A 72089-nucleotide genomic window follows, 5' to 3' on the forward strand; every position below is an offset into this window, starting at 1 on the left:
TGGCACACCCTCTTGCGTTTCAGTCGAATACATGTGGTTAATTGTCATAGTGAATTAAGACTGGGCCTAGTGCGGGTTCCTCGGCGGGCTGGAGGTTGCAAAAGCAACACTGGGATGTGGTCATGGGGAAGTCAAAATGATGGACTTCTGCAGAACACAGGGATTTGGAGAAACAGCCCATTCTGGGATTTAGTTGTGCCATACATGTAGAATGAAAGAGTATCCTGGATTTTCCCAAGCTAAACACTAAGCTGTGGTGTCTCAAGCTTCCTGTGTAGAAATAAGAGGATAAGTTGGAATGGTGTGGTGCAGCACAAATCTTTGACCCAGAATCCCCAGTGTCTGACACAAAATAGACTTATCTGGGTTTCTGTAAAAACACTTAAGCACAAAACTAATTCAAAAGAAAAAGAATGTCAGATCGTTCATTAGCACACACACAGTAAACTTCAATTTCTTTGTTAAATACAGGGAATGTTTTTTCTTTTTCTTTCTGAATGAAAAGGAGTGATCGCTCAAATCCAATGGCTCTTTTATTTTCAAAAAGCTTCACTTAAGTATTTACAGTTTGTGCAAAAACATTTAAAGGTTTCAAGGACTTTACATTGTAAGTTCAACCTCAAGGCACATACATGGAACAACATCAATATTTCGTCATGAGAACAGAAATTTAACTTTGGTTCCTAAGAAAACGTCTCGGTGTGGATGGCCAACGTTAACACTGCGATCGTCTCGATGAGAAGCCAGAATGGCAGAGTATCCCGACCCAGCTGTTTTACATGCACTGTAAAGTTCCAGCTCATACTGTATCTCAACCACCACTGGGTGATTGCTTGGAAAAACACAAAAAAAACAAACAAACTTTAAAGTTCAAAACCTGGTATGACAAAATGAAAGGCTACGAAGCTAAATACAGTACATGCAAAAATCCTTGAATGAATGTCACTGGCTATAATCGCTATTTGCAGTGAAGGGTTTTGCCTATAGGAAGAAAAGATGACTTAAAAACGTATTCGGTTTCAGCCTCTTGTGTGTTTAGTCTGAACTGACCTCTCGGTGATTGAACATAATTATTTCAACGTGAATCAATGAGCTTTAAGGGAAATTACTTCTCGGCACCCTGAAACAGTAATAAACCGACGCTTGCAGACTCTAATACATTTTGTGTAATTCCATTGGTCACGGCGCTGCTGCCGCGTTCTTTCATCAAGCAAGTAGAAAATTAAGAGTAATGTACGCTGCGACGCAAACACCATGCTCCTTCCCGTTCCCGGTTGAATCCTTATCCATGCACCGCTTAAGGTCTGGCACTATGGATGAACAGTCTCTCGTTAGCTACTCTGTGTCATGTTTAGTGTTGTTCTCCTTGTTAATACTGTTATTGTTGCCACCGTGGCTGCAATCTGTTGGAGAAATGTGCTTTCTGTTCTGCCGTCTCTTTGTGTCTCATCTTTTCTCTTTTTCCTCGCTCCTTTTCCTCCTCCTACTCAAAACTCTCTCGAGCTAATCATTCAGTCCTGCATAAAAGGTAAGGCAAATATCTGTCTCCGTTACACATTCACAGACATGGGGGGAGATAATATATGGTGCAATAGTTTGACCTGACATGTCAGCATGTGACTCGAGAGAGGGCTTTAATCTTCAAAGGAAATCTTATGTAAATGTGTCTCCGCGTGGGGGTTATGGTCAGCTGGTGAACCGTTGATGGGTTAGGTGCTCAGCTAGTTAGCTTCATGATTGTTAAGCAGGGTAAATCAACACGCAGGCCAGGGCAACCTGGTGGGTCCGTGTACTGGGTGTGCTGATATGTGGACATTAGTAGAAAAGGAGTAAAATAAAAAGTGGAGATGCTTTGGTAACCACAGAAGATCACAGTAACAGTAAACCCAACATGAAAATAAAAACATCTACACAAGTCTTGTATTAAAATGTATTCATGGTAAAAGTTTTAGCCTTTAAAGCGTATGTAATTTGCCAGGGGAATGAGATCATTACTAAATTAACTTCATTCCTATATAATTCCGTTTATTTTAATTTTCCCACTTTAAGAACAATTTGCTTCACCAATTCCCAAGACAGAGAAAATTTAACCCACTTTCATGTCTGTAAGGCAAATATGAACCTGTCTCTCCAAAGGTAAAAAAAACAAAAAAAAACTGCCTTCCAGCAATTTTAAAGCTCACAGATTAACATATAATATATCTTTTTTGTTTAATGCGTGCAAACGCGAATGTAGAAAACTGACACAATGTGGTTTCATGGCAAGAAAGAGCCAGGCTCGCTGTTTTCTCCTGTTTCCAGTCTTTATGCTAAGCTAAGATGAGTGGCTTGGAGTGGTAGCTTCATATTTAGCATACAGACATGAGAATAGTTGAACTTTTGTTAACCTTCTTCTTAAATTTTTTATCAATAAATAGATTTAGTTTTTTCAAGCTGTTGCCAATTGCCTGAAATAAAAGTTACAGAAATGAAGCCCCAATTAATAGAATATTTGTCAATACAAATAAGACTCTAGGACACAACAGCATAATGTGAATATAGATCATTTCATTAATTAGCTGTGTTCATGAATATTCGTTTGCTTGATCAAAATTTAACTGTGGACCACTTCAAATTAAAGTCGTGGTCGGAGCTATTGCTGAAGTTACGGTAAGTGCAGTTACTTTTGAGATGTTCTGACCTCTGAGGTAAATCCTCTCAGAGATAATCTCGACACTCAGGAGTAACTCAAGTACAAGCCCTTAAAAATCATTTCACTGTAAATTGTTTGGCCTAGTTTGCAGTCATTCAGTTCAAGCAGCCTCACAAAGAGTTAACACACTCGCTCTCCCAGTGTGAGCTCCACGCAGCCAAGTGAAAATAAGGTCTACATATTTTTCTCCCTTTTTTGGTCGAGGATTATGAGCAGGGGAGGGGGGGTGAGCGACGGGGTCGGCGGTGGGAATTCTGTAAGCTTGGCCCCTCAAAATAAAATCTTGTCAAATCAAATAAAGTCTCCTTAAGAAGTGCATAATGAAGACCTCTCACTGGCACCTCACATGCAAAGAGCTGCCTACACCACCCATGAGCTGGGGGGCAGGGAAAACTCTTTTAATTGAGACCCCCGCAGGGATCAGAGGTGCGGTGACGGACAGGGAGACAGCGAGACAGACCAGGGACGGGGAAAACACAGGAAGCGAGGGGAAACGGTTTGAGGGTCGTCATTGCGGGAACTAATGTAGGGGAGGTGAGCTTGTGCATTGTTCAGGTGTGCAAACCATAAATGAAGGAGACAGTCTCATAGTCGGAGACAAAAGGATAAATGATGGGAGGCGAGATGAGCTGCTCAGTCACAACTGTGCACTGCGAGGATTATGGGTGGAGTGCGATCTCATTGTTGTAATTTCCTAATTTATCAAAAAGCCTAATGAACGCTGAGACAAGGCTGAAATAAGTGGGTGTTTAATTAGCATTATGTGTTTGTCCTCTGTAAATTCATCACACACTCCATGCACACACACACAAACACAGAGGAACAGGGCCCCCCCCTCATGATAGACCACAGCGGTGAAAATCCATATTATTTAGCCACCAAACACAGAAAACACAGTTAGTTTTTAATGTTTCCACATCATTAAGTAGCTCGATGAGCAATAATACTCCAAACAATGCTGTTTGACCATGAGTAATGCTGTCTGTGTAATGGACTCAAAGGGAATGGTGGCGGTAAAGTGATCCCTCTGTCTCGCCCTCTGTTCCTCTGTCCCACACATGACGATGAGAGAAACTGCCCCCTTGTGGCCTCACTTGCCCAAACAGAGGAAAAATGCATTAAAAAAAAGAAGCAGAACAAATGAGAGAATTTCTTCAAAAGGCTCTGGATGTCTCAGCACATCCATGCACCTCATTAGGGACAATAATCCTTTGTTGCTTTTTAAGCTCATGTTAATAATTGCACGTCCTCACCAGAAAAACTGAAAATGTGCTCTTTCCCAGAGTTTTCCAAACGCATCCCTTAACTAAGCGCACCTTTGTTCGGTTGTAAAACAACCGAACAAAGATACTTTTGGTGTTAGGGTACTTTAGGGAAATCTCAGAGCAGGCTTTCTAACAGCACCAGTGACATTCTCCCTAACACAAGCAGCCACAGTCCCTTACATGTGATCCCCACCACTGCTCATTTCCTGCCGTGCTTCCGTTAATAAGAAAAGTGCACTTCAATTCTTTTTTACAACATGCCACCTATGAACCAGTGCTTTATTTCCACAGCGCTCTAATCAGCCGTGTTTGGATTTCCCCTGTGCTGTGTTGTCTTTACTACTGTTCTGTTGTACTGGGGAGTGTTTTCACTGTGTCAAAGCGTAAAAAGGCCATTTTTTGCTTCTGTGGTTAGCAAAGGATCCCAGCCCTAAAAGCCCCCCAACATTTCCAAGGCCGACAGCGTTTGTCAGAAGCTACACCCAGGGTGCCGTGATTGTACAAATCCATGTTCATGTACAGTACTGACCATTAAAACAACTTTCAAAACCCTGCTGATTATAAAAAAAGAAACACTTGTATCTCTTTTCTAAGAATAAAAAAGATAGCAGAGAATCCAACATTATTATCCACAGTATAAATTACATTGTAGACAGAACTTGGAAATATATATAGTACAGTTATATTTCACTAGGTTTTTTATGTTTTTTGTTGTCTACACAAACAGTGTATGTGTGTGTATTTATGCATGTATTGTGAAGGGTTTCTTGTCTGTGTGTATGTATGTGTGAATGCCTCTGTACTGTTTGCTGCTGCATCACGTTTGGCAGAACTCTGTACTGGGCACGTTGCTGCTCTTGCAGTAGACTATACTGTTGTTACTGAGGTGACACTCTCTAAATCCAATGCCCCCATTGGGCGTATAGATGGGTTGAATGCGGAAATCTCCCTTGAGAAGCTGCTCATTGTTCAGCGCCACTATCTGAAAACTGGTCTCAGTCATCTCCAGAATGGAGTTATCCTTCTTGGTTCCTGCCTCGCAGTAGTCGTCTTTTCTCCTGCCGCGGTTGTATTTCCACTTGGTCGAAGCTGACCGGCTCTTCCTGTGCATATGCCAGCAGAACAGACTGAGCAGCGTTACCAGGATGATAAGAACCGCCCCACCTATGATCCCAGCCATTAGCAGAGTTGAATTGATGCTCTCCTGAGGAGCTTGGTCTCTACCAGGAATCTTAGATGACAAAGCAGGCTTGGTCCTGGCCTCGGAGCATATAGTATCCTCTCCAGGCCTGTAGGAGTTAAGGGTGTCCAGCACGTGTACACAGATCCGATACACAGACCGGGGCTCCAGGTCAAGGAGGCTAATATGCCGCCGGCCCCCACTCACCGTCTGCTCCCGCATTCCTTCGTTTATTTGGGTTTGGCCCCTTTTGACCCAAGTGACCTTGTAGCCTGTGACAGTGAAATAGGAATCCCAGCTAACCTCAATATTGGTGGCGTTGACCACATTGAAGGAGATCTGAAGGGGGTCCTCATACGGAGGAAGGGGGCCAGGAGGGTTAATATGGATTGGGGGTAAGGGTGGGGAGGGTGAGTCAAAGTAGTAAGGGACGGATGTTGTGATGACATTGGAGATCATGGTGGTGATAGGGGTGGTGGTGGGTGGGGGAGGGGGTGTAGAGCGGAGTGTGGGCCAGGGTGGCTGATCGGCTTCAACTGGGCACTCAATAATATCCAGCGTGAGCTCTCTGATTGCCATGCCACGCACCTTGTCTGGACTCAGGCACACAAACCCCCGGGCGTTGATGGCGGTGGGCAAAGACTTGAGCCACACCACCACCCATTTCACTGCACAGTCACAGTGCCAGGGGTTGTTACGGACTATGAGATGCCTTAGGCTTGACAGGCCGTCAAACACACCCTGTGTTAGAGTCTGGAGCTGGTTGCCGGAGACATCCAGTTTTTCCAGCCTGTTTAGGTCAGCGAACGCTGCAACAGGGATCTGGTTAATCTGGTTCTCCTGCAAGTTGAGTTTGACCAGTGCCTGGCTGGGTAGGAGGGGAGGGGGGAAAGTGAGTGAATTGCGGGCCAGAGCCAGCTCGCGGAGGTTGGCTAGGTCCTGGAAGGTCCCTGGCGCAATGCCCTCATCCGTCAACAGGTTCCCATCCAGCAGGAGGCGCTGCAGGCGCGTCACATTCTGGAAGGCCTCCTCTGCAATGATAGCAATGCGGTTCTCATCCAACCGCAGCTCCTTCAGGTCCTCAGGAAGGCCAATGGGAACGCTGCTTAAGTGGTTCTTGGTGAGGAAAAGGAGTTTGAGGCTTAATGCCTCCCTAAAGGCGCCTTCTTCCACCCCCACTGTGGAGATGGAGTTATCATCAAGGTGCAGCTCCTCTAATTTAGTTAGCTGAGCCAGGGCTGCCTTGGAGATCGTTTGGATATTGTTCTCCTGGAGGTGCAAGATCTTGGTGTTTTTGGGCAAATTGATCGGAAACTCGTCCAGCTGGTTGCCATAGAGATAGACTGTCTCCACAGAGGCCAGATTGTGAAGTTCCATAGGGAAGCCAGCACTGTTGATCTGGTTGTTATGTAGGTAGAGGACCTTGAAGCCCTCCTCTATCCCAAGAGGCACTGATGTCAGGCTGCGTTCATTGCAGTACACAAATAATTTGTCACAACGACACTCATCCGGGCAAGTGGCAACTGGGCTGAATTGCATTTGGAGGCTTAGTATGACAGTCAACCAAAACTGCAAGAATGAAGCCCAATCTTTATTCCAGGGTCCAGCCAGAAACTCCATAGTGGAAAAAAAATGGGAAGGTGGAAACAACAATAAAAAGAACTGGGTGGGGGAAAAAAAGCAATGACGTATATATATATATCCACTGAAAACTAGACTCAGGAAAAGTCCAATGAGGAGAGTTAAATAATGATGCAGTTAGCTGGGAAAAGAGCAGGAAACCGTGGGAGTAATCCTGTAAATGCTAGTCCTCAGCTGAAGAGCGATGGTCTCATTAGTGGTGGCCAGTCCTCTGACTGACTCCATCCATGCTGAGACATCAGACCATAGCAGGACTCTTCACTCGTTCACCCATGCAGAGCTCAGCCAGGGCCAATTTGAAGCCACGCAGAAGAGAGCCACCACAGGCTCCACTTGCCTGTCCGTCACACACTGCTGGTCCCCAACTGGGGCAGAGTCCAAGGGGGGTGACATTTGGATCCAGAGACCTGTGGGAAAACAAAGAAATGCTAGATTAGTATTTTCAGGGGTGGCCTGTTCTTGGGGGGGAAAAAGGGCTTCTCCTTTCCCTTTCTTCCTCTGTCTCTTTATTTGACATACAAACATACACGCATACCAACTGTGTTTCCCTCTCTCTCTCCCCCTGCCCTTCTCCCCCAAACACAAAGACAGAGTCACACAACATACCGTTCAATGCTGATCTCAAATTATGCACTTGATATTTAAAAAAAAGACTCAAACCATCTGATAAATATTCAGAACAGCTCTTTGCACATCCGGTTTCGCAGACATAAAGAGGGCTTTTCATCCCTTCTGCTCTATCAAAGGAGGGAATAGACCACTGCAAGGACAGAGAGTCATGGATTCGCAGAGGTTCTCAACAACATCACGGTTGCTTAATGGAAGAATTGCTAAAAAGAGATAAGGCTAATAATACATCTGCCCTTTGCGGGCCAACATGGATGCACAGGATATTTCTTGGAAGGGGAAAAAAAAACAAAACAAGTTACGACTGTCTTGTGGGCAGAGGTACACGAGTAAACAAAGCGCTTACAGTAAACAGAGTGGATTGTTTTGCTGGTGGCCTAAGGAGGAGTTAGTTATTACGTGTCGGGCCTGAACACACCATCATCAAACTCCAGATTTAAAGCTGTGTGGAGAGGAATTACAAAACAAAGGGGGGGACAGTCGAGGAATAGAGACCCCCTGCATATCAGCCCACTCCCCTCGCCAGAGTGACATACACACGCTGTCAAATGAAATGGGATTGGAAAATAATTTAGTTCTCCCGACTGCGATAAATGATCAATACAGGCCGTTTTTCAACATGGGGTGGCCAGTGGTAAAGCACAAGGCCACCGGATTACAGTAGAACCCTAGATCCATTATTCCAAGTTTTATGACCCATCAAACACCACCCCCCCTCCCCTCCGTCTCCCCCCACATGATTGAAAGATACTGTTTGTCATCGGTTGCTTTCAGCTTAACTGAACCCCCCCCCCCCCCCCCCTCACCTCCACTCCCTAGGCCGGAGTTAGATGACACACAATAATGGGTAGGATGGGTTCAATCTTAAACACAGGAACAGCCATGAGCGTGGATTAAGGTGTCCTACCGGGTTTGTCAAGCCTGGAGCAGCCACTGAGCAACACAACTCCCAGAGCACATACGATTCCTGAATCAGTCCATTTCTTTTTTTCAAGCTAGATTTCAAATGTCAGGCAGCAATTGGTACAGAATATTTTTTTCAGAAGAAAAGAACAAGATGCGAGAATTTTAAAAGTTGGTTATAAACATTAGTGATTCTAACCATTTGCCTGCGAGCTTCTCCAAATTCCCTGTGTTGTTGTGTGGACGAGATGCTGTGCCAACGCTGGCTCATTGTGGCAGAGATGGAGAAACAATCCTTTGACACACATCTGTGATCTACTTTTCTAAATTGAAAGAGCTAAATTTAATCAAATAAGCTTCAGGGGTGGGGGTGGGGGGGGGGAATAAGCAAGCACATGAGGCGATGAAATGTGCTGCCACAGCAGCAGAATCAACAGCAGAAGGCAGCAGCATCAAGATTATTATAGCTGCATGAATAAAATGTGACTGGGAACCCAAATAATAACCTTAAAACGAGGCACGGCATCAAGAAGACCTGGTTCGGCAAACACCCGGGCTGATAAACTGTGGACACGCATGGATCAAGGAGGGAAAGTGCATCGAAAAGACTTCTTTTTTTTTTTCTCTCCCTCCCTTCTCTTTTTATTTAATTTCCAGATGAGGGAGCACAGTTCCTCGCCGCCAGATGAACGCGGAGATAGCTATGTGGCCAGGACAATCCGATTAGGAGTGGATTTGGCGACAGAAACGCAATTAAAAGTTTAAAATGGATAGGGTCTTAAAGGGGCGATAAGAGGCGGATCAGGTATACTTCAAAGTCGGCCCAGCGAGCGGTGTTCATTTGAATGAATTATTTCAAAGGGGGAATTGAAAACCGTGCAGTGCATTGAGAGTGAAAGGAGAAGAGAAAAAAAAGGAAAAAGACTCAGGTTTTCTCCGGGGTGAGAAATGTGGAGCTGTGCGCTTTGTGGCGCTCTAATATGTAACTGGGAGACATACACGTCTATAATCAGCCTGTAAATACATAGACCAAGATTTTTAATTAATCTATAAAAGTGAGTGGGAATTGGTGGAGCAGTCAGTTTGTGAATATCTGTGCCCGCAGAACGCTTTGGTTTTTTAGGATGAGGTGCATATTTTAAAGGCGACATTTAAATCCGATTTGAATTGGAAAAGTAGTCGATTGAGACAGAACTTAAGCCAAGGCTAAATCTCATATTGTCTCCTCTACATGTCTGCGTCCCGGGTTACAGAGAAACATCCACCGTACCTTTGGCGAGCCTTTATCCATTATAAAACCCTGCGACCGCGTTCAACTTCCCCCCGCTGTCTTTACGCGTCTGTCCTTCAAGCGGTGCCGCTGCAAAGCTCCGCTCGGTGACACCGTGGATCCTCGGTTCCGATCAGCACCAGCTCGGACCCGGCGAGTCCACAAAACAGCATATTTCCCCCGCCTTGCCCGCCTGCGTCCCCCAAGCCCCGCGGTCGTGGCTGCGCGTCCGCTCCGTCCGCACTTTTCTCCCTTCTTTCTTTCTTTCTTTCTCTCTCTCTTTTTTTTTTTTTGTTGTTGTACTTGCCCAAGCTCCACACGGCAAACGGAGCCGCTGCGCCTTCAACTCAACACTGTCTGCAGCAGCAAGCGAAGCGGCGGCAGGGCGATCGCAGCGTCCACTTCTCCCGCTCCGCACTCGCCGAGGTGTCCGCCGCCTGAGCCTGATCCGCCAGGGGCCATGACGGCCAGCCGCGTCCGTGCGCTGCGCTCCTCCGGTCGGGCGCTCAAACTTGGTGGTAATTTTACGCAGCGCAGATCCGCAGAGCCGGACTCCCTGCGAGTTGTTTTCTTAGATGGGCTCAGTTGATAGTGCGACGTGTGTGCCTTGCTCACCTCTCCCTCCCTCTCTCTCTCTCTCTCTCTCTCTCCCCCTCTCTCTCTCTCCCTCCCTCTCTCTCTCTCACCCTCCTCCCCCTCCTCAGAATAAAGAATGCATCTCCTCCAGCAGCTCCTCGGATGGCTCCCGGCCACAGATCCTCCTCCTCCCTCACTGCAGAAAATAGTTTGTCTCTCCGCGCACTTTTACCCCTGCGTGCCCTCCGCCTGGCACTACACCTCACCCGACGTCCGCGATGTCTGAGCTGCCATTTTAATCACAAAAAGCCCGGAGTCACATGCCTCAATAAATAAAATACCCCCCCCCCCCACACACACACACACACATACACACGCACAGGGACACGCGGCTTTAATATTCCTGGATGTGGGACTGTATCCTCAGGGTCGCAGCGTGTCCCCGCAGGGCCTTATTATCTATCTGGACCCTTCTCCAGGATATTTTACGACCACTATAACCCTGCTGCCTCTTTTCGATGGCTTTTCCTTTTTTTAATTACTGCTGGATAATTAGCCCCGAGCGAAGAGCTCCGTCCCGTCCTGACTTCTACTTCTCTCGCAGTGATTTGAGGTGTTTACACGCGCACTGACATCCGAAGTCATTTCATCTGACTTCATGGTTAATGGCCACCTGATTCAGCAGGGCCACACGCACACACACACACGCACGCACGCACGCACACATGGTCGTGCATGTGGTCGTGCAGCACTCTGCTCACCACCTCTGTGCGCGCACACGCTTTTCATTATCATAACTGGTGGCAAGGACGCGCTCACACACCTACTGTACAGGCTATACACAGGGAATAATATTAAAATATTTTGTTGTGTTTTGCTGGACACACACTATGCGTGTGTGTTGTTTCTCCCTCTCCTGTCTACCCACCTCCCTCTCTTTCTCTCTCTCACTGTCTGTCTCTCTCTCTCTGCCCCCCCCCCCCCCTCTGTTTTTTTCTTTCTATCTCTCTTTCTCAAACACACACTCTCTGCTTCTCTCTCTCTCTCTCTGCTTCTCTCTCTCTCTCTCTCTCTCTCAGACATAATTATCTTCCACAGTCAGGCTGCTGAAAACTTTTAAAAGAAAAATGATCACAGTCTTACTCTTAGAAAGGTTCAATCCATAAGTAATGAGTCACATCCTCGCTCAGTAAATCCTTATGCTTGGTCTGGTATGTGAGCAGTAGTTGAATGTGGTAACAAATGTTTGCTAATGTTTTGTGAACTTTCAATAGATAACGGATACTAACCAATCAATTGTCTGACTTTGTTGTCTTTTTCTTGTGCTTATGTTTAAGCTTTTACTCCACAATGGCCTCATTGTCTCCAAAGCTGCTGTTAAGCTAAAGTTACCTCCTGAATTTAAAATGAACATTTACATAGATATCAAGTTTTTGTTGATCTGTGTTTATTATTTATTTATTTGTTTTTATATTATTTACGTCTTGTAGTGATAGTGCCTCCTACAATAGTGTTCGCCAAAGAAATGAATTAGTGATACCAACTGCCATGTCCTGTGGCATTGACGATGTATAAAAATAGATGTACTGTGACAATATGTATTTTATGTGTATATTATTTGTGAGGGTGAAAATCGACAAATCTTGTATGCTAGGAGAGAAACCTGGCTGGCATCCCTAAAAAACAAGTTTACTGTTTTAGTAATATGAAAAACAACCAGTCAAAGTATACTGCAGGTCCAGAAAGTGAAGCAGAAGTACCTGCAACCTGTAAGCTTCCGCACGAACAGCAGAAGGAACCACACTTCTGTTTTTTTAAATCTAAATGGCCCTGGCCGAAATGTCAAACTCAAAACTTTAAAACAGAAATTCATGAACAAATGGGTAACGTCAGGTTGGGTGTCCACTTGAGCTAATGTTACGAAGCTTGCATACTTCGCTAGTTTTCACTTTCGGAGAGAAATACAAACATAATAGAACATTAGCTTCTGCTAAATGTTGAAATTTACAATGCGACAGTCAAGTAATAGTAAACTACAAAATGGGGGTTGTAAAAAAAAAAAAGGAGGTGATAAAATGAAATAGATCAATGTTTGTGGTCTTCAGAGGGTTTATGACGTGCTCCGGAGCTCCACAAATCATGACAGCGGGTCTGCTAGCATTGCAGATAATCATCTGTTACTATTATGTACTATTATCTTGAAGCTGAGGACAAATGCTTTGTCCTTTGAAAGTAGAGTAGCTACACAATGTTCCGCCACAGGACGGTAATATAAATTCCTGACTAGGGAGAAATTTCAGGTTTCAGTTTGGCTGGGGAAATACTAAAGCTGTCATGTTCTGTGTTTTCCATGTTACTTTATAGGCAAAGCGAGGATCATAAAGGCAAACAGGAGTCACCAGATCCAGCAGGTCAGCAGGTGCACATTTCGCTTTGATCTCGGCCTCTACTTTTAATATCGCTCTTTGACTTCTGCTGAACCCACTCCAACGCAGGCAGCTCATGAAAAACTTTCCCAACAAATCATGTGGCTCCTGTTCAAATCACCGATGTCATTTTGTGCAATCGGGCCGTCTGGCGCACGTGCCACTTCGAGTCTCCTGATACGTCAGCTCTCTCCGTGAGATGATTTGGTTGTTCTGTGTTTGCCTTTCATGTTTAATTTCAGCCGCGACGTCCCTGAGATGGACGGCCGATGCGAGGCCCAGTCCACAACATTTAATTCCTTCATAAATCAAGCTTCTGTGCACGGCATGAATTATTGATTGAGTGAATTTAGAGGAAACGGCCTATTCTTATTGTCTCCTTGATGGACATGTTTTGCTGTTGGTGCAGCGCTCCGGAATGTCTCTTCCTGGCACACGAATGGGGATAAAATGACAGACACTTCAATGGGCCTATAGGCAAATATGCTCAAGCTATTATCCTGCGTGTTAATTTGATTTGCTCATTGTTGTCTGAAAAAATAACGGAGCAGTAGTGAGATGTAAAATAGAGAGAAAAAACTGATTGTACTTCATCGAAAAGTACTTTAAAATGAAGCTTAATTAAATCTCAGCTTCTGAAAGTGGAATAGTGAACTATCTGTAATGCGCCTTCCTCTTGCCTCTCGTGTAAAATGTAGAGTTCCTCAATTTTTCTAGCTGTTATTTAAATTTACATGATTCACTGTCTCCGTGTTTCGGAAATTAAACCATAGAACAAATAAACAGTTGGTGATTTTATAAACAAGGGATCATGGAATGTTATTATTCAGCAGCTGAACACACTGACGTTTTTTTCCACCATGAGAATGAAGCATGGCTCAGAAGGTTTGTCTCAACACTGGTGCAGAAGTTCCCACAAATGTGCTGCACTGCTACTTTGCTTTGCTTTCACCTTCTGTCCAGTTTATTCAAACAGCTCCGTGAGGTTTAGGCCTGGAGATGGAGGCTACATCCACATTACTACATTTTCGTTTGACACCACATCAACTCTGCTACGGATACGCCTGACGTCCACACCACTCCTCAGTTTTAAATATGCTAAAAAGTTTGCAAACGCTGCTCGCCCTGTTTTAGTTTGAAAACTCTGGGGCCACGTTTTAGTCTTGACAGACATAAACAGAGATGTTTGGAAACGATGACGTAGACGTTCACAACCGCTTGCTGATTGGATCTTTTCCGTCACAATTTAGCCTTTGCTGATTGGTCAGGCTCCAATCACATGACCAATTTACGGAAGAAGAAAAAATCGGCATTAGCCTCAGTTACCGATGTTGAACACAACATGGATGATCAATTACACGCATTGCTGACCCTTTTCTCTTCGCTAACGGTTGTTCTGCATTTTACAATAAAACAACATGCGTATGACACAAGCTATTATTCGAGCAATCTGCGACATTCCTGTGTCCGGCGGGATGTGCATGCCTTCAGGCGCGTTTGTATGGACGGGGATTAAAACTGAATGAGAACAGAAATTGCTTTAGTTTGAAAAATTAAAACACAGTGGTTTGGATGTAACCTGAGCGGCTCTTCATGTGGCTTCAAGACCACTGTCTGTGTCTTTATCTTGCTGTAGGAGGAAGCAGCAGATTGTCTCTCTTTGTAACTCGTTTTTTTTCCCTCACCATTCTGAAGAACTACAGAATTACTTCATGCAGTACAATATTGTCCTAATTATGCATTGCGGGCATAATAACACAGTTTGCTCCAACGCTGCCTTTCTTCACACTGAGGTTTTATAAGAACAACACAGAGGCACCTGTAGGTATAGTTCGCATTAACTTTCAAGGCTTCACTTCCTTCCTTGCTGCAGGAAAGCTCTACGGTTACCAAATTCATAATCCCTGAAATATGCCTGTTTATAAGAAATGTACATGGTATCCAGTTTTTTTGGCTTGAATTATTTAAATATCAATAAAAACTGGGAAAATGATCGTGTTTTTAAACCAGCGTGTAATTTTGGTGAGGATATATTGTACATATCTGAGGTCCACAGTGCATAATTGCAGAGAAATATTTCAGCCTACACCCTCTCTAAAGTGGAAATTCCCCTTCTCTGCCTTGCCCAGAGACCTTCCCAGAGTTTCTGGCGTGGTATATTTACTCTACACGCTTGTGTACCTTGATAACGCTGCAGATACACATAACCCCAGAACACATCAAAGCCTCCTCTGTCCATCTGCTGCTGTTCAAGACCCCAAACTATGCTGAAGGAGGGTATGGGGAAAAAGTCCACTCAGATATGCAGAAATGTTTATCCCATGGTTATATTCACTCCAGTCTCTGGAGACATCATTAGCTTATCACATTTCTCCCTGCATGAATTTTCATCTGGACACTGAAAGGCACTTCAAAGATGCCAACAACATCAGTGTTTAAAATCCAGCCCGCAACTATTGGCAACATCTTTGAAAGAACTAACTGTGGGAAACAATATTGCAAATTGTGAAAGCATGATATAATCAGGCCCGTCGCCTGAGAGTTCGGTGGCTTAAAGAAAAATATGCTTATTATGTTTAGAGTGGGCGATCAATGCGTTCATTAATTTCTAAGGCGATGTAATTATGTTTACCCCCGTCGATTATCAATCTACATGCATCTAATACAGCATGGCTCCCAGAAGAGAACGCGTTTTCACAGCCGAGGAAACCAGTCAGCCAAGAGCGTATTGTGTGTTTTACTCGAGGAGTGAGAGTGGGGGAGAGACGGGGGAGTCAAGAGGATTGCACCAGCTCCTGAGCCCCACTAGACCTAAGATTCATTTTTCCCTCCACCTTCAGATTTTTTTTTTATTGCTCTCTGTGCAAGCATATCGTGGCTGACAGACACTGGAAAATACAGTAGCGTATACAGTCTGTGCACTACACACGACACAATTATTGTTTCATCATTTGGTGTCTCCCAAATGATGGTAGCGTTAGAGTAAACAACATTTACCTCCCCACCTTCCCTGCTTGTTAAAGTCGAACAAATCGTCCTGACCCTCCAGTAGGAAAACTCACTACGGCGGCGCTTCATCAGATCCATGCTGTTGTCATGTGCGCTGTTATATGTGACAAATAAAAATGTATAAAAGAGGTTGTTGTAAGGCTCGAAGTTTTTTATAGGAAGTGTGAAATGGTCTGTGGAGCTGTCAAAAGGCCAACGATGCTCAATCAGGGTCATTCGGTGAGTAGTAGCGAAGGCGGCACTCTCACATGAGCATGTGAATTATAGTGGAAGGCAAAGTGAATGCAGGGTCCTGACTGAATGCTGCCCTGTGCTAATGCCAGGCTGTAAAAACACTAAGTTGACAACAAGCAAGCCCCTGTAGTTCTGCTGAGGGAGGGAGGGATGGATGGGGGGGGTAGAGAGAAGCAAGCAGAGTGCAGGGGGAGAAAGAAGGGGCGAGCGACAGAAGAAAGGAGATAGGGAGGTTTGAAATGGCTCAAAAGAGGACAGGACGAGAGGATTGTGGATTATTGCTGTTTTTGACATGTGGCTGCCATGGCATCCCGAGATTTAATACCTCCGACAACTGCTTAGCAATTGTTAAGATATGTGGTGGCCATTTTGTGCTGACATGTGCTATAACAAATAATACAGCTTAGAGGAGCAATTCACACTTGGAAAAATCATATTTGATTTAACCACATCAGCCTGTGACATTTAATGCATCCCTTCAAGTATATTATGGTCAAGTGTGGCCCCATTTGAGCCTCATTCATCATCATTACATTCCAGTCTCATAGCAGAGTGTCTGATTGTCTGAAAAATAAATACCTGGTGTAAAACCCAGGAAGTCATTTAACAACACTTACTGCTGCTTTTTCCATAATCTTCAAAGACTCGCGAAACCATCTGGATGAAAAGAAGTATTCGGTCTGTTGCACAATAAAGACGATTTTAAAAAGCGTTTTTCAAGTTGCACCTCACGTTAGCTGTTTTAGGATAAGATAAGATAAGAAGTACCTTCATTGAAATTAAAAGGGGAAAACGAATTAAGAAATAAAAATAAAAGAAGAAACATAATCCAGAACTAGGGCGGCGAGCAGCACTGTGCGGGCCCGAGCACTTGCGATCTCAGGACCTGATGCGGCCGCGGTGGAGGGTGAACAGGGACCGGGCGAAACGGCTCCGTGTTGCGTTTGTTTTGTGCATCGCAGGAAGGATAAACACGTCACTTCCTGCGTCTGTCACCCGACGCTGGACCACGCCCACTAATCACGCATTACGGTCCACGCAATCAAGTGTAGACCACACAGTGAAAATTGTATGTAAATCGAATTAAAGTTGTAAAAACGAGGCTTACCTCCTTTTGGCAGTAGGTGGTGCTATCACTATCACTACATACAGACTGATAGATCTGTTCAGCTAGCTTCTTTTCTGGCTGAAATCTCTGATGCTTAGGACCTAGACTATGTTCTACAGGATCTAGCTGGAATCCAGGGTGTGTCTTGGAATCCAGCTCTCCTAAACTCAACAGTGCAGTATATCGAGGAAAAGACCATAACGGCACACGCGATGAATGACCAACAGCTGAAACATTTTCTGCTGTACCTTGCAGAACTGAGGGCAAAGGAGAATGAAGAGAAGAGCAGACAAGAACTGCAGAAGATGAAAGAAATGTTCATCTTGTACGATGACTATTAGGAGACCAGTGAGGAAGTGGCGACAATGAAAAATGAGAAAAAGGTGGCAGATGACACTGTAATTCTAGAGGCAAGTGAGCAGGAATCAGAACTCAGACAGGAGAAAGAGAATCTGCTTCATCAAAATCTGGAGCTCTTTGAATTGCTGGTACAGGAAAAGACTTGCAGTGCTGACCTCAATATCCAGCTCTGCGAAACACCCTCTTGTTTTGATGGTGATTCATCAAAATTGGATGCCACGCCATGGTCACACCATGTGACGAAAACTCACAATTTGATTTAGTTTTATTCTCCATCTTGTTAAGATGACACTCACCGAAAGTTGAAGTTAATCTGATAAAAGCTCTAGGAGAAGTTTGTTAAAATACACAACGTGTAAAACAGCCAAAATGGGCACAAAATCCAAAATGGCCGACTTCCTGTTGCGTTAATCAAATTGGTGCCGGCACTTTTTTTTCACACAAAAGTGAAGATCGGTTAAACCAGATGCAATTGCTGCATGTAAGGGGGCCCTGTTGAGCCATTTTGCCAAGCTCATTTTGAATTACTCCAGAATACATACATTTTCATAAGGCCAGACGCGCCTGCGAAGTTAGGGTTATTTTAAAAAAAAAACTTCGACTATGTTCAAGCTGTCAAAAATGCGACTACATTTTTGCACGGAGCTCTGTGGTCCGCTGAAGATGAACCACTTTGACTTTAGTAAATGATTTTTCCTCTCTTTCAACAAGCTGCTTATGTATATTTATTTATGTATTCATTACTATTGGAATTAAATTGTACTTTGGTTTACAACCCAATACCTGCAGATGCTAAACTTAAATGTCTTAGCATTTAGGCTGGTAGAAGTAAATTCATTTATTTTTACAACATGAACCAAGAAAAAAAAATTATAATAGTGTTAGTTATATTTGATTACACTGATGCATTTTTTAAAAAACATTCTATATTTAATACAAAATTCATATTTTGCTTGTGTTTCACAAAAAGAGCACTGCTTTAGGAAACACAAACATATTGGGAAAGTTAAATTGCATTTTATTGTGTAACCAATAGATCATTATTTTTAAATCACTAGATGACGGAGGATTTTTGTAAACAACTTTCAAATATCGCTTACATTTCTTTTTTTTACTTTTTCTTTAAATTGGACCCTGTGTCTCAAACATAATGGTAAAGCATTTGAGGCACAAAACGAGCCTGTGTCATGAGCCATTACAGTTTACAGTCATTTACACTTTAAATCAACAATTCGTTTTTTTACACATATGGCCAAGCGAAGATGAGGGAAAAGTGAGAGTGGCAATGTCCTGATTCTTCAAATTAGAACAAACGTCATCAACATTTGCATTTCAAACACAATTAGGGAAATATGTTCCTTCCTGTGTGTTCATCTAAGACAAGAAAGAAGTCCTTGAATTTTTCATTCTGCTGTTTTATCTCTAAAAACCTATTGTTTAATTAATTTACAGCTAAACGTTTTTCGGCTAAATCTTCACTGAAGTTTTTCCTGGAAATAGAGTTGTGTCGTAGTGTTGTCTTCAGTCTGTCAGATATGAGAATAATCAGAGAAGAAAACTGTGAAGTGCTTAAAAGGTTTAAGTGGGTGTTTTCTGATAACTTTACAAATTCCTGCTTTTCACCTTGTTTGGTGAAAATGTGTTGTTCCACAGGATCTAATATCGTTTCATGCACACAATGTTGGGCAACTACACAACCCAAGTAAAACTGATGCTGCGCTGCTTGCTGAAAACAGCTGTGCTGTCGAGGAGGAAAAGTAAAAGGACCCGCGAGACAGCAACTTACAAGAGATCATCAGACACAGAACAGAAAAGGAGAAAAATAGACAGATGCCAGGAAGAAGCAGGTCTCAGGGTCACGCGAAAGATGGGCCTGATCCCACCTCAGATCCCTGCAGCTTTTCTTTTGTTTGAAGTCACATCTGGGCTAAATTTCCCCTCCTGACTCGAGCAAAGAGGAAGTCTTCTGGGTGGGTGGACGGGGGCTCAGGGCCATTCCTGCCTCCCAGGATAAACTGTACAAATACTGTAGATCCATGAGTCATTAAAGCAGCGACTGAACAAACATACATCCAGACCCTGATTCAGAGCTCATCATCGTGGATCCATGATGAATACTCCTATCACTCATTCAGACACATGTGGGCAAAGGTATGTTTTGACTTAGCATGCAAGATTAATCTGCACTGTCAGAGTGTTAACAGTTTCAATTGTGGATGTGAGGGGTAAAACAACAATCATTTTAAATCTGTAAATAGAACAGTTACCACACCACCTCAGGTAAGACTGCACATTCCTGGATCAGGTATTAAAAGCAAAAAGACAGTCTCATCAGTCTTAAACTACATGTTCTTCTGCCGACCAAAAACAACAGCTTTCGTTTACTGCTGAATAGGCTTTAGTTCAAAGGTTCCCAACCTGGGGTCGGACCCACCATGAGGGGTCATGAGATGAATCCGAGAGGCCACGACCCCTCGATTTGAAAACACAAAATTACATTTACTTAACTTAACTTCCTCTAACTTTGTCTGATTAGTCGCTAAAAAAAACGTTATATTTTCACTTCTCCATGCTGGATCTTTTCTAAACAAAGCAATGGTAATTAAGAAAATACAATTTCTGCATTTCGTTGTCTGTGAGTAGACACTGCTTTTTTTTATAAGAGCAAGCAGTAAAGACTGGGAGCCACTGCTCTATGTGTTTAACAGCAAAGACAAAATGTTGTGGCATACATTATATCATGTAAAATTTCGACCAATTAATGTCACTATATTTTTTCTTTTTCTTTTGATATATGACTTGTGGGTTATATTAAAGGGACCCCTACTGATTTTACACAAGGATCAGTTTACTTGTCATTAAGAGTAGCCTATAATACTCTGCCTGAGATTCCCTAAATGTTGCATTATGGGAATCGTAAATGGAACGCTTTTTGTTTTTGAGTTTGACCCGTCCACTGGGCTCAAGCTCAGCCTCTGCTGCTTCGCACTTCATCTCAAAAGTCACGTAAAAAGAGCTCAGAAAGTCCTGTGCTAAACTCTTTTGTTAAATTAGTTATAAAAAACAATTAAAACACAATTACACATGTTTTATAGTAATGATAAAACCTGTTTTGACACATACAAGTAATTAACATGAAATATTCTTAACTCTAAATTGTGTAAAGTAATTATTATTTAATGACACCATGAAGTTTTTATTTGCTACACTGAACCACGTCTATTTTCTGGTTCCTTCAGTTGAAAGTCAAATCGTAAAACAGTTCCTGGGCTCCTAGAAAAGTTCCTTCAGGGGGGTGTACGGGGGGCTTTACCAGCGGATACCACCAAACTCAGGTTTTTAATGTTATTTCACATAAATTTAAGCTACAGAGAAAATACAAGTTCATTTCTTATAGAGTCTTCCATGTTTTACAGTTAATTAAAAATAATTGGCGGATTACACAAAAATGAGGATATAAAAGAACACAATAACTGAGAAACAGGTTGTGTAATAATAACATCTTCAAATTACCCGCAACTTAAAAATATCCATTATGTCTTTGCAAATAAACAAAAACCACAAAGTGTAATGCACGCCATACTGGAAACTACATCCTGTCCGTGTACCGCTCCATGTGACCGTCCAGCACCTTGATCTGATCAGGAGCTCGCAGCTGCAGACAGCTATTTAAAGCCTCTTCCTGTGCTTGAATGACAATCTGTGTTTATGTTCGGCTTTCCCCTCCAACTAATTAACTGAGCCCTGAAACACCAAAACACCACGGTCCCCTGAACCTTTCCCTCTCTGACAGCTTCTCCCCGCAGCTGATTTATTATTGCACAATTTCAAATTAGTGCTGAGTGGAGTGAATGTCTCACAACAATTTACGCTCACATGACCTGAGACACTTGTTAATTACTGTATTTTAATCAGAGATAATTACAATATCGTGCATATAATGAAATTTTGTATATAGGCCGATATAACTGTAAAGCTTATTGACTTAACACTGTATAAAGCGAAGAGGAGATGATTATTATTATTACAGATTATCCAGAAAAGACAAAGGCGCGTGCACACACACACACACACACACACACACACACACACACACACACACACACACACACGGTGGGGGGGTGGGAGGACGTTCTTCACTTTCACTCTACTCCTATACTCCTGTGTCTTCACTTTCAGATTAAGTACTGCGCCAATCTTTATTCCTGGAGGAAAGTTTTAATTGCCTGGGAAGCAAAGAGACATTTTAGCTTGCAGTATGTCTGCAGGCATACATTGTAGTGGATGTTTGAAAGGGCCTCTCATTATCTATTGCAGCCCTCCCCTCGTCTTTTCAATGTGAAAAATCCCCCTGATGCATGAGGCAGGAATTTGGGTAAATCCAGATTACATCGGAAGCCAGGTGAAACAGCTCAGAAAAACAAGGACTAAAAATATAATAACACTGTCAGACAGTGCTAAGCTACACTGTTTAATCCTTTGCCATTGCTTGCCTTCTCCTATTTAGTGTCGTAATTTAATATTATTTTATGCTGTGTCTTAATATGCATTGCTCTCCTGTGGTTAATTCATCATCATCAACCTTTTTTTTCTAAAACAATCACAGCATTACCCTTGGCAAGCTTTTAATGTAACTTAATACTTTATGGTAGTGAAGCCTGGCATGTGTTCCGTTGCTCTTATTTTGGAATATTGCTCACAAGTTGAAATAAAACTTCCAACGACAACATGCCCCGGAGATCTGCAGATGCAGAAGAGGCAGCTGCGTATCTCTGTCTTTTTTTTTGTGCTTCCATCACGTGTTGACAGCGTGAGTACTTTATCTTTTGTTTACAAGATCCTCCAGTGCTGCTCACCATGTCGTGAAGAACATAAATGAGATTTCGATATATTACATTTTTGCCCCATATGGTTTTGCTGAGGCAGTAGCCCCTTTAAAACAATCTGCGGTTCCATCTGGTCACTGTGGTTTTTGCCCCCTCGCCAGTTTGTCCTCCCTCCCTCCCGCCCCTCCTCTTTTGCTTTCACTTGCTGCCACAGCGTGCCGCCCCAGTTTGAGAACAGTCTCACAAAACATCCTGGGGGTTTCTCTAGGTGGAAGCCTGCATGAGAATTACAGCTCCCTCCGCGGGGGCTTCAGGGACGCCTGATGAATCAGAGCGCCGTGTTCAGCCTTTGTTGGCCTCGTCTTTACGTTCCATTTAAGAGCGAGAACAAAGGCGCTCAGAGCGGAAGACGGGAAAGGAGGAGGAAAGTGAAGGGAACGATTTTGGTGTGAGCAATAATATAAAGCATATCAATTCAGAGAGATCTGTTTTCCTTGCTCGTCCCTCACCCGGCAGCTGATCGCTCTTCCTCTCTCGCTCAGGTGGCATGGGGCCCAACCCTGGCGCCTGCCACCCTGCCCAGATTAATTGAAGCATGCTGTTGCAAATGAATCACATATGGCTAATATCTGCACACATTTCCCCTCTCCAGCGCACGCAAGCCTCACCTTTCCGCCTTTGTTTTTCTATTTCGGGAACAGATGACTTCAATCAATGCCCATTCCCTTGTATATTTTTAGAGGAAGTCAACACGAACGAGAGAGAGGAAGAAGAAGAAAGTGCAAAAGTAGCCAAGGTCAGGTGTTCGCTGGTCTCGGTTCACTGTAAAATTCATGACTTTCCTTTTTGGTTTTTCATTTGTCTCCCCCCACAGTCCACTCTTTACTCTTAACTTGGCACAAAGCAGATTAATTGCGTTGTCGTACAAAAGGTAGGAATGAGCCGGCGCACCTGTTCCTGATGCCACCTAGCATTAAGATGAATGTGTCATAGCTTCGGTCTTTATTAGTTATTTATAAGACCCACTGCCCAGAATAACAGCACTAGAAGGAAGGAGACATAGTGAAAAGTCGCCATCGTCGTCCACAAGGAGGTCATATATTAGAGTGATGAATGTTGACCTATGAGACATTAACAACAGTGTCAGGCCAGGGAGCTCCATCAGGTTGTCATGTCAACACAGCGTGGGTTGTAACACACGTTTGTCTTGTTGAATCTTGAACTACTGGTGTTTATTTTAACCCGGTAATGGTTTTTACTAAGAAAACAGAGAAAAAAAAATCATAATTTCTGTTTCAACTGGCTCCACAGTATCGTAATTTTGAGCATTCACTAAACATTTCTATTTTTTTATAAAATGACACCTTTGACAACCTGAACACGATATGATTTCTTTTTTAGTTTCAGTGAATAACAGGACATTTATTTTTAGGAATGTAACCACATGAAGAAGTCACACAATATGCAGTGCAGCTTTTGTAAAACTAGTTTTATTTTTTAGGGTAAGAGGTGAGAGGTTTAAGTGAGATTTGCTGTGTAGTAAGAATTTAAAAACTAAATCAAACAAAGAAACAGCCATGCAAGCGAATAGAGACTATAGGTGTAGGTGTGTTTAGCTAAATGCTAATGTCAGCACACTAATGTGATGACAAACACGCTGATGATTAAGAGGTACAATGTTTTCCATGTCCACTATCTTTGTTTAGCACGCTAACACGTCAACATGGTAGCGTATGATGTTTACTAGGTTCAATGTCTGAGCGTGGCATACTGACAAGCTAACTAGCACTGAATGTAAAGCTGATGGGAAATTCATCACTTTTTCAGGAATTTATTCATACAATCTGATCTTTTTGCCTGGTGATGATTCAGGAGGAAAGATCTGTGATAGGGACCCTTATTACATTTCTAGTCAAAAGGAACACGATTTCCTGCACCAAGTTCCATGGAGTCATTGTCAGGGGGGAAAAAGAGTACTATTTAACCTGTGGGGACCATGAATGTGTTGCTGAGACCTATCAGTTTCCGTCAAAGTGGTGGACTGATGGATTAACATTGACATCCCTTAAATATGATATGGGAACTCTAGAATAAACACGCTCAACTAGGAGAAAAGAATTTTCTGCCCCTAATGTCCTGGATGGATGCCACATGAAAAGGTAATTTTTCAGCAAGATATCACAACTCAAAATGGGCTTTTCCAACAGCTGAGAAGACCATTAAAGAGAGACCAGGCTGAACTTGTGAGATTATTTTGTTCCTGTCAGAAGAGATTTTGGGGGTTCTGCAACACAGGAGGCGTTTGCAGCCTATGAGCTAATACTCAGTGCTGCCTCAAGACGTCTGATAGCTGACGAGAACGCAGCCTCTCACAAAGCCACGGTGCCCTGTTGGTCCCCTCTTATCGTCTGACTGATCAGGGTGTATTCACTAACTTGGCAGAGCCCTTGATTGCATGGTTAGAAATCCAAGTGGTAGATGTATCAGGTTTGATATGAATATTATGTGGTTTGCCCATGGGGACAATTCCATTTGTAAGACCTACCCACTTCTTTGTCTGAACCTTTTTGGATTTGTCACTTTGCATTAACTTTAGGGGCTAAAGCTTTTAAACAATCGTAATAATGGAAAGCATGCTTTGGTGGTGACACTGCTGTGATCGCTATCAAAGCCATCTGGAAAATAAAAGTCCCCGCTTGTCTCTAAAAGCGCGTTTGTGCCCTTTAAATCCCGCTTCTTGAATTTCCACATTACATTCTGGGTTGAGGGGGCATGTCAGTAAATCAGTTCATGCAAATGTTCTATGTGATTGCACTTCAAATGGTTGGAGGATGATGACGCTAAATTCAGATGCAGCAGACTAAACCCCTCTCTGTCGCTGTGGTTGTGTTCATCCCCTCACATTTCCTGATCTATCTACAGAAAACAGATGTCTGCGACACGGAGCTTCACGAGAGCATTCACATGTGCAGTGGCCTTATGTTCAAACGTGGACCTATTTTGTTTTTCATTAAATAGCCTAATGTATGTGATTCTTACACTAAATGCGATGGTGTGGCTCCCAGCGCGCACTGCCCACACGCATTTGTCAAGCCGAGCCACTTGTTCGACGCACTGTTGTGATTAATTGTGTGGTCCTGCACAGATTTACTGTGATAGTCCCCGCTGTCAAGGAATGAGTGAGCAGACCAGTTTGGCGAGCACACACCCAGCGTTCACAGTGGTCTGCAGTGGTTAAACACACAGACCAGACGTGGAGCATGCACATGCTGGAACAGTGAGGTTTGTAGGTGCTTATTCTGCACACTGAACCTCTTTGTTCTCCCACCGACCTTCATCCAGACACTTTTATTTGACAACGAGGTGCTGCCCCGCAACAGCCGATTGGAGATGATGCCCCTATGCAGCCGCCAGGGGTGGCGATTACGACTGTCATAAAACAACCTTGGCTCCATCTCCCTGGTGTATAAGAGCAGGACAACAATAGCTGGCACATGTGCAAAAATAATAATAAAAAAGAAGTCCAAGGGAATGGCAAAAATTCCCTCTCTTGTTATTTAAAACTGTTCAGAGCTCGCAGGTATTTCTCATGACTATCTGCTTTCCCCTGGGTGTCGGGTATCTTCGGGGTGAGTCTCGAAATGCCTCAGAAAACGTAGTAGGAATGCGGAGACTGCACATGGAAGCATTTTAGACGACTGCAGAGGAGGCGGCCGCTAGAGAGATGTAAGACGAAACATTGCTCAATGTCCTCTTCAATGTATCTCTTGGAAAGAGAGTGTTAACACATGTTTCGTTCCCGGGCTATCTACCCCGGTGTGTATGTGTGTGTGTCTGGGGCTGCAGAATAGTAACTGCCGTGTCATAGCGGGGGTTGTATTGAAATACGCCCCTGGGACTTCAGCGCTGGCTCAGGACCAACTCTACTGATACGTTAACAAGAAGAACTTGTTCTTATCAATGGGGCGCTTTATTCCTGCTGTACACACACACACACACACACACATACGCACACACCCAGAAACATTAACAGACTCACAGACACATCAACAGACTCAGACAGAGAGACAGAAATGCAAACATCAAAGAGTCCAATAAACTCAGAGACAGACACACATCTACACACAATTCACTAACAGACAAACACAAGCACACAAATGCAAACACATTCACTAACCAAAAGACATGCACATAAACATGTCTCAGGGACCAATAAACGCACAAAGATGGACAGAAAGACACACACACATACACACACACTCATAACCTTCGGGTACAAAGGCAGTGTTGACATCAAGAATGCCCTTAGAGATTCTCATTGCAGCATCACACACAAACAGACACACGCACACACACACACACCCACATACACACACACACACACTTATTATTGTTTGAAAGAGGAAACTGAATCTTTCAACCAGGAGGAATTACCCAAGAAAAACAGGACGGGTAAAAGAAAGGGTGCGGAAAGAAAGAGATACATGAGATTTGTGTGTGTGTGTGTGTGTTTATGTTAGTAGTATAGAGGTGTCTTGGTAGGTGGCCGGAATACTGTTCCCTCAGTATATTTAGTGTTATTCAGGATTAGGACTACTAGGGGTACTAGTATTTCTTTTGATACTGACAAAGATACTTTATTTTATTAAAAGTGGCTCAGGTAATGTCAAGTAATGCAGGCAAAACCATGTTACATGAGGTGGATCTATTAAGAATTGTAATTTTGAACCATTACCACCAAATTATTTGCTTGACATTGAACATTTATGTTGATTAGTTTGTATCATTTCACTTAATGACATGTCGGTGAAAACAAACTTCAGGTTTATTGGTAAGTAACTGTTTATGAGTGAGTCTTCTCTGAACTAATGAGGTGATCATTGTCTACATTCTTACAACAGGGCAAAGAATTAAATATTATTTTCCTTCAAACCTGCATCACCTGATTTTTTTTGGGTGCGGCGCAACAAACTGTAATCCTGATACTATCTTATTATCACTCTATAAAGTTGATGGCAGCAGACAGGTGCCTATTTACCCATTCAGCCTCCATAAGCATTCATTTAGAGTCAGGTTTCTGACCACCTGGTGAATGTAAGTCCAATATTCACTCACACAATATTCAATATCTGCTTTCTCACAACTCCTGAGTGAAATATCTATTTGTTTAGCTGTTAAATGCTCCACCGTGCTCAGCAGCTAGCCACTGTAGCTGTATCTGTATGCAATTTGGTGCTGGGCAGGTTGAGCATGTTGGGTTTATCACCGACTTCTCACTGAAAACAGCTGTGTGCTGCTACTGGAAACAAGGCTGAGAAGAGCAGCGAGACTTGAACCCAAACAGCATAAGCTGTGGTTTTTCAAAGCCAAAACAACGAGCTGTAAGAGGCTAAAACGTGTGGTGCAGCTTTAAGGCTGCACTGCTCAGCTGGCTTGACATTTTAGGGTGGTACTTACTTAAGCCTGGGAGGAGGCACTGCCTTAAAGGCCGAGGTCAGGCTAAAAAAAAATCTCCCGTGGATTAGATGAAAGATTCTAACATGTCTCGCTATGGGGATGTTTTATGGGGGGTGTGCGGTAAATCGGTTGTAACAGCTATATTTGTGTGTGAGGATGACGAGAGAGTCGCGGGCAGGAGAACGGAAAGGAGGATGAGAACACAGGAAATCTGAGATCACAGTTCATAATGGCAGATAGGAGTAATGGTAGTAAAAGCAGGAAGCGAGAAAGGCACCGTCACCTCCTTGGCTGCCGCTCCTGCAGACTGTGGGGTGAAGCACAAAGCAGTGCCCAGCCATCCACTCCTCTGCTAATCTCTCAACGTGGCCCACCTAAATGAAAAGGCTTTTTGACAGAATTTAATTACAAACAGCATTAGGCACTTGTCTCTCCTGTTCTCTCTGTAGCGTTCCCCCCACACACCTCTCCATACTTCCACTGCAAGTCGACAAGCAAAAAGCCTTGATTTTTCTAGCCTGTGCCGCTGCGTGCACACACACAGCTCAAATACACACGAACATACAAAGCGTCTGTAAAATACAGCTTCCATCCTAATGCAGCACCAAGGCCAAGTGCCGCATTACTCACACTCTGTGTCACGTAACCAAACAAAGGGTACAGGTCTGTGTGGAGGCAAGGCATTAATACCCCCCCCCCCCACCTAACGCGCTATTCTTGCTGGAACTGTGTAAAAGCTCTGCCGTGTGTTTCGCCACAATCTTCTGCTGCATCTGTGCAGCTGCAGCTTTCTGCCTTACATCCCACAAGTCACAAGATCCCGTTGTGTTCAGAAATCCATTAAAAGCAGCTCGCAGAACGTGAAGCTTACGGCTGCCTTGACTATCACACTCTATCATTATTGAATAACACATGGTTTTTTTTCCAGATGTGACCCAATCATACAGCTCATTATCATGTTTAACGACAGACTATTTTCACTTCTTCCATTACTGAGCACTTACACAGTCACAGTACTTGCAGTAAAACGATTCGAGGACGGAAAAGAGTTTGATACGATTACAAGCACAGTTATTGCGATAAAGTAAAATTACGTAAGACAAAATACACGAGTGAGGCTAAAATGATGGATTGAATTAGACAATCTGCAAAAATATCACTTTTTGAGCAGGAGCCTGGTTTCTGGGAGCTGGTAGACCAGTGTTTTTTTCCCTGTGGTAAAAAACAGTGCTGTGTTTCTGTTTTACAACTTAAATGTAATTTGTGCTTTAGACAAAAGATGATATTTGTCATACCCACATCCCTCTTATCCCTTAGTGGTACTAAACAATATTGTAAGGGCTCGACCTTCCTCTGTAAAGTGCCCTGGGATAATGTATGTTGTGATTTGTGGCTATATGAATAAAGCCGGATTGAATTGAATTAAATAGAGAATTGCCGTCCTCCACTTCTGGCAAGGCCGCTCTTCTTCGAGCAACATATAGGGAAACTGAATAGTTTTTCATTGACATGTCGCCTATATTGACAATACAACTTGTTACGATATTACCATGACAACAAATCTAATTTAATGTGTGCGACATCTTTTCTGCATGTTACACATTTTCTGACAACATTTTTATTTTCTAGTCAGTATAAGTATTAAACTTACATACTATTATTTGCATCGGACTATGATTCAATTCAATTTTATTCGTATTAGTGCTAAATCACAACATATATTATATGACTACACAATTAGAAATTGAATCTAAGGCTACACAATTTAAAATTATGTCAAACATTACAGTTCAAGGATTGATTAGCTGTCAGCATGTCTGTCACTGGAGCTAAGCTAACGTTACCCGCCGTCACCACTGTCACTGGAGCTAAGCTAACGTTGCCCGCCGTCACCACTGTCACTGGAGCTAAGCTAATGCTAGCTATAAGTACTATATTCACAGGAGCTAAGCTAACGTTAGCTTTTGATGGTCAGGTAATACATCTCCAGGCTATAGATAAGCTGCTTGCTAAACTGTTGCAGTATTTAAATTAACAAAAGTAAATTTAGTAACGCAACAGTTTTTGCAATGATTGATATGTCATTTTTATTTTATCATAACACTTTGACCAACACAGGTCAAAATGGATCAAAATGACTGTAAGTGAATTATTCAGCAGAGGTGGTATCCAGGACATTTCTCAGTTCTAATTGTGAGGGTAAAGGTATTAAAGTGAATCAGTTATGAACTTTATTTCCTTCAGTGAATGAGACTGTTCTTATTTCCTCTAGTCACCTCGAACTGCTTTCAGGATGATGAGATATTAATATTTATAATTAATTAAAGGAACATTCGGTTCAAGGAAAGACACAAGCTCAAGTGTTGGAATTAAACTCAGATACTCTAATATAATACGTTTAATATCTGTATAGAGATATGCAGCATTGTAATTGATTCTAATTCTAAAACAACTATTATAAAGAGTAGAATAATTGAAGTTCAGAGTGAATCAGCTTCAGTTCTGATACTGAGCTGAACGTCTCTCATGTGGGTACTATGTGAGTTAAGCAAACAAACAAATAAATCAATTGTCAACCTTATATTGGTTTAATTACAATTCCAATCGAGTTCTTTTCTCCATAGTCATTTAAGGCTTTTATGAAGTCAACTCCTCACTCCCCTAATGTCTGTTGTGCTTATGGGAAAAACTCCCTAAACTTTATTCTCCCCTGAAACAGTTTAGTGATCTCTGCAGCCGAGTCAATAAATAGGAACACATGACTTATTTTTTGGCCCCTCTTAGCTCCCACTGCTCCCCTCCTCTGTGCACGATCCAATTTCAGCCCGACAAGAGGTGATCCTTCCTCGGGACGCGTTCAGATGGAGGCCGCCGGGCCGTTTACACAGCGGAGTGAGAATGAGGGATTTCTAATGACTCTGCACTCTGATAGTCTTCCAGTGGTGCCCAAGGCCTCTTGCCAAGGACCTTTCAACTCGACACAACTACTCACCAACCAGTCCCATAATTCTAGAGTATAGGCAGAGCGATCGGGGCCTCTAAGTCCAGGAAGCATAGCCGTGCCGAGTGTTAGCAGATGGGAGTCCATGCTGATTTGATTTTTTCCCCCCTGCCTTTACACTCAAATCTCTGAAGAGTCAAACATTGCGTCGGGCAGAACATTTGAAAGCTTGATCACATTTATTAGGTTTACTTATCGCTGCCTTTCATGATACCTTTTGAACATTCCGAACCAAAACCTATTATAGTCCTGCGGGAGAGATTCAAAGGAAAACGTCCTTTGTCAGTTTGTCAGGTTTTACGATGTTAATGCAAATGTGATCCCTGAATAATGAGTGCCGTGTCAAAAATATTAATGATCCCCTTTAATTGAGTAATTAGCGGTGAAGCTGTCCTGCGTTATTAAGTAACCTCAGAGCTTTCTAATATTCTTCAGAAAGGTGAATCAAGGTGGAAGTCGTGATTCTGCCAGGTTCAGTGATTAACTTCTGGTAATCCAGTTTTACTAGACTTACATACATTATTCATTATTCTCTCTAAATTTTCTCTTTTGACATTTTGCACCTGCGGCAATGCTGCATTGCCATGGAAACATTAGTCGTGAATGGGAGCCTCTTTTAGGGTTAATAATTTCAATTATTTTCAAGCTTATTGAAAGTTTGTCTGTTATTTCTTTCTCTTTTCATTCTGTGCAACTTTCCTTATTACAGACCTGTCTGTTCTTTAGATTGCCAGTTGGGTTAACAGAGCAGAAATGTTCAGTGATTCATTTTAGGACAATGTTTCTTCCAAGTTCTCTTTGCTTTAAATTTGGTCTCAAAACGACCCAGATGTGACAGCTATCAAAGGGTGAGCTATGGTGTTGCATTGACAATGCCTGTCAGTCGGATGTTTGATAGATTTTGATATAATATTCCTAATAATAATGTTACATCTGTCTCTGTATGTTTATTTTAGAACCATCTTTGAAGATAAGCTGCTGTTTTCACATCCCAATACCCCTGAGATCACTTGTCAATCAATCAAATGAGTGCAATATGGAGTTTTGTATCATTATTTCCTATTTTTAGTTACATACTTTACATACTATATGTGTGAGTTATGAGTACAGTTCACAGTGGTAAATAATATTGATTATTAATTTTCCATCACTGACCCCTTAGCAGTACACTTTGAATTGATCATATTTCCAACGATACCATACAGATGCAACTATACTATATATAATTGGACACAACTCGATTCACCAGTGTTACGATGCAGTGCAGTCCAACATGAATCGATTCAACACGATGCAATTCAACATGACACTAAGCGATGCCAATGAATTTGACGGTATGCAATTAAATTAGGTACAGATAGTTTGATTTGAATTCTTTTTTTTCTTCTTAGGGAAACAGAAAATCATGAATAAACCCCCCAAAAATGTGCATCTTGTTTCTTTTTGACTCTGACCACAACAGGCATTTCCACAAGTCCTTTAGTACAAAAAAGATCAAATGACTCCAGGCCTGGACTTTGCCTGAAATCAGCCGCTCTTTTCCTGTTCTCCGTCTCCTGTTACACTCCGCATGCTGGCGAACTCAACAACTCGAGCAGCGGGCCTGTTTCTACACTTTACAGCAGCAAGTACGACATATTTAGCAAATTGCCTGCGTCTTGTCAAATTGTCCGTCACTCTTGAAAAAACGGAGGTGTCGACAAACATTTGGTTCGGAGCAGTTTGGAACGTGTTGCTCGTCATCCTCCATGATAATCTATGACACAACTCCAGCTGCCTGGGAGAAGTGGCCACTGACAGAACAGATTGTAGAATATTCTTTTATATTTGATCTTATATATTATGGTCACACAGTTTTAGTCACATTTCTGAATAATGAATGTGTAGGGCTAATACTTATAATTCTATGTAAGAAAATTGGATTTGACAGATGAAAAGAACTATCAATGAGTCTTTATTGATTCATTGTTCTGTCTTTGATAAAACATTCAGTTCTTTAGACAAAGAAAAGTTTCAAATCCTCACATTTGAACCAGCATAGTCTTTTTTTGGCTTGAAACATAACTTAAACAATAGACTTGAGTATGTTCTTAGCTACAAATATGAAGTAATTATTGTAAGACCATGTAATTGTATTATAAGGGACAGTTGTACGTGTTTCTGTAATTTTTCTAATAGGTAGTAGAACGAATCACTCTAGTGAGACCTTCTTCTCTTACCATGTTTACATCAGTGAAGCAGAATAATTATGTATGCAAATAATATGCAAAACAGAGCAGAAATGTTTACAGCAAATGTCACGTATTATTACTTCAACGTGTATTAAAAGCTACAAGCCTCTGAGGGCACGGTAATCCCACTTTGGACCAAATGTCTCATGGTGTCCGTGGACTTGAAGCAGCAGGAAAAAAATGGGATTTATTTACAGAAATTAACAAAAAAGGGTCAATCCCAAAATTAATTTCCTTTAACCTGCATTAATTCTGAAACCCTGTCACACTTTCAGGCTCATACTGTCGTCACAGAAGGGAGGGGGGGAGGGGGGTGTAAAATTGCTCCACAAGGCCAGGAAACTCACCCACGTGTCCCTGAATGGGAGTTGGGTATTAGGATGCAGGGAAAACAAGGAGCACTTGACCTCCATTGTTTCCGTGTTTGGTCACATTTCCCTGTCACAGTCACGGGCACCAGCTAAACTCCATTTCCTCCCGCACGTCAGCGTGTCGGAGACAAATCATAACAGCGCAGGCACACACGGGCACACACTCGCAATGTCACTGCAACGTGGGTTCATCACCCCCATCAAAGATGCTGCAGTTCATCTTCAGGAGGGGAGTCAACAAACACACACACACACACTTTCACAAATCTCTGTTTTTCATCTGGGCATACAAATACGTGCATGTCTTCGCAGCATTCTTCCGTCGACAGTGTGGTCTCCTTTGACATTTAACCAAAGCAAAACAAATTCCACTCATGAGTGCATTTTCAGAGCTCACAAAAAAAAAATGTGTAAAATGATACTCAGAATAATCAGAGTTTAAAATGTCCCCTGATAATAAATACGAGTAGGATGGATGCAGCAGAAAAAACCGTTACTCACAGACTGGCTGCATATATTGTAAATGAGTGCATTTTGTCCCGTATAATGATGCGGCTTTGCACAGTTTACTAGTTCATTTAAGAAGGCACCATTCTGAAGTGTGACCCAGTAGGAATTGAGTGGTTTTATTCCTCATCTGTGCTCTGGTTTTAAAGAAGTGCCCTCACTAAACCGCTGCTACTTTTACGCGTCTTGGTCCATTTATGTGAACAGTCCCTGTTGTATAATTTCCCTCCTGCGTTTGCATTATTCCACCAGCTCCCAGTTTCCCCTCTCCTCTCCACATCCCCGTCTCCTTTTCTTTATCCAACACCATATGGGAGACAGATATGTAACATGCTTCAGAATGGAAAATTGATTATAAATAGATGATGTGAGGGATCCGCGGTAATGATGGCGGACAGTTTTCTGTCCCACAGCACAATGTCACCACGAGCTATCAGCTGCCCCCGGTGCTCCGCTTTGATGCTGCCCGGCGCATATTCCTATGCTTTGACGCGGGTAAGCCTATATGCCTCGAGAGAGCTCGCCTGGGGGTCAACTAATGGACCGCTGCCATCCTCCTGCTTTGCTTTGAAAACGCAGCTATTCCTATTTTCTCTCTCTTTTCTCTTTCCCGGGGACTTGGTTACAACAACTTCTGCTCTCACAAACCCAGATGGGGGTCGAGTCACAGCTCCGGCCATGTACAGGAGATGGAGAGGAGGAGTGTAAGTAACCGACCTCAACATTCAGAGCCAACACAAACGGAATCAAGCCACGGAATCTCTCAATTTGCCTGTAATAAATTGCAGTAGGAAGCAATTGCGTCGCTGAGGTGCTGAGGGCTTTGAAATTGAAACCCATGCAGGGACAGTCACACGCTCTCCAACAGCACAGCAGCACAAAGTCTTCCCTTTGACTAGCTGAGGAAATGGAAACAATGTACAATTGCTGGATTTTTCTCACACACAGACACACACACACAGTGGCCACAGAAAATATTTGTCAGGCTCAGCAAGAAAAGAAAGACAGCAGATATGCCTATATGTTAACGTGTCAAGTTGCTGCCCTTGCTCGCATTATTTTCACACAATGAAAAATACAAATGCAATTGACAACAGTGACAGCATCTAGTCTGGCAATTATAGAGGCAACAACAGAGGTTTCAGGGAGAAATACACAGGTCTACCTGCAGTGTAGAGCATACAGGAAATCATTACAATTTTTGACACACACACTTAAATGTATTTCCTGGAGAATTATTCTAACCTTAACCATAGTTACTACTTGGTAAACCTTAAACCTAGGCTTATACTAACCTTAACCAAAAGCCAACTCTAAACCTAACCCTACACCTATACCTAAAGCTAACTGTAACCTAAAGCTAACCCAACACCTAACCTTAACCTAGACTAAACCTAACCAAACCTGAACCTATCCTTAAACCTAAACTGTGATCCACACACACACACACACACACACACACACACAGATATATGTATCCGTAGCTAACTGACCTTGGTCAGTTGATGTAGTAACAGAGTCCTCCTAATGCTCTAAGCTTGCTCCTCTTTCTGCTGCATTAGTGTCCAACTGAGTGGCAGTCAGCTCTGTTTTCTCTGACTGCAGGTGGCATCAGTGACATGCATTAGTCGCCCTCTGCCCCCATAACACGAGAGCAAATGTGAGCTCCCCAGAGCGCCCGGGGCCCAGACGTAACTGGATAAAGGCCGTCGGAGGGCCCCATCTGAGCCACAAGTGGAAACGCAGGCCAAATCTAAAGGGAGTTGAACCCACAGCGATGTAGACTGTATCAAAACAAGGCCTCTGAATATGGACTTTCTGCAGGTAATTTGGTCTTGGCTGTGTCTAAACTTGTGTTATTCTGTTACATTCCCTCACGTTCCCTCTTATAGTCTGGTTCGATGCTTATACAAGAGAAACTGTATTCTGGGACCTTACAAATTACATTCTCATCCCAATGATGTGTCGTCTGCACAAACATCTGATTTGAAATTTAAATTATCATTAGTTACATCTTGTTCCTTCAAAGGAAATCTTGTGTTTTTGCGTTTGTAAAATACACCTTATGTGGAAAGTGCTAATAAAGGCTTGTTTAGGAAAAAAGAGGCAGCGGAGAACGAGATTGGCAGAACCTTGTTTGCTCGCTGAGCATGTGGGTATCAGATAACGCCATGCGTGTTTTATAGGGTGAAGGAAAAATAAAGAATAGCAGAACAATGTGTGGGAAGACAGACACTGGTCTAAAAGCCTCCATTCATCCCTGAGTCATGTTTCAGCGGGGCTGCAGTGTCAGGTTGGACCCTAATCTCCTCCAGATGCCCTCGCAGGGAAACAACATCTCTCCCCGTAACCGCCGCGGAACCAGAACAGAGAAGTGAACCCAGATAACATAATTGATTTGCTTTTCCGTAATAGTTGTTTTGACGCCGTATCTACGTATTTGCTCATGTATCTCCTCCGTTTGGTTTTCTCTGTCCACACTCTGGTCTTGATCAAAACAGTGGGATATCTCCTTCCACTCATCAGTTTCCCCCTGTACGGCCGACCGTTCCTGCTGGATGCGAAGAACAAGGGAAATATATGCATAACCCTCCGCTGACACGCCGTCTCGTTTGATGTGGGATTCTCAAACAGATGCCCTGTCTCTCTCCAAGGTTATTGGGGATTTTAAAGTGATGCGTGGCTCTGTCTCCCCGACTCTTTCATACACACACACACACACACACACACACACACACACACTCATTTACAAAAGCCAATTTTATTTCCTGTTTTAGAACCATAGCTTCACAGCTTTCCCCGTGTTACTCAGTAAATGAAGAGAAACTGAGTTCAGGAAGTTTAGAATTGAAGGAGTGTTGCTTGTGCAGACAGTCTCCATCATAGGTTTGTGGATAATTATCATTTACATTAACCAGTAAACTATTAATAATGAATTTTTGTAACCATTTCAATCATAAAATGTCAAGTTCCCACCGATTACGATGACGATGAGATTCTGCAATCTGTAAACTGCAGAAAATGCAAAATTGCAGAAAAGCGCCATCAGTGGCTAGAATTGACATGAGGATGATATGTGATAGAGAAGCTTGGAATATGTGTGAAGCACTGTGTGAATGTGTGTGTGAATGAGTGAACGTGACTCATAGTGTAGCACACTTTAATTGGCCGTTAAGACTAAGAACAGTTCTAAATGCAGTCCATTTACGAAACGGCAGTGAACCAATGACAGTATCGAAATACCAGATTCAGACTTCCATGGTTTCATAGGTTACATTCCTACGGAATCTACCCTGGCAACTTGCGGGTTGGGTATAATTTATTAGAAGACTATCGGAGCAGAAACCAGGTGTAGCTGAGAACCGGTATTTTACAAGTTATGTTGGCTGAGTCAGAGCAGGTGATCAGGACCAAGTTTTATGTAACATTAGTTAAATCATTATTACCGGTGATGATTGTCACACCAAAGGCTCATGTAATCTATTACTGTTACGTTTCCAATATTTTAATAACTTTAATTTATATAATGCCCTTCCAGGTCCCCAAGACCACTTTAGAGAGTTAGGTAAATGAAAAGTAGGAAGTTGGGGATTTCGAACCAGGTAAGATTTGAAGTGTCCAGAGACGGGTCCTTACAGATCTCTGCCAGGAGGAAGTTCCAGAGGGTGGGGGCTGCCACACTGAATGCAACATAAAGCACATAACTATTCTCATAAATCAACTTATAGGCGACTCTACAATCTGCTCAATTCACTCTTCTTACTCCTGTATTACCACTTGCAGTTGTGAAGTGTGCGGCAGCTAGCAAACAGCAAACAAGCAGAGGTGTGTGTTTGTTGAGCAGAGCTGCAGGCGAGGCGCCGAGGGCTGGTTGGAGAGAGAGGCGGGGCTGATCTGCATATTCAGAGATGCTCAAATATTAGCTAAAGCAATGGTGTGGCATTAGATCCCAAGGAATTATTTTTTCATGGCAAACCCCCCCCCCTCTCCTTAATGTGTAATTTTAAGCAACAGACGTGGGTTGTAGGGGTTTAATCAATGCCAGGAGAGGAATCCAGCAGTAGTTGATTGATTCCTGACATTAGCACTGTCAGAACAGAACATCTGTGTGTACAAACCTGCTACAGACAGACCCAACACTGCCCGACTCGACCTCAACACTTTGATAAATTTCAAAGGCTTGGAGTGTTGGAGAGGGGGCTGTATCTGTCCTTGTAAAACAAACCTGTAAATATACATCAGTGGGATTTACAAGCAGGGTGCATCTCTGGAGTTGAGTCAAACTTGTAAACAATGAGGAGGAGGAGAAGGACGAGAAGGAGGAGGAGGAGGAGGAGGAGGAGGAGGAGGCAGAAGAAGAGGAAAAAGATAAGCAGGCCTTGAATTATCTAGGCCAGTCAAATGGAGGTGTGGTCAGGGACGGACGGTGCGGCTCTCGCTCGGGGCCAGGTCTGTGAGAAGGTCATGTGAAAGTGGAATGTGGCTGAGCTGGATGTTCGCCGGAGGCTGTGTTAAGTCAAGAAAGCTTATTTTTCTTACAACAAAGTGAAAACTGTACGCCACCTGGGAGACATTATTCCTCCCTGTTTCCATATCGTCCAGATTATTTGAATAATTGTTTTTTTTTGGGGGGGATTGTGACAATATTTTGCCACAGATCTCAGATGTCTAATTTTTTTTTTTTAAGACGGTGTTCTGTTTTGACAAGGTTTCAACAGACATAATATGAAAATAGGGTTTTGCCTGGCTGCATTAGTGGACAAACAATTATCTTGCAATTACTGTGCAGCTTTTGAGATGGAGGGGGATGCATCACTCAGCAGGCGGCTGACAACATGAGCTAACTCAGCAAGTGACATGCAAATAGGAAAATAATGGTGCAGAGGAGCCAGTAGGGAAAGTCATCACAGCCGTACAATAAAACAACAAGGAGAAGGCAATGCATAGGTGAGGAAAAAAAGACTATTTGTGAAGACAGGTGAAAGGATTGTATACTAACAAAAAGACACACAGCCAAAGATAATTCAACACACACCCACACACACACACACCCACACACACACAGGTTCACACTCTCCAGTGAGTGCTGTCAAAGCCTGGACGTCAACTGAGCCTGTCTGACTGAAAGCAGGACGGCCAGCGAAGTCTCAGCCTGGAAAGACACGTTCACAACAGTTTCACTCAGAGTGAGTCATGTGCCAGCGAGTGTTAAAGCAGCACATATGAACAAAATGATTAAATTTGTTTCCCATGTGAGTGGAATATTTCATTTCATTATATTATTCTGTGGATTTGACTGCGGGTACGAAAGTTTAATAAAGGAAAACTTTAAGGTGAGCAATGGCAGGAGGGCCGGGGAGTTGCATGATGTCTGAGTGATGTTTAGTTTGGAAGAGGAGCTGGTGTGTTGTGTTGACGAGGGCTGTGATCCGTCTCTAAGTCATGGGTTTGGGTATTGCAGAAGCTTAACTGAGGGATGATGTCACAACGTCTGGTGAGAGAAAAAGTGAAAAAAGCCTTGCAGAAGGTAGAAATGATTTTTTTTCTTTAAAAAAAAAGAAGAGTAGAATAGAGAATATGGCTAAAGACGGGCCCTCGGGTTCAGACTGGCAGCCTACATCAGATTCTTGGCGTATCCAGATTGGAATCAGATTGCTTTTATCATGTGTGGATGGCAGCAAACATGTAGAAGTCATACTGTAGGTGGTTTGAAATCTGACTCAAATTAAATTTTAAATGACTTAGGCCTAGCCACTAAAATCAGATTGCAAACTGTCCTCTGCGTCACTCGCAGAGCGTAACACAGAACACATGATGGTGACATCACATCTGGCAGTGACTGACACGCAGCGGTGTAAGAGATACTCTGATCGTATAGTACCAGTGCAACTGCATAAAGATATAAAGCCCTGAACTGAAATACCTATTTAGAGCAAGTATAATAAATACTATCAGGTAAAGGTACTTTAAGTGTTGAAAGTAAAAGGAGTGGTTTTGCAGAAAAATAAGTATTATTATGAATGACAGTTACTTGGGTTAATTATAATTTGTACATGTTTATGTATACAATGATGTTGTTCAACCCAGTGTTTGCCTAACATAGGTTAACCCAATGCCATATACACAATCACTGGGTTATACCACCAACAAAATACTGCATTAACTTTGGCCAGTATCACTACCAAAAAATTCTTGATTGGAATTCCCCTAAACTTGGTGGAATGATGTGGTATGGGTCAGGTAAAGAACTCATTGAAATATGGTGCAGTGGGCTAATCTACCAAGTCTTTAACGTTGTAAGATTTGGCGTTGTTCAACATTTTCACTGTATTCCGAGAGAATAATTCATGGATCTTGATGAAAAAAAATCCTGCATATTTAAGGGAGCGATATATTTAAGTGTGTGAAGTTTGGTGCAGCTTGAATGCATTTAAGGAGGTTATTGGGCCTTGGCAGTGCAATGTGCTCTGCTGAGAGCTATTCTAGTGTATATATTTTTTAATTTATTGTCCGGTAACTTTCACAAAATGTCTTCCCAGTTTCTTCTCAGCTTGAGAATTGAAGCAGTCTCGTCTACCTGTTGCGTCACCAGCTTCTCCGGCCTTTACATCTGTCGCCTAGCAACAAAGCTACGGAGGGAAATGTTCTTCAAAAAAACGTAGAATAGACGTGTTATTAACATGTGTAACGATCGCTGTTCAGTTGAGGACTAACACTTAGAAGTAAATTCTTTGGATGTATTTCCCCCCGATTTTTGGCGCCATTACCTCCTTAAAAAACAGTTTGTCACTGAAGCGCAATGAATCATGGGATATGTTGGGCCAAGGAGGATCCACCTGGTGGAGCTTCCGTTGCTCGGCGATGGAAGAAACCATTTGTATTTAGAGGAGCCTTTGAATAGGGACAGCCTAGTCTTGCTGCTGTGACGTAATTGGTTTACAAATGCGGCTTCTGTAGGATGCGGCCTCCGAATTGAGACAAAGCTAATATGGTTGTGAGTAGTAATAATTAATTTCAGAATCCAATTAGAAGTCCATGTGATCACCTTTTAGGTTCTATATGTTCAGGCTCCTGCCCACATTTTTGATCTACTGCAGGTTTCTACAGTCTCTGATTTACTGGTTGTTCACAAAAACAGGATTCAAACTGTTTGTGACATCTCTCCATTCCAAAGGTGATAAATAAAGTAATTAGTCATCACTTTTATAGTTCCAAAGTCGGGGGTTGAAAACAAAAGGTGACTGTACATTACATTACATTGCATTACATTTCATTTAGCTGACGCTTTTATCCAAAGCGACTTACAATAAGTGCATTCAACCATGAGGGTACAAACCCAGAACAACAAGAATAGAGAAAGTACAATTTCTTCAAAAAAGCTAAACTACAAAGTGCTATAAGTAAGTGCCATTTAAGTGCTACTAAATTGTTAGTTTAAAAATGTTATTCAAGGTATAGTCGGAAGAGGTGTGTTTTTAGTTTGCGGCGGAAGATATGTAAACTTTCTGATGTCCGGATGTCAATTGGGAGCTCATTCCACCATTGAGGAGCCAGGACAGCAAACAGTCGTGATTTTGATGAGTGTTTAGCTCGCAGTGAGGGAGCAACAAGCCGATTGGCCGAAGCAGAGCGCAGTGAACGGGCTGGGGTGTAACGTTTGACCATGTCCTGGATGCAGACTGGACCCGATCCATTCGCAGCACGGTACTGTACCTTTGCCATTTGGGCCCCTCGGCTTTGGAACGGCCTACCTGAGGAGATAAGGCTCACAGAGTCAGTGACTTCTTATAAATCACTTCTTAAAACCCACTTTTATAGACTTGCTCTCTTGTGATACTGTGATTTTATTGTTTAGCTTTTTTTTTACTTGTTCACGTATTTTTATTGTCATTTTACTGCTTTTTCGTATTTAAGTTTTAATTTACTTTTATTGCTTTGTTGTCAAAGCACTTTGTAAACTCTGTTTTTAAAAAGTGCTATATAAATAAAGTTTATTATTATATTATTATTATAATAACTTCTTTCTTTGTTGTAGTATTTACTTATTATTTACTTTTACTTTTAAACGGTCACAGATGTATTATAATATGTAACAATTCTATTCATTCATATATATGGGAAATTCAACTGCATACACATAATAATTATATAGTGATTCTTAGTGTATGGACAAGATATTAAAATGTTTTTGCTACAAACATTGTATTCACTTTTAACAGTCAAATAATGAAACTGTCAAAAACCATCTCTGGTGTGAGTGCTAACAACAGACTGATACCTGAAACACAACAAAGAGCTCCATCTGGACACTGCTGTTTTTGTTACATCCCAAATGGTTAGGATCTTAATCTGAAAAGCAACTGCGCCTATCAAATTTAAGTAGTAGGAGTGGGAAGGACAATATGTCCCTCAGGAATGTAGTGGAGTAGAAAAGAAGCTGGAAGTACATTGAAATTGTACAGTATATGAACCTTCCAGGTGTCTGAGGCTGCCTGCACTGCTGTGGTGTCAAAGTGTGGGTCTCCGTTCTTCATCTAGTATGTATCCTGCTGTCAACAAGTCAGTGCCAGTCGAGCAATGTCGTTTCCAAAACCGAGAAAAGACGTTAGCTTCACAATGTCTTTTCGGAGTCTGAACACCAAATGCAACGCCGCTTGCAAACGACGACAACCATCCCCTGTCCCGAAGATCAACCTTCAGCAACAAATTCAGTTTTTTACGAGGTGTGAACGTAAAATCCACGATAAGGAAGGGAGGACGAGGGCAGAGGTGACGGCGGGGGGTGGCTGGGTCCAAACTGCGTCACCAGCGTGAGGCCCGTTAAAAGTTCAGTGCGGTTGAGGCAGAAAATCAAGGAGCGGGGCTCTGTGTGTTGTGTGCTGTACGCCTGCTGGCAGCCGCTTTCTCTGGCATTCGCAGATGCTTTTTCGGCTGCTTTCAGACGGCTCCAAAGCAAACAAGACTGGCCCCCGCTTACAGGCCATAAAACTTGTGCGTCAGCCTCCTCAGCCCTGTGCTCCACAAAATGGCACGGAGCTGTTTACATTTTCTCATGAAGCGGAATACAAAATAATTATGTGATTTCAAATTATAATACAGAAGCTATTTTTAAAATCGTTCAAAGCCACACGAAAAAAATTTGGATTCTTCCCACTTTTTATGGAAACACACATAAACTGTCACGATGGTGCAGCTATAGTGCACGTTTACATTCGTTTCGAAGGACGATAAATCGTCTCGTGACATTTGCAGCAACAACTTCAAGCCTGAGCTGGCTGGGTGTTTTCCATGGCAGCTGTTGACTGACATTTGAGCGTCGGTATCACAAGGAGACGCGCTGTCATCTGTGGTACACGCCTGACTGGAGCATGTCATGGCTCCGCATAGCCTACAAAACGATTTAAGACATATGATAGGTCTCTTTATAATTTGAAAGTGTTTGAGATTGTGCTGTTAAGTGACACTGATAGTAAGAAAGCTAAGCTAAGTAGCTCCACTCAGAAAGTGGAGGCCGGTTAGCCTAGGTGGTTTGGATGCGGTGGCCACAACAGGTATTGCATCATGTGACACACTCTGACCCAGACAGCATTGTACAGCTTTGAAACAGGGAAACTAAACATTCCAAAATGACTCACTGATGATCCACTCAGGCCAATGACATTCAAATTGCAGAGAGAAGGTTTCAAAAGTTGATTCAATCTTGATCATGTTTTACGGGGAACCAATAGGAAATCAGTTGGGCAGCAGAGATCTTGCCACGTGCCTGCTTGACTGGCTCGCCTGGACTGCTGTGCATACAACTTGGTGACATAATGTAGTGGGTCATAGAGTCATTGAATGTACTGCCTATGAAGGAAATTACATTTTTTTTAATGGTCTCTAAAGAAGTATACAGTACGAAGTCCTATTTTTATTGCAAACCCATAAACACACACAGTCATGTCTCCATGTCTTCAGAGGACATTACATCAACGTACATTGATTTCAGAGGAATTTACTTGAACCTCCACCATAATTACTACTTGCCTAACTCTAACCCTAAGCTTAGTTTAAACCCAATCTTAAATACACCTAACCTTAAAATATGTCTTCACCTTAAAATGTAATAATTCACGTTACAGGGACTAGCTTTTTGTCCCCATAAGGAAGACAAATCTCCATAATGAGACTGTGTAAATAGATTTAGGTTCCCACAATATGAGTAATTCCTGGAGCACACACACACACACATAATGCATCAATAAGCCTGAGGGGAACACCAATGTAGGGAGCACTCACGGCAGAATATGAAATACAAATAGATTTGTATTTGTAATTTGAAATACAAATAGATTTATACTTGTAATTTGAAACACAAATAGATTTGTACAAATAGATTTGTACACATAGATTTGTACACATAGATTTGTATTTGACTCAGCAGTAGCATGTTCCAGTCACGTTTCACATCACTCAAATTGAAAAGCATACTTTACTTAAAACCTTCCCAATCACATGCCACTGTGATAATGCAATCTGTTATTCACAGCGTGGCCGTGTCTGTTCCACGAGGGCGCGAGAGCCAGATTTAAATGGCTGCTCTCAATGTTTATGGTTGTTTCCTCATCCTTAAGTAGTTTGAATTGCGGGTTTTTTTCTGAACATTGTTGCGTCAGTAATCATGGCTGTGATTGGCCTTTTATGCCTCTCCGTAAAGAACAATCAAAGGAACCAGTAAATGCTCACTGATTCATTTGGATTTACCGTTACGGCGTGAATGTCAGTGTACTCGCCAGAACAAGCAGCCTGGGAACTGAAGTATGAAGAGGAAGTCTTTTTTTTTTCTCTCCCGTGTTAAAGCTTTAGTCTGAGTTTTCCAGATCAAGGCTGAACTGTTTAGGTGAAGTATTTTTGACCCATTTGGAGGCTCGTCTGTCCCACATAAAAACGACACGAATGGACACAGGCGGAAGATTACGAGTGTTTGATGAAAACAGCTATAGGAGGGATTTATCACGGACTGCGCTGCGTCGTTCAGTTCGACCTCCAGAAACGTGAGACACTTGGAGTGAGGTCACTACAGCAGCATAATGTTTTTTTACACTGGTCCTCATGTTATTCTATTCCATATGTCTAAGCCATTGACTATAATCGAATGATTGGTCCTCAAATGTCCAGGTATTATCTTTAGAAAATATACATTTACAACATTCTTTCTAAACTATTGACTTATGTGTTTATTTTAAGGGCAGTAGAAAGAATTCACGGCCTGCTGGCAGAGTATAGGTTGACTTGCAGTTGTATATATATAGGCTCTTTTTTATATGGACACTTAACTCCAATTAACCTTCATTCTCCTATTTGCCTGTAATCACATTATCCTCTGGTATTTGAATCTATTTTTCTTTCATCCACGAGAGGCCATGTCCTCCCGCTACATGCCCGGAGAAAGGTGCGACAGTGCAAGAACAAGCTTCTCCTTGTCCTACATCTCCCAGTTGGCCAGAGCACCAGCCTGTGGTCCGCTCTCCCTCTCTCTTTCTTTCTCCCCCTCGGATCTCTTTCTCTCTCAATGCTCTCCTCACGCTCTCTTTCTTAACGCTCCCCTCTTGCTACCTCGCCGCATATCTGAGCTGTGCCCCCGGGCCATGTCCAGCGCCAGACAACGTCTGATTCATGCCCTAAGTTTGCTACTGCGGTCAGCTGACTCTGTAGTACGATAAGACCAGGCTTGTTGAGGGTTGATTCAATATCCTGCCAGGGCGCTGATCAATTCTATTGTACTGTCAGTGAGCCCAAAGAAGAAAGTAATTTAAGAGAACAGGTTGATAATTAAAAACCTCAACCTCAGTGTTTTTATTCTTAAGATACCCTAATTCATATATATATATATATATATATATATATACATATATATATATATATGTATATATAAATATAGTGAGTCATTCTGACTGCCAAAATAACAATATAATTCTTGCTATACTAAATGGTTTAAAATGGAGTTTGAAACAGAGCCTTGCCTCTCTCTCCTCCCCCTGCACTGTACAAAAACACATTCCAGCTGTCAAATACATTCATTCATGTCCCTCTATACAAACCATTTTTGACTACATGCCTGTCGCCCAAAGCAATTATAGGTGAAAGAGTTTACTTTCAGCACCTACGCTCCAGAAGCTGCATGTTGAGCTGTCACCTGCGCTGACACATTAGTGACACATTTTCAGAACCGATGAATGAATCACGTCGCGTGAAAGTTGTAGTGAGTCCGAAAAGATTCGTAAAGGTCACCTTCGACTGGCTCCTGCAACTCTACTCTACGACATTTATTCTGCAACTATGGTTACTTGTTGGTGTAGGGATGAAGATTCTCTAAGCAAACTATGAGATGATCTTCAAAATCAGTGCCACAACTAAAAAAATCTTTCCTTGTCAATGAATCTGAAAATTATTCCTTTCAGTAACCAATTATTCATTTGGCCTGTTAAAGCAGAAAATTGTGAATGTCAAAAATAAAATCGTCTGTGACAGTTTCACATGAGCCACGTTGAGGTCTTTTATTTATACGTCAGAAAAGCAGCTGGGTGGTGTTCTGCTTGAAATGATTACAATAGCTTCGCCTCAATTAGCTGCAACAATAAAACGCTGCTTACTTATTACTCAGTACTAAGAAGTATTTGTTACTTAACAATGGGGTGTAGAAATGATACTGGCCATTCCACCTTCATAATGAGAACTTTACACTTTCAATGCGTTTAGATAATGCTTTTACTTAGACCTTGAGTACAGCACTTTTAATCATGGTGGGGAATTTTTGTACTTCTGTCCTTCTATGAATAAAATGATTCGACCATGTGATGCTAATGTTTTTTTTTAAAAATTATTTAATCATGAATTGATCTATCAGCCACAACAGGATGACTCCACTGTTAAAACAACCAAACAGAGTCTGTGTAGAACCTTAAAGCAACTTGTTGCCATGGAGATGACGTGAAAGCTAATTACAATTTGAAAAAATAAATTTCCTCCTCATATTTCTTTCAAATCAATTGAAATAAATATAGGTAGAGTATACGATGGGTGGTGACTGTTGATCTGATGAAGCTCTGTGTGTCAAATTGTTCATTTGAAGGCTATTTGTAAACTATAATGGCTCATTTTGGGAAAGAAATCTGACATTTCACCAAGGGAAATAAAACATTAACTACAACTACACCAACAAAAATGATACTTATTTTATAAAGTAAATAACTGCATTTATTTGGATAATTTAATGTTGGAGGTTATATGGTGATGTTGGTGAGTTATGTACTGTTATTCTCTCTAATGTTTCCTCATTAATCGCATCCATTGACAGTCATGGTGTAGTTAGTATTTAGTGTGCTGGCAGTGTGTTCAGTTTAACCTGTTTTTAAATGGAGTGCATTCAGGGAAGCTTGCCTCAGCATAACGATAATAAAATGTTTCTCATCGTAGAGATGTCATTTTTTTTAAATATTTATATTGTGTTTACCTGTGAGGAGCACTGGAGCACTTCACACCCATTTAAATAATGAGTCCATTGCGAAAGAGATAATTGGTAGTGTTTCACCTCAGACGTTTCCACAAAGTTATTGCTGCAAACGCTCACAATTATTTTAAACTACTTTCTGCTGGAGGAAGGAAGAGCAGCTTGCAGATTTCAGAGAGTACAACTGGCTCTTACCCTGCTCTGAATTTTTAAAATAAACCAGCAGTGAGCGGTTATTTAAAAAAAAATTGGGTTTGTGTGTACTCAACCTTTTATTTAGTGTCTCCTGTAGGGCACCCATTAAAATCATCAACCCTGCTTAAAAGTTTGCTTCAGAGGGATTTGTCACCCCAGAGGTTGACAAGACAAGAGCATGAGGTCAGGGAGAGACACGGCGAACAACAGGCAGTGAACTAGAAAGAAACACGGCAGCCATGAATAATGCATGAATGAAAGGTTTATCTAATGGCTCTCTTAAAACTTTTAAAAGTTCATCTTTACTTTCAGCTGGAGATGCTCTTGGCTAAAAAGCTCCTTTTTTCCGACTTAGTGCAGTCATCCTCCGAACTCAGCTTGAGAGAGACGCTGATTGGTTTAATTATGTTTGCAGTGATTAAGCATCTTAATGGTGCTCATCACAATATGAGACATGAATTACAATGATGCTGAGATGTGACATTCAGGGTAAAGATTTGTCTTTCTCTACCTTTACTGGTAACGTACGGACAGAATAGCCATAGAATCACCAGACTACACACACATGCACACGCACGCACACACACTGTTTAAAGAGGGACACTTACCATCTTTGGACAGTTGGTGGTCATGGCAGGGTCGGAGGAGAACAGAGACTCAGAGAGACTGCAGAGTGCGACCTCGCAGCGTTACGCTCCCATCCCAGCCCGGCTCTCAGACACGAGGACGAGACCATCGGGGCTCGTTAACTTGAAAGCGCGGATGGAGGTCGGCGGGCTCGCTGGAGTGTGTCAAGAGGAAACTGCAGGCACCACTCAGCCAGGCCGCGGAGAGACAGACAAAAGCAGAGATAATTCAAAGACGCCAGCAGTTTCTCCTTCCTCTTCCTCCTTGCTCTCTCTGGTGTAACTTTACCCCCGAGGAGTCCCGGGCAAGCGCACACATAGAACCAGTTCCAGACCTGTCCCGCACCAACGGCTGCCTCTCCCCCTTCTGTCTGCGTATTCTCTCCCCTCTCGGTTTTTTGGTATCATTTAACTCTTGATTCCACGGCCCGGCGATGAGCTCACCGGGGGCTCAGGTTTCAGCTCCTTTACTGGAATGCGAGGCCGGCCGAGCGGAGAGGCAGAGGTGCCGGGGAGGTCAAAGGCTACTGGGGTAGTGTGGAGGAATGGAGAGGAGAGCGGTGTCTGTCATCTGGGGGAGTTCCAGTAGAGGGATATCTGAGGGTCCTGGAGTGCCGAGAACAAAACAGGAGTTACAGGGGTCATGGGTTACGGATGTTGCGGGGCCAGACAACATCTGACAGCTCTAGAGGCTGTGGACTTGAGGACACTGAGTACATTTACACGCTCAAATACACACACTCACATGGACAACCTTCTCTTAAGTACCAGATTTATTGCTCACTTAGAGAGAGGGGTGTTTCCCTCTGGGAAACAAATACTTTTTTTTAATGTTTTGTGGAGTTGCTGTTTTCACATTTTAGCAGCCCTGACACTGCTATGAATTTGAATTATACAGTCAAAACACAAAATAAATAGAGTGACCATAACCACAGGAATAATAATAATTTTATTTGCATAATATATGTTGAAAATGGATTGTTACCATCTGCTTTACAATCTTGATAAAACAGAAATAAAATGGAAAAAATAACATAAAATGTAGTTAAAGAAGAATAGGCTTTAAATAAAGGCAAGAATATGTCAGCGTCTTTAATAACCTACAAGAAAAACAGAATAGGAAGCCAAGAAAGATTTTCTGGATGGTTCTGATCGGGCAGACATAAGGACGAGGTTGCTCAATCTGAGCGACAGCTAACGATTCTCAGTGAGGAATTATTTATGATTCACAGGGTTCATTTACTGAAAAATATCTATTTTCATTTCCCACTTCTGTCTTCATTAAAGCACTGCCTGCCCCCTCAACTTTCATTGTAAAACTAGCTAACATTAGCTAGCTCCTGTTAGCGACAGCAGCCATACTGCTCTTCACAAAGTTTCTTGTTGTGTGGAGCACTGCCAAGAAAACTCTGTAGAAACCACTGAGCGCCTTCCACTAACACTGGCTCTTTGACTGTGAGTCCAATAGTTCCTTTCATTAAGTTGTTTTCTTTAGTGACAGTCTCCATTTGTGTGGTTAGAGCTTTTACCGATGTCTGTGGTTGTTTGATTTGTTTTCCTTTGAATCTAAAACAACTTTGTTAAGCTAATATAGAGTTTTACATTTCTTCATTAATACCAATGGGGTGAAATATTAGAAACACCTTGGGTACAAAACAACTAACATACATTTGATTTATCAGCTTTATTTGGAAAAATGTTAAAAACTAAATAAGAACATAAGCAAGAAAAGCAAACAAACAAAACCCCTATCAGACTTGTCAGAATCCTCGTACTAAGTTATTCTGATAATGTAACCCAGGCTCAGTAGGAAGATTTTAAATTTGATTAGTGTTCCACATGTTTTCATTTCCTCACCGCAGTCGTTCGTTTCATGATTTTACTTCATGTGATTGTGACTCAGTGACATTTAACATTAGTCCTTACTAATGCAAAACATGCAAATTCCTCTAAAATCCTGTTTACTTCCTCTCATTTGAAACAACTTTTTTGTTCTGAACATGATTTGGGCAGTTTTGAAGTCGACCGCACATCTCAAAACTTTACTGCTTTTAATTTAAACTTTAGGAAAATGAGTTTGGTTCCCAATAAATGTTGCTGCCTACAATCCTTAAGAATGAAGCAATCTCCCTCAAGAAATTAGGACCAACACTGACATCATTAAAAATAATGACATTCATCTGCAGCCAAAGCCGTGTCATCAATTGTTTCCTGATTCATCACAAACTACAGTCTACAAAATGATCTTGAAGGTGACTCAACACATGTCTTTGTTCATTCTGGTTCCCAGAAAACTGAACACCATGACCTCAATGGACGTTGGGTTTATTTCACGGTGATTATATCAGACTGTATTCATTTTTACTAGGTGGATCTAAAAGTCTGGCAGCTGTTAAGATTATTTCCTTGCCTCCAACCAGTCTTAAACACGTTGTTAACAGTTTTCTTAGAGACTATTATTTGGTAGAAACTACTTTTCTTCCAAAGAAAACCGCTGATGATGTGTTTTGTGGATTATCTAGAATTAAAGGGCCACTGTTTCTCTTGGGAACGGGTGTTGCTATTAAATGTTTTCAAATGTAATTTTTCAGTACTTAGAGAACCACAATAAGATTAACCTCCATCATACAAGAGTGCAGGCACATGCCTCAGCATCAGAAATATCCAAACGTGTATACATTATGTTGTTTTATGCAATATGGGTGAATTAACACTTTAAGGCCGTGTAGTTTTACGGTGAATCAGTTTATTAATTAGGATTGCCACTTTTCTTTTACTCTCATATATCTGTAAATTGAAGCCATGGCAACAAAAAGCCTTTAGTTCATAGTCACAATTTGAACGTTTATATCCTGTAGAGCTGTAGCCGTTTGTATATGGATATACAAACCTTAGCAATCACTGAGACTTGGTGGTGCATTCGCTGCCATAATATTGTGGCTACAATCTATACTGATAATACAGTGTTTGTGCCACATGTGGCAGGTGTGAGCAGTGGGGTTGTACTCCACTGTTGGCAAACTTAAAAACACAATTCAATTGCCAAAGAGAACAAAGTGATGCTTTTTAAAGACAGCGTCATTAAACTGACTTTCCCTCAGCAGCGCAACAAAAATAACTCGGGCTGATTGAAGCGGCCTGGTGATTATTTGTTTATTATTTTGCCAGTCGACTCAGCCGCGTAGCTCTCCCCCATTATCCTCTGCGGGCGTGACTGGCTTGGGACTGCAGCTCTGCTCCAGCCGCTGGGAATGTGTGGTCTTTATTAAGGGGAGGAAGTGTGCGAATGAGCACTGCAGGCCCAGCGTCTCAGGAATCTTGATCCTTTTTCCCCTTGTGGCACTTTTCACAAGCAGGGCCAGCAAATCACTTACACTGATAGCAGGGTTCTGCATGAGGCCCTGGTTCTTGGAGGAAGAGGCAGGGGTTGGTCTGGTGTGGGGGCTGCACTCCCCCCCTCTCCTGGTTTGCGTAGCATGCTGGGGAGTAGGCTTGCATTTTGTTTGTGCAGATGAGTGTCGGCGCGGGCACACCCTCTGCGGGCCTGTTCCCATGGGAACGGCAGTGATAGCGAACAGCTTGTTTTTGTGTTTTTTGGCAATGTTGCCACTGCTGGAGTACTGACAGGCACTGGGGAGGTCTGATATGTAAAAGCGTTGCCAGGTAGGGCTTATGCGAAAAGAATGTTTTCCCTTTGACTTTCTCCTGTGTGTTTTTACATCCATGCTGAGTTATTTGGTCATGCAGCTTCAGTGGAATTTGACGTTTCTCACCTTCATCGGTAGGCGATGTTGATCAAATGATTTTTTGATTTCAGAGCTTGCTCTGTGCCACAAGCTGACCTTGTTCTTAAGGGTTTTACAATCCTCAGGTGGATCATGACATCCGCTTTAGTCAAATGACTTCAGGTTAGTGTTACACGTCTCCACAGGCTCGACTGACAGACACTTGGCATTGGTTTTGACCTTTCTGTGTAACACAAGGAATTCCACACCACATAAACAGGAAAATAAGCTTTCTTAAAATCTCCCCTTCCCATTAAATTTCAAATGATAACATCACGGCATGGGTTAGCTGACTTTCTTAGCATATTTGTAACTGTAAACCTCTCTTATCTTTTAAAAAATCCCCTGTAGAAGGGTGAAGAACAGTGAGGATTTAAGACTTATTTGTTCTGGCTCTGTATCTGCTAGTCATTAACAAGCTAGTTAGAGGCAAAGCGAAAATGTGCAAAAGCACTGAGTTACAATCTTTTAAAGAAGTCAATCTCCAACTGTGATGAAAACAAAAATATTCTCTTGCGGCTTTGTGAAAGGCAACACAAGATTAATTCTGTAAAAACAAAATCTATCGCCATCTGTGTCCAGGAACAAGGAACAAATGTCCCTCGCTGACCCTCATACATCAAAGACAACACTCAACCTATATATCATCTTTTTTTTGTTTTCATAAATATTAGACACACACAGAGCAGGGAAAGAGCTAAATAAAATTAAAGTGTACGTTTATTGTGCAAACGATGGCCTCGGTTTATGGTGTTTGGATTCCTAAATGAAAACATACCCGATGAAACCCTTCACCAGGCTTCTCGCTGAGAGTGCGAGCCGCACTGAGACCAAACGCCTCGCCTCTCCTGCCGCCCTCTCGCCTGGGACGGCGGGGTAATTACATCATTTGGAGATGGAATGAAAGCACTTTACAAGCGAAAGTAAGTGAAATGCTTTATTGCTCACGGAATTGCCAATTAAAAAGCAACACCTGGAACACAGAGGCCCCTGTGACAGGACTGAAACCCGCCAGTCCCCTGATCCACGGGGGCCCCTGGAGAATGTTTTTCTTTCCGTCTTCCCCCCCCCCCCCTTTTGCCCCGTCTTTATTTGTAAAAAGTTGCCGACAATGCACCTTCACACTGGCTTACATAGTCCATAAGTCACCAAAGCTTGATGTGCTCTGAAACGTGAAGCCCGTTTCCTGGGTAGAGCATATGTCACGGCTACAGTGTAAACCTGTTCAGGGCACGCTACTGAAAAAGAAAACAGTGGTGATTCTCTCCAGCGCCCAATCCACACCAGTCCAGTCCAATCCCAGATGTGTTTCCAGGCTCAGGTCTGTTTCCCCCAGGAGACAGAAACAGACCGAACTGAACAAATAGGAAGGTGAAGAAAAGAAAAATGTCTGACATATTCTTCCACCTACTCCCATTGTCAGTGGAGGACTTGTCTGTTAACACCTCTTCATCTCCCATTCACTTCAAGATCCTACAGACATGCTAACAGCCCTCTGAGTCTGTACTCATGTCCAATTGTGCTTTGACTTAAATGCTAACATCCGCTGCTTTCCGTCATTTGCTGATGCAAAGCAGGTGTAATGTTTAGCATTTCCCCCATTAGTTTAGTGTGTTAGCATGCTAACATTTGCTAATTAGTACAAAGCATAGCTGTAGCTGTGGGGATGTCATTAGTGTTGCAAGCACTAGGTTATTCACCAAAGTACAGTAAAACATGCATAATCCTGGCAAAGTGATTGCAATTCATCCTGTAGGCAATTTGAAAATGTGGAGAAACTATCATAGTAATTAATCTATCACCACACATATAAACTTAATGCTGTATTTGTAGAGGCTATAGGGACCAAAGTTTTGGCAGGGTGAAAAATCTGGAGATCACCAACGTCACTAGAACTCAATCCTCGAGGAAGCAATGAATGTCTGACTAACACCTTCTGGCAAGCTATCCAACAGTTGATGAGATATTTCAGTCAGGGCGACCACGCCAGAGTCCTCCCCAGAGCCACACTGCTAACTTGGTTAAAAATAAAACCTTCCTTCAGTAAAACTGTTTAACTACATGCTTTTAAAACAAATTAAATTACAAAGATAAAAAAATATATATATATATTTTTTAAATACTTTGTCTATTCCTCTATTTCTTCCTGGTCCTCTGCCCAAACAGTAGCTGAGTCAGATGTTTGCCACACCCCTGCAGGAGTTCCCACACCACAGTCTGTGACAACCGCAGCAAATACAGTGTTAACATCACACTGCCATGACGACACGGGTGACAACGATGCTGACAAGCGTTACCATGGCGACAGCAGTCATATACACACATTTGTGGTGTCAGAAAGGAGGACTTATTTATTTTTGCAAATGTCTTTCCCAGCACTACTGGCTTATGACTTTTGAGCCTGACTGACAGAGTCTTATGGAAAATAAATTGGCAGAACTACACTTGATGCATGGAATATCACTTATGATGCTGGTTCGGTCCCTGAGGGGAGACATGAAAGGGGATGGATACTCGACGATAAGATGTATTGTCATGAATAAGAGTGAAAGGGATGAGTAAAACCCTGATTAGGGCCCATATCCCCTTTGTAGCTGCAGTCAAAGTGCCTCTTGCAAATTCAGAGCCCGCAGCCAAGGATAATGTGCCTCTCATGTCTAAATAATAGCTGCTGTGCTTTGCACATCCTTATAAGATCCTGGCTACACAGTTTACCAAGTCCAATGTTATCACTTGTTAAGCCTGCATAGATTTCGGGGGTTTATATAAAAGCACAGTGTCACGTTTCCTCTTTGTGCATTCTCTTTCATTAAATACTGCTGGGGGAAGAATTCAGCTCTTTCATGCGTGGCTTACGTCAAAGTATTTGTACAGTGACTGGTTAAAGGCAATTCCTGTGCTCAGCTTTATAATTGTGGGAAGCGAGTTCTCAGCTGAAATACAGTGTAAGAGGAGTTTATATTTTGATGAGACATGTGAGGACTCCATTGCCTAAAACCCTCTGGATGTCACATGAGCAGCTGAAGCCAGAATCGGAGAAACCTGAAAGCTAAGTCAGCGTTAGAATGTTCATTATGCCACACAGTGTGTTAATCATACATGAGCAGGTGGGTGAATGGGTGTGATTTTGAGGGCTCCATCAAAGGAGAAAACATCTATATTTAGATGAAGCAATTTAGCTCAACATGTAAATGCACAGCAATATGTGTTGACATTATGCAAGAGATGGCACACTATCAAAAACGCTACCAATGTCAAATGGTGCTCCATCCGTTAATTAGAGTTGAGTTTATTTGTGGTGGCAGAGAAAATCAACCACATTCTCTTCAATGTCCTCTGTACATACCAGTGGTGGATCTGGGACTTTTATAAATTGGGGGCCATGACAGGGCCACAATTCACACAGATTGACCAATTATATGTCCAACATCCATGCACTCCTCTTGATTTAGTAAGATGCAGATTCATGTCATTCCTTGTTTACAGTTTGCTCTATGACTTTGAGCAAAGCCACACTAGTATTGTTCAAAAAACATAGGAAATAAACAAAACAATTTTTTTTTAAATTGATACAGATGTTAGCAAGTAATTATTTTTTTAAACTGAGGGGGCACCTCAGGGGACAATTAGATTCCAGTTAGGTCCAGTGCCACCCGGACACCAACTGAAATATGCCCCTGTTACCTGCAGCTAAATCTTCCACATGCGACGTTCCCTTATCAGCCCCTAAAAAAAATGAAATGACCCAAACCCATGATGCCGATATATTACCCCTGAGCTCTGAGCGTGCCTGGCACTAATGCCCCACCTGTAGCACCGCAGTCTATGCCAGCACGTCTGACTGCGGAGCAATATCCATTTTGAGTGGCTGAAATATTCATTGGCACACCTAGGGTGCACCAGGGGAGCTGTATGATGTGTCAACTAAGGATAAGGCAGCTGCGTTTGTCCAACTCCTTTTAGCCGGTTAATTGCTGTGAATCATCGGAAAAACGGAGGGGGTAAATGTTGAAGATGCATATTTGGAAAAAAATATCTGTAACCGCATTTAGGATTTAATCATTTCATCATAGGAGTAATTGGGTGATACATGCAATAGGTACTCTGAAATAGATTCTGTAGGTCCAACACTCACTGTTTGGTTTGACACACTGATTAGAGAGAAGGGGAGTCAGACCTTGGCTCCAACTAGCTTCTAGTGGACTCATTATTCTTCCCTTATCTGCTAGATATGTCCTCTCCCTCCATGTAAGTTACATGTAAATGGAGCTATAACAAAACCCACTGTATATACAACACCTTCAAAGTGAATATTGCCTATCATGCCGCGCTTGATGTGAAATTGTGTTTTACTTGTTGGCTATGACTCAGTCACATGTGGTATCCATATCTGTCATTATTACATTTCATTTTTTTTATTACATTTCATTTAGCTGACGCTTTTATCCAAAGCGACTTACAATAAGTGCATTCAACCATGAGGGTACAAACCCAGAACAACAAGAATCAAGAAAGTACAATTTCTTCAAAAAAGCAAAACTACAAAGTGCTATAAGTAAGTGCCATTTAAGTGCTACTAAATTGTTAGTTGTAAAATATTATTCAAGGTATAGTCGGAAGAGGTGTGTTTTTAGTTTGCGGCGGAAGAGGTGTAAACTTTCTGATCTCCGGATGTCCATACGCACAAAAGCATAGTTAAGTGTGTAGTCCGTGTATCTGTGGAGAAAATCTGCACTGTAGAGTCGTTTTTTTTTAAAGACTTGCACAGAATCCTGATATTTTTATCTGTAATAATAACATTGTATTCAGTAAATTAATTGCTAGGGTTCTGGGAACGTGGTAACATCACGAAAAGGAAGTTTGAAGGCCCAGGCGACACAGGGTTTAACTAACACCCCAGTTTAGTCACATTTCTTTTGAAGAGAAACCACACCAGGCAGGTTTCCTTCTAAATGTAGATGGAACTGAGTCATATTTCTCAGAAAACTGGTAAAAGAATATTAAATTTACTGAAATTATGTGAATAATAGGAGTTGGTTCATCGAAATAAATAGTTGGTGGAAGACAACAAACCATTGCAGAGAAGGAAGGCACGGCAAGATCATGCAATTCATTTTAAGCATATAAGATGGACGACACGTCTCCACATGCTCCTTCCTCGTGTTTTTGATGTCATTAGTGATTGTTTTGTGGAGCAGGAGTATCGAGGTCCCACCGATACATGGACTTCACCAACTGCGAGTCAGTCCCAGCTCATTTCATCCTAATTTTATATCATCACAATAAAAACAAAACGTATTGAAAGGTTGAGCACTTGAACACATATCAGTGTGATGAGAACTACCTCAAATGAATTTATTTAGATTTTTGTTTTAAGTTTATGTTGGTGTCCCATTCACTAACATAGAGGAGGTGGGGCTTATGAACTATACCGCAGCCAGCCACCAGGAGGCAATCAAGATGATTTGGCCTCACTTTTTGGAGCTCTCATGTCGTCCATCTTTATGTACAGTCAGTAGTTTCAAGCATTAAGTGTTTGTTTCCATGGCACTTATTTGCATACATCGTTTATACTGAGGCATCAGCTTCTCCACCTCTGCCACAGAGTGTAAAATTAGTTTTGTGATATTTTGATTTCAGATTTCTGCTTTTTTCACTCTGGGTTTTCTGTTCACACAGCAGAAATACACATAAATCAGGTGAATGGAAACAAACTTTGTGTCATGGCTCACTGGGAGACATGAATAGATGGTTAAAGTTACAAGCAACGCATGCTGCATTTCCCACTATAAATCAAATGCTTGCTGTTAAGAGGCCTTTTTTCTTCACATTTCGGATCCTATGTACCATCAAATAAAGTCACTTAGATGATGTGACTAACTGTAGCTTGTTTAAATCTGTCTGTTTGTCTGACTGCTCACATATCCTTACTTGTTGGACTTTGATGTCGCAATATCACCATGACCCCTGATGCAAGCAGTTATTTGTCATGTACAAAGTTCTGATATATCAACAGAAATGAAAGTGGGACACAGGAAATAACCCTTAGACCCGAGATTCTTATCTTAATGTTACCTCATTTAACAGGGACAATACAGATTGTGAGAGTGATGCAACATGTGTGAATGAGGTGTCAAACAGAAGTTAATTTGCAGCATCTGTCACTGGTTAAGCTTTTAAATTTGTGTTAATACAACGTAACAACAGAGCAGATAAAACAGATGTGTGCGTGTGTGTAAATTGGTGTGTATGCACGGCAGATGCATGCCTATCTGTGTGCATGACAGTCGATTACATTTGCCACAAGGGCATCTGTGCCCTGAACCCAGACAACCACACAGATGGACATGCTACAAAATCATGGCTGTAAACTTTGTATTTGATTGTTGAAAGATAAACATGGTCTACAAAAACTGCTTGAAATTGTTTTGATGGCCTCTACTCCTTATGACCGAATTTTCCTCAAAATCCTTAATTGCAGAGACTCGGGCTCGAAGAAGAATATCCTGAGAAATCTGCGTCAAACTGTATGTTACAGTGTGATTCGGCCCAGTGCTGCCTGGATACACGTCACCATCCACCTGGTGAGGCCTGTCTAAATGTTTACGTCTTTCTTCATTTGTTCAGCTGTCTTGTCATCTCTGTGGACTCACACACACACACACGCATATATATACACACAGATGGTACACAGAGCGAATAATTTTTAAAGGAGAGAGAGAATCTTTCTAACGCACACAGCAGGTTGTGTGATTGAGCGAAACATGAAAGCCGGGTGAAATCTTTCCCTGAGCGTCACTTCAGAGATGCAGGACGATTTCCATCTGAGGAAAACAACTTTACAGGAAACTCCACCTTCATGTGGTGTACACTGTCTTCTTTACTTTAACCAAACCGATGCTCTGTGCCCACCGCAGCAATCCTAACAGCACCGGAGAAGAACATCTGGCTGTGGATGAGTATCGTCATTACAGAGCGAGCGAGTTGCAGTGAAGTGAAACTGGAGGTTTGAGATATTTCAAGACAAAGGTCATTGGCTAAACGACTCCCTCGCTCACATCCTCTTCCCGTATCTGTAAACACTGAAAGCGGCAGAGATTTTTCCTTTACCTGACACCACTAAGGTGGATTTCATGTAAACACATCCTGGGATCAGAAGAAAACTGGGATACCATCCACCACTTTTTTTCCCCGCTGTCATAAAGTCAAGCTCATGTCTCAAAACACTGTCTCACCGTGTCTACACGCACACACACATACCTGGCCCACGGTGGGAACAGTGTTGTGAACCAAACTGATTTTTGGTCCCTGAGTCAGGCAGCGTTTGGGCTACACGCAGCGTTCCCATGGCATGCATTACACAGGACTTTCAGTGATGGGATGTTTATAGCTGTATGTTTAAAAGTGATTTTTGGTCAGGCCTGGGTCTGGGAGGAGCAACGCCAGTGAAGGGCCGTTCCTGTTCCTCCAGCGAACATCGTTTCGCCCTTTGGCTGTGTGCCTGTCGTCCGACATGCTCCGCCTCCCGTGTTTCCACGGCTCGACAGACAGACAACCCTGCGCTGCCCCCTCCTACGCCCACCCTGAGCTTGGCACCACCAGCTGTTGAATGCATCAGGCCTCAAAATGGCTCCTCAGCTGCTGCTGTGGCACACGGAGAGAGAAGCCTGACAGACTGAGCAGCTGCTGGGCTCAAACAGGGCAAGGTCACTCTCAGAATGAAATTCAGTACTAGTACCTGCTAAAGCATTACGTGGAACCATGATTATTAGATTATATCAGCTGAGGGGAGTCGTATTAAGTTTATCTGGGCGAGGTTTGAACAGAAAACGGACGATAAAAGGCAAAGAGATTAAACAATTTCCAGATTATCTTCGAAACAGTTTTGTCAATATTTGCAACCATGAGAGATTACAATCAATTTGCCTTGAGCTCTTCAAATATAACAAATGAATATCATAAAGTACGGCCATTCTATTCCATTATCACTATTTTTTTGTAATAGGATTAACATAATTTGTAATCAGATTGATGTAATTATGCCGCATGGAATTTGTCACTCTCCAATCCTGTTAACTGCTGCGGCAGTGCAGAGATAAAGAGCTGGCAGCTGATTTATTGTTGCTGTTCACACATAGTGAACGCTGCCCTGTGGCGGTATACGACTGCACCACTCCCATATTAGACTCTTAAAAGACGGCTGCGTCTAATAAACCAATCAGTGGTGTCAAGTTCACCGAGCATGTGGCACGAAGCTATTGTTACCGATGTCAGTGCCGTACACCGATTTTTCCCGGAGGGCGAAGCTAGGAATCAGGTTGTGTTTGCTCAGTTGGTGGAGCGATTACTGATTCCCAACCGGGGGTACCCCAGGGGGTGAAGCTGCCAAAGGCCACATGGAAATACTGTTGAGTAACTCTATTAGACAGAAATGAATTCAGAAAATACAGTGATTAGAATATTTGTCTTTAGGAGAAAAAACACATCCAAATAGTGTTTGGAATTGGTTTGATGCACCTGCCGATATGTCCCACCTCCCAAAGCCTGGAAGCCATGTTCGCAAAACTAGTCAGCAACAGAGTCACAAACAGAGAGATAGCTACAATTCACTGATCTATAGTTTAAACAGAGAGGACGGACAGTTGGAAGTTACCCTAGAAAACTATTTCGAGATGAGATAAGAAAAGATAAATTAAGATAAACCTTATTGATCCCACACCAGGGAAATATACTCATTAAAGCAGCAGATAGTCAGAAAGAGGTAGACGAGGGAAAGTTTAAAAGTAGATTAAATAACAATTAAATAATGGCAGAGTATATGTAAATACTACATACACCTTTCATGACAGATGTAAAGTGCAGTAGCACAAGGTGATTACATGATGGTGTAAACTGTATTTGTGCATTATGTATGATATATTGACATATATATGCATATATAGTCTGTTATGAGAACATAAGCTGGTATGAATCTGGAATGGCATGGCTAAATATTGCATGGCAGTTAACAGGCGTAATTAAACAGTTGAATGCTGCTGAAATAACCAGCTTAATAAAGAGTTGAAAAGTGATTATCTCAAAGCAGAGGATAAACAGCAGTGAAATAGTTATATAAAAGCAATGAATGAACAGTCCAAATAGTTATACAATACAAAAATTGTGTTATTCAACCACAAGCACCAAATTCTGGGACTACACTAAACACTCACTCAAGGGCAACCTCCTTTGACTCTGTACTACACGTTTTATTTCTGTGCAACTTCAATATCTTACATGTGCTGCAATTTCTGTTGGTATGTGAATGTGAAATTGTTATTAAATATAGCGTAGGCTGTAAACTATTATATCTGGAACATGACGCGTCGGTTCAATGAAGGTGTGGCTGATCTCATCTGACAGGGATGCTTGGTTACTGTATGTCGCTGATTTGACTAAAGTAGACATCAGCACAGCCCTACAGCATTCGAATGACTGACCCACTTATTAATGAACACTAAGCAGACCAACTGTTTTCCTCTTCAGAGAGGGCCTGATCCTTGGCAAGGCTGTTTGATTGACTTCAACAACCCCTTCCCACCCACCCACTCCATCCCGCCGGTGCTAAAAGGGTGTTTCCTGACAAGTGAGCTCGTTTTACATTTATGCGTTAAGGTTTTAAGGCCAAGGCTTAGGTTCAAAATTTATTGGCTATTGTATAATGTTTCATGCAGGAGTCTGGGCGACTTTGCCTTGTGTTTAGCCGCTGGCGCACACTCAGGAAAAGCCAATGTATTTTGATAGCAGTGAGAGTTGAAGCTGTCAGAGACTATGCCTGAGGGAAACTCACCTTTTGCATTTCTGACTGATTGCGTAAACTCCTGTCACACAACAAAAGCGGCTCTGTGAGGTCCTCGGCACTGTAATTAACTCTGATTCGGCTTGGCAGCGTATTTTTACATCAACTCCAAGGTTGCGCTTGATCAAATATTAACCTCCTCTGTGGCACAGTGCTAATTAATGAGGTTTATGTGCAATGGTTATGCCCTGAGAACGTGTGTTTGCACAACATGCCATCCTGCGAGGTTGGAAGATGTTCAGCGAAGAAAACGGGGTAAAGTTCTCGAGATAATTACAGTTGCTTCAAGGGAGATAGGAGGGATGGTCTAAATTCCAGTGTTTCCACTTATTGAAAACATATTAGAGAAGGCTTGAGGCAGATACTGTATTTAATAAAACCTTTTGATTGAGAGGCAAGGACAAGTACGAGCATGGCTGGCAAGCGAGGCGATGATGTGAAAGGAAGTTATTGTCGACGTAAGCAATTCTGAGTAATGAATGAAGTCTGCTCTCGGTGCTTATCCACTGGTCACTGACCCTTACCATTGTTGAAAAGGATCTGTGCTGAAACGGTGTGTTTTCATATCGCTGCCTTCACCTTAACCAACAGGTTCACATCTGCTCTGAGTTAGTATTTCTTATGAATGTGTTACATACGCTGCTTGCTTTCTACCTGAGTTCTTACATTTCAGTGTTTGACTCTGGGCTACTTCTCCTCCTGCCTCGCGCTGCCATCACTGTCCTCTGTCTCAGTCGCAGCAAAGCTCATCAGGGGGACGATGGGAAAATGCCCCGCAGAGCTTCCTGTCTACATGTTCATACAATAAACCTGGAATGTCAGTGCTAAAAATGTGGACAAACGCACACGTCCACCCATACATCACACACTGACAGACGCTGACTCCGACGCGCAGTGTGCGCACATCATAACCTCTAACCCAGCATGACACAGACAGACACACACACACACACACACACACACACACACACACACACACACACACACACACACACACACACACACACACACACACACACACACACACACACACAATAATGAATCACAAGACTTGTGATTGTGACACCGCACAGATGTCAAGTCAGGAAAAAAAACTGTTAAAGTCGGATGAAATATGGATTCAAATTACGCCTCAACTCTTCTCTTTCTACCCATTTAGATAAACGGGAAATCATCTTTTGTGGTTCCAGAAATGTGAGGCGAGGCCAAGCTGATCTGTAATTTTGTTTTTTTGCAGGGCTGCATTAGGCTCTCTGCAAGTCCCTTATTTTGTTTTCGTCTTTCAGGCCTATTGCTTTGCTTTCCAAGCTGATTTTTTTGTATCTTTCCACTGTGTCTTCCAGCCGACTCTGTTGTATTGTTATAACACTTCCTCCTGAGTTGTGTCAAACATTTTGCACTTTTGTTCATGATACACAATTTGCAAACGTCCAATCTGCAAAACACACACAGGATCACATTACATGGTGTGGGTGTGCGTGCTCAAGCAAAAGTTGCTGTTGGTGTAGATTTTTATCCAAACAGGGTATTGTTGTCACCACGGTCCCCTTATTTAGATTAACCAATCAGCCATCATCATGTGCTATAAATGACATAATGATGACATCATTATGCGATGCTATTATTACAATATGAAAAGGTAAGCATCGGCCGATTGGGAGCATATACAGCATGTGTGCAAATGTTTTAATTTTCCATCCTCACCTTGAGTTTAATCACTGCTGAGAGTGTTTGTGTGAATTTTCCAAAAGCCCTGCAGTTTATCAGGTTGTTTACATACTGAAAGAGATCTCCTGTCTGCTTGTATATAAAACATTTCTTTAGCTAGGATTAGTTTAAGCTAAAAGTCAAAGCAAGACAAACTCACTGCAGTGCTAAAAAAGGAATGAGTGAACTAATTGACAGCAGAATGTTTGAACATGCAAACATTTATAAAGGCAGTAAAAGCTATAATAGTCGTTAGTCTCATGTGTTCATTAGTCTAAATGTGGACTTGTCACATACACTGATACATGACTGAATGTGCTGTGATAGATGTGCAAAGTTAAAACAGTGAAAACGTTGAGCAGAGGAGTTGCTCTGCAGCTCTGAGACCTCTCCCTCTGAAAAGAGGAAATATCTGCTGGTTTTGAAAGCTGTCAGCATGCTTGTAAAACAACCGCGTGTCTCCCATAGTTCCTCTCTGCAGTACATACATAATTGACAAATGCAGCCATAAAGACCTACAGAAGTATTGAAAAGCACATCACGAATCATATTTAAGTGAAAAAGTAAAAGAAACGTGAAAACATACTCATTTTCCAACACATTCCAGTCCATACCCATACGAGTAAACCCCTTTTCCTGAAAAGAAAGTACGATCTTGTAACTTTTTAAGGAGGAAGTTACACATTCTTCCTCTTTCAAATAAAACAAAAAAAGGAATTAATCAATTCATCACAATGAAGTGGGTTTGGATACTTTGGTCTAGTATGACCTTATGGTGGCTTTTGCTGTGGCTGGTGGACATTAGCATCTAGATTTATAACTCTAATTTTCATTTGTCTTCACTGCGCTACATGACTCGATGACATGAACAATGAATGACGCCATTATGTGTAATGTGAAAGGACCAGTGACAAACCACAGAGAATTATCCTCCAGCTGTGCACATCCTCTGTGGAGGATCTGTGGGTTTGTGGAGCGTTTTCGAGCTTGCCAGGTCATTGTTTTGGTTTTAAGGCGGCCAGACTGTTTTGGTTCCTTCTCACCACTTCTGTCAGCCTGTTCCCAGCAGCGGGCAGCTGCTTCAGCAAAAAAGAGATTTCAATAATCCAGCACATGTTATGCAGCCAGCACAAAATAGTGGATCTAGCAACTAGCCGTGAAGTGGAGCATTTAACTGCTAAAGAGACACATATTTCTACCAGGAGATGGTGGAGCCCAAAACAGAGATAAAAGAGGGTAAATATTGGACTTCAATTTGCAAGGCACACAACTCTAGATGGAAACTAATGTTGCCATCTTTAACAATAATAAAAAAAACAAGATGGTAATTCTCTGATTGTGATCATATTCACATGTTTATCCCTTGTCGAGCAATCTGCCTGTAGCTGATGATAAATTAAACAATCTGTATTTCCGCTGCTGTCTACTGTTTGGAGGTTAATTTGGGGCAGTGACAGAGACAGATGTGGCAGACTGACGAAGAGAAAACACTGCAGAAAGCTGAGGCAGATGTTTCCATGTCTAACATTTTTCACAACAACAATTCACTTGTCTTTTAGGATAATAACAGAGAAAGGGGAAAAAAAAAAAAAAAACACAGAAGCACTACTACTCGATTGGCACTGGCACGTGTGGAAAGTTTGGATCTCCACAAGATACTAATCTTTCCCCATTCTCCAACTTTGGACGTAAACACTTCTTCCTCGGATAATGCCTCTCCCCTGACCTTTTTCCTTACCAACTCCCTCTTACCCGGCAGGTTGCGCGGTCTCCCACAGATGGAGAAGAAATGCTGAGAAAGGCCTTTGCAGCAGGGGGCCGCAAGTTGCACGCAGAGTGTTACCGAAAGAGGCATCATTACGGTCGGTCGCCTACCGTTTAACAGACACACCCCATGTCTCCTCTACCTGCTGATCAACAAAGTTGTGAGGGCTGAATCACCGCGCTCGCAGCCGCGGAGCCGACGCTCACGTGTTTGCGGAGAATGTGAAAGGAACAACTATGAAGGGCAGCAGCTTGACTGTGCAGGGTATCCGTGTTGACGCATTTAATTGGGCAAAGTCATATCCTGTAATAGCCTTCATTCTTTCATTTCCCCAGCCAGTTCAGAAGAAAATAAGTGAAAAAGAGAAGAGAGCACAATTCTAGTGTACTGCCCTTCGTGGGTTCTCTAAGTAATGATTAAACTGTTGTTGGACACAAGTACACTTTGCACACAGATAAAAGACTCAGTTTTTAGCCATGTGTGTCAGTCAGAGGGTTGGCCCACCACTTTGGGCCAATCTGAAATATCTCAACAACTGCTGGATTAACTGTCATGGAACTTAGCTCAGACTTCTACAGTCCCCATAGACTCCCAGTGGTCCACTGATGGTGGTGATCCCGCAACATTTCGTTTAATGCCACCACCTGGTTAAAGATGTCATATATGCAGTGAATTATGTCAACATCTGTGTGATAGATTGGCTTGAAATTTGGTACAGGCAGTCATGGTTCTTAGGCAATGTATTCTACTGACATTATGATGATCTACTTTCTCTGTAATGCCACCATGAAGATGAAGTTAGGGGTCATTGAGTGAAATGTCTGAAGAATGTTTGGAAGTACAACTTTGTGTTCAGCTTTCTACGATGGATTACTAGGGCCATGTTGAAGAAAGAAAATGATGAGATTTTTTAGAATAAAGTCAAACTAATAATTTTATGAAAATAAAGAAAACCCAGTTTCTTTGAGGAAAAAAGCAGCAACTCCTTTTAGATCCAAAATCTTGAACCAATCTCATTATGAAACTAAAACCTCTTTGAATAACACGCAGATGTAACCAACGATACAGAGTTGCTCACTACCAAAAAATGATCCTCCACATTCCTCATTTTAACTCAGGCTTATATACCCCTCATCTTTAATGACACGCAGCCTAAAATTAAAACCTTATACTCGTTATATTACTACTTTATTCTTGTAATATGACTTTTTTCTAAAAATCTAAAAAATGTCCCTTAGTGGCCCTCATACTCTGTCGTAGCTTTCACATGTTAGCATGCTAAAACATTATTCCTACTAATCATCACACAACATGACATAACACAATGTCACTGTGTGTAGCATGCTAAGATTAGCATTTAGCACAGGGCCAACCTATCATGGCTGTAAACTCTCACTAAAGTTTGGTCGTTGATTGTTGAGCTCACTCTCTTTAGCTCCTAATAGAATAATTATGATTATTTGTTGAGCTGCACTTACAGTACATTTGTTTACATGTTATATACTCAATCGTTTCTTACTTAATACAAACACACTAGATTATTAAAGATATTTATTTTGTATTAATAAGCCGATATGAAAATAAAAGTCCCATATGGCTTATACACTATGATATAAAACCCTCTTGCATTGACCGTGGTTGAACCTTTCCAGGGCGAGAGCACAGAACCCACTGCAAACACAGCAGAGGCGAGCAGCATCAAAGCACCATTCTTCCAAACAAATGAAGAACACACTTGAAACAGTCTGGAGTAGTACGTGTTTGATGTGCCCCCAGCCAGTTTTACATTAGCAAAATGATCCAGGCTAAATATTCCCGAGGTAATCTTTTATTCCGGCGCTTCACAAGGACCTCACAAGTCCAAAGTGATAGCAACGGGGAGACCTTGATTCCCGTCACTTTTCCCGCCACTTTGAGTAGACCTTCATGTGAACATTATTATTAATTCATCACCCTGCCAGACTGGGCTTTAACTTTAATACATTTTGAGATTGAGCTATCTTCACTGGGAGGACTCCGGGTGATTAATGATTGAGGAGAGGTGAGATCATCAGCGTGGTCCACTACACCAACCCCGCTTAGGTTGGGTCATGAGACAGTATCAGCGAAGGCAGGGGTAAGAACAGCGGCATCTCCCAGGGCTGCCGGGTAAAGCACAGCATCTCCGACAATGCCGCAGGATCAAATCTGGTTACACACAGCTCTGAGCTTATCCTGTCTGTGTGATGCTTGCTTTTGTCTGGCCTCAAAGGCGTCTGAGCTGTGGAGTCACCTCAAATAGAGGGAGCAAGAGAGAGAGAGTGGGAAAGCTCCAGAGATGAGGCCACGCGAACCGTATCAACATATGCACAAACAGCGAGCGATTATTTCCGAAGTGAACGCATGCGGCAAGCACAGTCACGTTTCTGGAGCTTTTTCTGTTTTATCTGGCACCTTAAAACACACACACACACACACACACACACACACACACACACACACACACACACACACACACCAGACGAGGCCTGAGCACACATCCCTCCTCACTCCAACTACCAGACACTTTGTAGACAAAAGATGAAACAAGACCTTTTGAAGGTCGCAGTGTTAACAGGTGAGATATTGAGGCCCTGGTCGTGCCGTGGTCTTGTTTTGGTGTGTGTGAGAGAAGTCTTTTATCTCAGGTGATGTGATCCTCTCATCCTGCTCAGCCCCTATGTTAGTAACTTCACCTGCACTTTGATGTCTTCACCTCTGTCTCTCTTCATCTGTATTGGTGGAGGAGCTGTCACTGCGCTGTCAGCAAAGAACATAGGCGACCATGTTGGATAAGGCCTAAAAGCTTTTGGTAAATGCTACTTTTTTAATTTGATGACATGTGCACCCGATGAGGAGAATTGTAGAGGATTCACATAAGATGTCAAGGTTGACGTCAGAATGACCGAGCTCAGTAATTGAGCAACAAGCGGAGACTCGTGCAACGGTTTTATCTTCACGTGAACTCAATATTTTGAAGCTGTGAAGTGCCAACGGGATAGAGTTACTGTTATGTACATGTCCAGACGGCAGACAATCTATACTCATCAGTGGCAGGAGGAGATGATGTCTCACCGCACTCAGTGCCAGAGATGTGTTGAAACTTGACTTGGCCCTGCCAGTCACATCACTCTAACTCTTAACCTACTCTTGAACTTGAAGTCACTGCACAACATTTCGCAACAGTTTTTAGCCCTTGACCTTGTTTCTGTAAGGTCTCACAATTCTCAGGACCTTAGCATTTAAAGAGTTGTCAAGTCGTCGTGCTAACCTTACATCTCGCATGCGAGTCTCGCATACCTTTGTCTTCTTCCTCCTCTTTTGAAATTGTGTTTTCATGTTGTGAAGCTTTTGGGATATGTCTGATATTTGTTACCTTAAACAAGACTGTGTGAGTATGAAAGAAGAAATACCACAGTATTGCTTTTTGGGGGGAAATGTGTTCAGGAAACCTGTTTAGAAAGATATAGCTCCTCTCTACTTTTATCACAAAAGTAAAAGAAATGGTAAAAACATTGTACCTCACCAGAGTTGTGTCCTACATCATTTTCTCATTACTATTCAGCATACTGTATGGTGGCATGGATATGTTTGGGCATCCCAGTTCAAAATCTCTTAGAAGATGAACTGGTCTCCAATAATTTTCATAAAAATGTATCAAACTGTGTTGAATTTTGATTTAAACTTTTAGAATGACAACAGAAAATAATATGCACCATACTAACGTATAAGCAACCCCAGGTGATTGTATCTCTCTTATACCAAGGTCACACACCTTAATTAGCTTGTTACAGCTACAGTTTGTTCATAATCATCATAATGAAAGGCCAAGTGATGCAAATTGTAAAGCTTTATAAGCTAAATAAAGAGTGCAGTCTATGCACAATTTCATGAAAAGAACACATTTGTAACTGCTAAGCACAGGGGTACATCTATCATGCTTTGAGCTTTTGTTGCCCCCAGTGGCACCGAGAAACAAGGAGGAATGGATTTAATTAAATACCAGTAAATTCTGGGGGCCCAACATTACACTACATGTTCACAGGATGAAGATAAAAGAGGATGGCAGGATAATGATCCTAAACACACCTTTAAATCTGCAATGGTCTAACTGAAGATCGAGGTTGAAAATGCTGCTGTGCTCCTGGACCTGAACATTCCTGAAAATATGTTGATAGAGAATTGGATTCAAGACAGCCCAAGAATTTCAGAACTAGAATAGACGAAACCTCCCAAACGAAACTCTGAGCTGACACTGGAAGATGAAAATAAACCAAGTTGATCACTTAATAAAAATAAAAGATGAAAATAAAGAAGTTAGCGTATTTAAGCAAGAGTCCATTTGTGGCAAAATTGTATTCAATTTAATTTGTCACTCTATGCCTTTTGGAAAACAGGTTCTCTTCTATCATATTTTCTTCGCTTAGCTATTCACAGAAAAGTTGGATACCCGAGGTTTTTCATGGCCCAGTATGCCTTATAGTGCTTTGGAAATTACAAGGACGGAACAATACAATGCACCACATTTTATCTATACAATGTTATGATAATGACATCAAAGACAGTGTTAATTAAGAGGAATATAATTCTTCCTTTTTCAATTATTACACTCACAGGTTTTCTGCTGGAGTCCTACTTTGTGTAAAACCACTATAGCTCATGGTGGCCAGTTTGACCTTATTTCAGCAAAAGTCCCCAAGACCTATTGTTGAGTAGCTAATTACAATATCACATTTTAGCATACCACAGCGAAACAATTGTTTTATCTCTGCATTTCACATAGTGTGTTATTCAGCAGAATAGGTTACAGAGGGTTAACACAATATACACAACAAACACAGTGACTCTCAAGACGGACATATTGGACATGTGCTCCTGCTCCTTCACTGCCACTCAGCTCATCTAATACTGTCTTCCAAGCAATGAAAAATGTCTTGTCCATCATCCTGTTGCTGCAGCTTTCCCCCAAGATTGGCAAAGTGTACATGGTTCTTCTCTTCTTCACTTCACAGACCAATAACACTCTGTCTGAGTCAAGTTACATCCAGATGGCTGTGACTAATTACTTGCACGATGAATGTTAAATGTTGTAGAAATGCATCTCAGGATTTTAGAATGATGACAAACTTGTCATCTTTGGAACAGTCGAGTGACTGAGAGCAGCAAACCACGAGTAGATCCCGCTCCGCTGCAGCTGGGCTTGTACAGGTTAATGCCTGACTAATGCTGAGCTCAAGCTTTTAGTGGAAAAACACTGAACAACCCTGTGAACAAGCACTTTTACCATTAATACTTAAATAAACAATCCACAACATTGTTGTTCTTCCTGCTCTTGGTAACTTTTTGTTATAGTGGCAATAGGGAATATTTTTATAATATATGAAATTTTAATGCAGTTGTATTCATGCCACTGCACATTCAGTTGAGCAAACCAAAGCCTAAGGAACAGAAAATGAAGGAGCACTTTGGTGGTCGTTAAGAGGTTGATCGTTTGATGTGCATTCATTTCACTGCCAACCAAGCAATCCTTAATATCAATTAAAAGATGTACGGCACCTTACCTTACAGTGTGTTTATAGTGCTGTCGACTGCCACACATTTCAACATGTTGTTATTGGTAGCTGTTTGGTGGTTCTTGAAACTTTCTCCAGATGCAGCAGGTGTATACGTGGGAGGAACTGACTCTCTTTTGTGCACCAAGAGGTCTTACCCCACAGACAACAACACCTTATCTGTGAAGAGGCAAAATAAAAGACATATTCTACAGCAAGCTGAATGATTTCCATGAAGCCTCATGTTCGCTTATTTTCGGCCTTGAACTTTCGCACCAACTCAACAGACGTAAATTGGTGATGCAAAATTGTGGATAATGAGCAAAAACCAGCAAGGAGGTGGAATATTTTGATAATGGATGACATTGATGCAGACACCTCTCCCTGTCTGAAGTCACCACTGTGGTCTCTAGCAGCGCTGTCTGTGATTGGTTACATGTCACAAATAATAGCCTGTCAACACTGAAGGTAACCGTGTGCACAGGCGCACAGAGCTTGGTGTTGAAGGTGAGACAGCAGGTATTGCAATAGCTGCAACAAACATCACTATTGACTGGGATGCAGGTGCAAAAACACCGCACACTTATGAGGACGTTTTTTTAAGAAAAACCAAGACACACTGAGAGGAAGAACAAAAAGCCGTCACTAAAAGCTAAAGTACATCTGAATACCCAGTGAACAAACTCGCTAAACAAAGAGCAGCATATTGGTGCAGAACTAAGTCTGAATGTAGCCTGGAGCAGGTAATTAGCTACCGTAACACAGAAACCCTGGCAACAAAAATGACACAATACACTGGACTCAAGTATGTGTTGCCACTCGACAACACTTGGTGCAGTCGCAATCAACCTAATGACAAAACAACATTAGAAACAAAATGCACAACCAGATGAACACACACCGGGTTAGGCAGCCAGCCCTGCCTCCTCTTCCACCTTAACATCGTTTGATTGGGAAGTGCTGGAGCTTGCTATCAGTAAGTAATTACTCATTACTTGATGTTTTTACGTTGGATTTTGTGTGGCAGTGTTTCTAAACATGAAGGGAGTCTACTTGGCGATGTTTGCGGGGCCTTGGGATTTTCTTTTGCTGACTTTGAATCGAATGCCTGTGCAGTGAGTGTTTGTTTAAAGACGATTTGATTGGCTGATGCCGCCTGAAAAGTTGAGCTTAACCTTTACCCTATGCAGCGTGAGTAACGCAACACAGTGAAAAGGGGGGAGGGGAGGGATAAACTTGTTATACAGTGATTGTAATGATATATGATTAAACTATTACATGAAAGAACACCTCCAGGTTAACAGGCTATTCCCAGGTTACAACTGCACCAAAAGCCCCCAATAAATGCAAGTCATGCACTTTGCAGCCTGGGCATGGAGCTAATAATTAGAAACATGCACAAAGTTGGCAGTTTATTGGGAACACCTGGCTAA

At 42.1% G+C, this 72089-nt stretch overlaps 1 protein-coding gene across 2 annotated transcripts; it reads right to left on the reverse strand.

The window, feature by feature from the left end:
- Positions 1-515: 515 nt before the first annotated feature.
- On the reverse strand, positions 516-48532 carry flrt2 (fibronectin leucine rich transmembrane protein 2). 2 transcript variants are annotated; one of them, XM_034579860.1, is made up of 2 exons: positions 47977-48532; positions 516-7185 (listed from the first exon to the last, which is right to left on the reverse strand). In XM_034579860.1, exon 2 carries the CDS (start codon positions 6755-6757, stop codon positions 4775-4777), a length of 1983 nt encoding a protein of 660 aa, XP_034435751.1. In that variant the 5' UTR covers positions 6758-7185; positions 47977-48532; the 3' UTR covers positions 516-4774. The 2 variants fall into 2 exon arrangements, with proteins under 2 accessions (XP_034435751.1, XP_034435750.1); XM_034579859.1 differs by lacking the exon at positions 47977-48532 and adding an exon at positions 9579-10247.
- Positions 48533-72089: the final 23557 nt, after the last annotated feature.

Source organism: Hippoglossus hippoglossus, chromosome 24 (genome assembly GCF_009819705.1).
Source record: "Hippoglossus hippoglossus isolate fHipHip1 chromosome 24, fHipHip1.pri, whole genome shotgun sequence".
NCBI classification, from domain to species: Eukaryota; Metazoa; Chordata; class Actinopteri; order Pleuronectiformes; family Pleuronectidae; genus Hippoglossus; species Hippoglossus hippoglossus.

What these genes read in the sequence shown, in the direction of transcription:
- flrt2 (XM_034579860.1), bottom strand. Translation starts at nt 6,757, where the DNA reads ATGGAGTTTCTGGCTGGACCCTGGAATAAAGATTGGGCTTCATTCTTG.